The sequence below is a fragment of the Rhinolophus sinicus genome, linkage group LG05 (genome assembly GCF_036562045.2).
Source record: "Rhinolophus sinicus isolate RSC01 linkage group LG05, ASM3656204v1, whole genome shotgun sequence".
NCBI lineage: Eukaryota > Metazoa > Chordata > Mammalia > Chiroptera > Rhinolophidae > Rhinolophus > Rhinolophus sinicus.
Window position 1 is genome coordinate 63,312,930 of NC_133755.1, and position 72,089 is coordinate 63,385,018.

General features: G+C 42.7%; 1 protein-coding gene and 2 long non-coding RNA genes across 3 annotated transcripts; all 3 read right to left on the reverse strand.

Annotated features, from left to right (window-relative positions):
• Positions 1–2,054: 2,054 nt before the first annotated feature.
• LOC141571576 (uncharacterized) lies at positions 2,055–22,544 on the reverse strand. Its single transcript, XR_012496415.1, has 2 exons — positions 21,802–22,544; positions 2,055–2,374 (listed from the first exon to the last, which is right to left on the reverse strand). It is a non-coding gene; the product is annotated as an uncharacterized LOC141571576 (long non-coding RNA).
• Positions 22,545–25,077: 2,533 nt separating this feature from the next.
• LOC141571842 (uncharacterized) lies at positions 25,078–31,819 on the reverse strand. Its single transcript, XR_012496900.1, has 3 exons — positions 31,477–31,819; positions 27,460–27,570; positions 25,078–25,786 (listed from the first exon to the last, which is right to left on the reverse strand). It is a non-coding gene; the product is annotated as an uncharacterized LOC141571842 (long non-coding RNA).
• Positions 31,820–32,515: 696 nt separating this feature from the next.
• CD8B (CD8 subunit beta) lies at positions 32,516–48,856 on the reverse strand. Its single transcript, XM_019749186.2, has 6 exons — positions 48,724–48,856; positions 45,335–45,688; positions 41,677–41,766; positions 36,738–36,827; positions 35,263–35,299; positions 32,516–33,268 (listed from the first exon to the last, which is right to left on the reverse strand). Exons 1-6 carry the CDS (start codon positions 48,767–48,769, stop codon positions 33,256–33,258), a joined length of 630 nt encoding a protein of 209 aa, XP_019604745.1. The 5' UTR covers positions 48,770–48,856; the 3' UTR covers positions 32,516–33,255.
• Between the last annotated feature and the right edge of the window lie 23,233 nt (positions 48,857–72,089).

Genomic DNA, 72,089 nt, shown 5'->3' on the forward strand with positions numbered 1-72,089 from the left:
AAAGGAAGAGGTCAGGGGGCTCGGGGATATTCTAGGGCAGATGGAGGGTCTGCTGGTCTCCGGTGCAGGACGCACAGGTCGCTGTGAAGAGAAAGGTTTGGGCCGCGGGTCCAGCTTCGCGCGCTTTGGGCTCTGGCGGGCCTGGCAGGGGGGAAAGCCTCGGAGCATTAAGGGGTAGGTTACAGGAACCAGGGCTTCTCTGAGGTTCCTTTGGTCTAGGCACAGATTTCACTCCGCTCTAGTGCTCGCCTTGGAACCTTGGAACCAAAGCCCCTTGGTCAAAACGTGTTCTGCTGTCAGCCACTCACCAACGTCATTAGGCCCAGACTTTTTCTTCTTCTGATGTGAATCATGGATTTTGGTTGTTCACACAAGTCCTGAGCTGATTAGACACAACAATGGGAGTGGGGTACAGGGGGTGCAGTGGGTGAGTGGACCCTTGGCTGAATTTGTGATTTTAGCAAATCCCTAAATCCCTCACTGCTTCAGATGTGTACTATCAATATTTAACTTAAAAACGTTTGCCTTCTTGTTTTGGTTAAAGATATTTTGGAAAATAGAAAATAGAAAAGCAAAAATAATCGCTCATAGTGCGAATATGGAACTATAATCACTATTAATTAACATTTTCGTGTATTTATTTTGTTTTGTTTTTTGTCTTTTTTGTTCCAATCCTATATTTAATGTATTTTTATTTTTTATTTATTTATTTATTTTTGGTGTAGCATATCCGTTTCTTTTTTTCTTTTTCTTTTTCTTTTTTTAAAGTTTATTGGGATGACAATTGTTAGTAAAATTACATAGATTTCAGGTGCACAATTCTGTATTACATCATCTGTAAATACCATTGTGTGTTTACCATCCAGAGTCAGTTTTCCTTCCATCACCATATATTTGATCCCCCTTACCCTCATCTCCCACCCCCCGCCCCCCTTACCCTCTGGTAGTATTTTTTAATTTTTTCCCATCATTGTCATCATATTTCCTATTCAGGTTTGCAGTCTGCTTTTAAAATTTCTTACATCATACACACATTTCTCTTATAGGTAACATGTTCTTCATTAATCTCACCTGATATCTGCATGCCTTTCTGTTCATGTTTTACCCATTTATTCCCCAATTAGTTAGGCATTTAGGTCATGTTTACAAATTTTTTCATTGTGATACAGTGATTCCTAAATACAATGTAATTTTTATTTTTATTCCTTGACTACCCTAAGAGTTCTTAAAATGTATTACAGTTTTGTAAGTGGATAGATTTTCTCCATTTGCTTTTAATTTTATTACTCTGTGGTCTGAGAATGTGGATTGTATTTATGCTTTTTGGACTGTATTGAGTTTTGGATTGATGGTTGATTTTATAAATAACTTTAAGCATAGTTTTGAATGAATGATTGAGTATGAAATTCTATATATCAGATCAATCTTAGTAAAATATATTATCCATGCCTGCTATGTTCTTAATTTTTATCTACTTGATCTGGTAATTTCTCAAGAATATGTTTGTGGGTTTACCATTTTCTTTTTATATTTCTAACAGTTTGTGCTTTACATATTTTATTTATTTATGAAAAATTTCCAGCCCTATTGAGATGTAATTAGCATGTAACATTGTGTGAGTTTAAGAGGTGTACAGTGTGATGATTTGCTATATGTATATGTTGCAAAATAATTACCATAATAAGGTTAGTTAACATGTCCATCACCTCACAAAGTTATATTTTTTTCTGTTTGTGTGAGTTGAGAACATTTAAGATCTATTCTCTTAGCAACTTTCAAAAAGTGACTATAGTCACTATGCTGTACATTACATCCCCAAAACTTATTCATCTTATAACTGGAAGTTTGTACCCTTTGACCATTTTATTTCCATATTTTAAAGTGATATTATGAAGTGTAAAAACCACGTGGCTGTTAAGATGATAAGCAAACACATTGGCATATATATCTTTTAATGCAATTTTGAATTATTTTCTTGGACTGGATTTTCAGAAGGAAATGGCCTTGAAAGTCAAATTGGCCTTTTAAAGATTCAACAAATGCACACTGTTGGCTGCCACATGAGAGTTCTTGCTTTATTGAACCCTAGTCATCAGCAGGTATAAAACAAAAACAAAAACAAAAAGAAGGCTGTGTTATTTTGAGAGAGGTAAGAAATGGGGATACTTTTAAGAAATTTGTCTTTGATGTTAATTGAAGTTGACTTTTTTCTCCTGTAGGTCTGATAATCAGTTGAATTCTTTTTTTTTGTATGTGGATTGTCTGTTCTTGTCCTTTTGTGTTTCTGTTTCCTAACTTTTAATTTGAGGAGGTTAATCTCTTCCAGTTCTTACGTTCCAGGAATTATGTTTATGTTTCTTCTACCACAAAACACCTTATTGAAAAAGAAAAAACACATTAGCCCGTCAAACCAGATACCTCAGATTCTTCCTGACTACCTGCCTGCCCACTGTCTCTGGACCAGAGCAGACCTTTCAGTGTGGCATGCAAAGCAGGTAGGGGTCCTGTGGGACCTAAAGCTTATACAATTGGGAAGGGAGGGTTTCTTTAACTCTTCTTTTAGAGTGTCGAGAATTTAAGGTGATTCATATTACCCCAAGCAATCTACAGACTCAATGCAATCCCTATCAAAATTTCAATGACATTTTTCACAGAACTAGAACAAATAATTCTGAAATTTGTAAATCTGTATGGAACTACAAAAGACCCTGAAGAGCCACAGTGATCTTCAGAAAGAAGAAAAAGCTGGAGGTATCATGCTACCTGATATCAAATTGTACTACAAACCTAGTGTAATAAAAACAGTATGATATTGTCATAAAAACAGACACATAGATCAATGGAACAGAATAGAGAGCCCAGAAATACCCACACATATATGAACAATTAATTTACAACAAAAAGCCAAGAACATACAACAGGGAAAGGACAGCCACCTGCAAAAGAGTGAAACTAGAGCACTATCTTATACTATACACAAAATTCAACTCAAATGGATTAAAGACTTGAACATAAGACCCGAACCCATAAAATTACTAGAAGAAAACATAAGTGGTAATCTCCTTGACATCAGTCTTACCGGTGTTTTTTTTTGTTTTGTTTTGTTTTTTGATATGACTCCAAAGTCAAGGTAAGCAAAAGCAAAAATAAATAAATGGGACTACAGCAAACTAAAAATCTTCTGCACAGTGAAGGAAATCATCAACAAAACGAAAAGGCAACATATAAATGACAGAAGATATTTGCAAATCATGTTTCTGATAAGTGGTTAATATCCAAAACATATAAAGAACTCAGACAACTCAACAACATAAAAACAAAAAACCTGATTAAATAATGGGCAGAGGATCTAAACAGACATTTTTCCAAAGAAGATATACAGATAGCCATTAGACATATTAAAAGATGTTCAACCTCACTAATTATCAGGGAAATGCAAATCAGAACCACAATGAGCTATCACCTCACACCTGTTAGAATGGCTATTATAAAAAAGACAAGAAATAACAAGTGTTGGCATGGATGTGGAGGAAAGGGAACCCTCATACACTGTTGTTGGGCATGTAAGCTGGTGCAGTCACTATGGAAAACTGCATGGAGCTTCCTCAAAAAATTAAGAATAGAGCTCCCATACGATCCAGCAATTCCACTTCTGGATATTTATTCGAAGAAACCCAAAACACTAATTACAAAAGATAGGTTGGGAGAGGGGGGTGGTAGATGAGGGTAAAGGGGATCAAATACATGATGATGGAAGGAGAACTGACTCTGGGTGGTGAACACACACTGGGATTTATAGATGATGTAATACAGAATCTATACACCTGAAATCTATGTAACTTTACTAACAATTGTCACCCCAATAAACTTAAATTAAAAAAAAATGATAGGTTGGTGCAAAAGTAATTGCACTTTTGAAATTATTTTTAACTTTCTAAACCACAAGTACTTTTGCATCCACCTAATATATGTACCCCTATGTTCACTGCAGTGTTATTGACAATTGTTAAGATATAGAAGCAACTTAAGTGTTCATCAATAGACGATTGGATAAAGACAAAGTGGCACATGTATACTCGTACAATGGAAGACTACTCAGTCATAAAAAAGAAAGAAATCTTGCTGTTTGTGACAACACTGATGGACCTTGGGAGTTATATTAAGTGAAATAAGTCAGATAGAGAAAGACACATACCATGTGTTTTCAGAGATATGTGGACTCTAGAAAAATAAAGATTGAACAACAACAAAAACAAACTTGGAGATACAGAGAACAGACTGGCGGTAACCGGTAGGGAAGGGGGGCTGGGGTGGGGCCCGGCAAAATGGGGGAAGAGGATCAACAGTATGGTGATGGCTGGTAACTAGATTTACAGAGGTGAACACTATGTAATGTATGCAAATATCAAATTATAATGTTGTATACCTGAAATATTTATAACCTTATATACCAATTTTACCACAATTAAAAAAGAAATCAGATATTAGAAAAATAAAGTGATTATTGATGTAGTTGGATTAATATCTATCAGGTTTATAACTGTTTTTTATTTGTTGCACTTGTTATTCCCCCCCACCCCATTCATATAAATAATTATTTATCAATGTTTTTGCAACACTTGCTTGAGTAACATCGTGTGTAGATCTGTCCACAATGAGGCAGGTACAGAAATGTTTATGCAACACTGCCTATGAAGCAAATTTTGGGAGAAAACCCAATATTCATCAATAGGGCCTTGGGAATTTAAATTATGGTCACTGACCTAATGGAATACCATGCAGCAGTTAAAAGTAAGCCAATACAATCTTATGTCCTGGAATAACATGAACTCTATCTAACATATGTTGTTAAGGGAAACATAAGGTGAGAACAATATATACATTATGATTCTTTTACGTAAAAATTGTGTGTGTGTGTGTGTGTGTGTGTGTGTGTGTGTGTAAATGCACAGAAAAAGCTCTGGTTTGGGAAAGCAAAGAATTATTAGTTACATTATTTCCCCAACAAAATTGTATTCAGATTTTTATTAAGATTTTTTAAAAAATGAAAGGAACTTGGGGCTGGCTCAGGTGGTTGGAGCTCCGTGCTTCTAACATGGGCCAGTGGGCTCTCAACCACAAGGTTGCTGGTTCAATTCCTCGAGTCCCGCAAGGGATGGTGGGCTGCACCCCCTGCAACTAGCAACGGCAACTGGACCTGGAGCTGAGCTGCACCCTCCACAACTAAGACTGAAAGGACAACAACTTGACTTGGAAAAAAGTCCTGGAAGTATACACTGTTCCCCAATAAAGTCTTGTTCGCCTTCCCCTTCCCCAATAAAATCTTAAAAAAAAAAAAAAAATGAAAGGAACTTAAAAGTACTTTTCATCAAAAGGAGAAGTTCACCTGACATTAGTAAGCTTTTCTTTTCTTTTTTTTCCCCCCCACTCACGCTGGCTGCCAACCTCAGCGTCAGGAGCACGGTGCTCCAACTACCCGAGCCACCTTGCCGGCTCCCAAGTAAGCTTTCTAACCTCAGTGTTTACACTGCTTATCTGAAATCAGTGCACCATACTTGTGGGGATTAAATGCCAGAGATGCAGGCAGCAAAGATGTTCCCAAACGCTTGCCAATTCCCACACCATCCATTTCCCCGTTTTCTAAAACTTTGGGCAAATTTATTCAAGGTGGATACTCTAGCTCACAAAGATGGGGGCACGGATCACCAGGGCAGAGTGAGAGCCTCCTAGGATTTGGGGTGGTGATGGCAGGCAATGCTCTGGGGGTGGGGTGCTGGAGGACCCCTGATGGGAGAGAAAGGGAATTTGGTCAAAGCATGAAAGATCCACTCGTGGACCTGTGCTTCTCGCCCCTGTTTCTCAGGGACTTAGTGGCCAAGCAGCTTTGGTGAGGTCACAGCATGGCTATAATTTCCAGGCAGGCATCAAAAGATAGGAATTATTGAAATATCTTCTCCTTGAGGCACTGTGAAAGACAAGAGGGCTTCAATATATACACCAAGTCGGCAACAATCTGTTGGTTACTTGCTGAGGAATGACAGATGATTTTCTCTGTGACTCAGTTGACCAGTCAGATGTTGTGTCAACTTACACATAGAAAGAGCCAGGATTATAGCACTCAATAGGCCTAGGATTACAATGGGATCCAGCTCATTTGATTCAGGACCTTGAAGCCAGAAAACCCTGTTTCTGTTTCTTTTTCTGAATTCTCCCCAGAAAAAGGAAATCGCACACACAGAATCATTTATTGTCAGTATGCCCTCAAAGTAAGCGGGTTAATCTCACTTAGGGGAGTGAGGTGAGGGTTTTACCCTCCTTCTTGGGCATCACTCTGGATTTTATTGCTGAGTTAATCAAGGTGAATTTCGTAATTTGTGACCTGCAAATTAGTTCCCTGATGTTTGGAATCAAGGATGGAAGGGTCAATAGCTGCAGACCATATCATCATGCATTTAAAATTTCTCCCAACAGAGTCGTGAGGTGGGTTGATATTGTCATCTCGGGTTGGAAGACAAGCCAGTCTGTCCCAAATGTCATTGAGTTAGTTCCAATGGGAACTTCCTCTCAGAGGTACATTTTATTGGACATGAAGACTCAGCTTCCAGATTTTAGTTTCCCCAGGTAACATACAGATTCATTGTACTCTAAATGTCAACAATATATTCTTGACAAGCTGCTTATAAAACTTATATGGAAGTAAAGGACCAAAGATACCTAAGATAATTTTGCTGAAGGGTAAGGGGGCACCTACTTTTCCAAATATCATGATTTATAAACTGTAGTAATTTGAACAATAATAGACCAATCGAAGAGAGCAGAGGACCCAGAAGATATATATGAAAATGTCGGAGGTAGCTGTCCACATCAGTGGGTAAAGGATTTGGTCTGTGGTACAGTAACCATTAGCTTTTCATGCGGGTTAAATGTAAAACTTGACTTCTAGCTCAAACCATTTACAAAGGTGTATTCTAAGGAGAATAGAGACTGAATGTGAAAAGCAAAGCTTTAAAATTTTATGAAAAAAATTTAATGACATAGTATAAGGGCAGAATTTTTTGATCAAGACATAAAAATACAAACCATAAAGGTCTGATAATATGTTACCATATTAAATTAAAAAAAAAGAATGGGGGGGAGACTTCCAATCAAGATAGTAGAGTAGGGAAAACGCTATGCTTGTATCCTCCCATGACCACATGAAAATCACAACTAAATTATAGAACAACCATTCTTGAGAACCACCTGAAGACTAGCTGAACAGAACTCATAACTAAGGATATAAAGGAGAAGCCACATCGGGACTGGATGTCAGCTGCATGTGAGTGGAGACCTCTGCCTGCTTCACCCACAGACGTGCCCTGGTGTCTAGCACTGGCTGGCATGCTGTAACACCTCAGTACATGGGCACTGGAAACCACAGTACAGGTTCCTGCTTACAGTTCTCTCTGCTCCCTCTGCCTCTTGACCAATGCTGGTAGCACCATGTGGTCCTGTGTGGTGTGGCATGGCATCTCCTCTGGGAGCTAGGTGTTGCCCTCATCCACAGGGGCCAGGATGAAGTTCCAGCCTTAGAGGTCACCTTTCCAGCAGCAGGACAGAAGAAGACTGAGTAGTATTCCATTGTACGAGTATATATGTACCACTTCTTCTTTATCTAGTCACCTATTAATGGACACTTAGGTTGCTTCCAGGTCTTGACAATTGTCAATAACACTGCAGTGAACATAGGGTGCATACGTCTTTTTGAATTAGTGTTTTGGGTTTCTTCAAATAAATATCCAGAAGTGGAATTGCTGGATCGTATGGGAGCTCTATTCTTAATTTTTTGAGGAACTCCATACAGTTTTCCATAGTGATTACACCAGCTTACATGCCCAACAACAGTGTATGAGGGTTCCCTTTTCTCCACATCCAGGCCAACACTTGTTATTTCTTGTCTTTTTGATAATAGCCATTCTAACAGGTGTGAGGTGATATCTCATTATGGTTCTGATTTGCATTTCCCTGATAATTAGTGAGGTTGAACATATTTTCATATGTGTAATGGCTATCTGTATATCTCCTGTGGCTTCTCATCCAGGCCAACACTTGTTATTTCTTGTCTTTTTGATAATAGCCATTCTAACAGGTGTGAGGTGATATCTCATTATGGTTCTGATTTGCATTTCCCTGATAATTAGTGAGGTTGAACATATTTTCATATGTGTAATGGCTATCTGTATATCTCCTGTGGCTTCTCATAAGCAGACATGGCTACAAGGTCATGTTACATGGTGCCCTGCTAATCACACTAACTGACAACACTAACAATGCTAACTATGCTTATTAACTCTGCTAACAAAGAATACCAACTATCCTGTGCAAACCAATACTAACAATGCTATCATTACTAATTATGCTAATAAATAATACAAACTATACTAACTATGCTAAATACACTATACCAACAAAACTAACAATACTAACTGTACTAACAATGCTAACAATACTAAAAAAATTTAAAGAATAAATGAAAAAAAAACAAAATAAAGAAAAAAGAAAAAAATGAGAAAAGAAAAATGGAGAAAAAGAAAATTTAAAATGTGAGAAAAAAGACAAAAAGAATAAATAAAGAAAGATGATGGGCCAGCCCGGTGGCTCTGGTGGTTGGAGCCCTGTACTCCTAACTCTGAGGTTGCCAGTTCGATTCCCACATGGTTCAGTGAGCTGCGCCCTCTACAGCTAAGATTGTGATCAACGGTTCTCCCTGGAGCTGGGCTGCCATGAGCAGCCGGAGGTTGGTGTGGGCTGCTGAGGGCTGCTGTGGGCTGCTGCAGGCTGCTCAGTGCTGCCGTCGGCTACTGTGTGCTGCCAAGAGTGGCTGGTGGCCCGCATGAGTGACCTGCAGCCAATGTGGGCTGCCGTGAGTGGCCGGCAGCCATTGTGAGTGGCCGGCATCCCGTGAGAGCTGCTGTGAGCTGCCGTGAGCTGCTGTGAGCGGCCAACAGACGACTGGCCACTGACTGCCTCAGCCCGGGGGAGTGCAAAGCTTATAATACCAGCATGGGCCAGAGAGCTGTGTCCTACACAACTAGACTGAGAAACAATGGCTTGAACCAGAGTGGGGGGGGGGGATGCAGAAGAAAGGGGAAAAAAAAATAAAGATGAGAAAAAAGAACAAAGAATAATAAAGAAGACCCTAAAGAGTTTTTTGTTTATGTGAGATATTAAAGATTGAGATTTACTTTATTAGAAATTAAAATCTGTAGGATGCTTCAGTGGCCTTTTCATTTATAATTTGAAAATCTGTAAAAAATTTTTGTCTTTTAATAAAAGACCTCATAGTGTCTACACTTAGAATATTAATTTCATTTCCTTAAACACTGATTGTTTTCAAATTGATGCTACAACTTAACTGACATCAGGATTCTACAGGAAAATGCTCTGCTGCATAAGATAGGATAAGATACATCTGTATAATCAACATCTATAAGGCTGAGAGGAAGATAACTTTCATCATATTTTCACCAATAAGACCACAAGCGTATTTCTCTAAGGTACATTTGTATTATCAACATCTATAATGCTGAGAGGAAGATAGCTTTTATCATATTTTCACCAATAAGATCATGAGCATATTTTTCATCAGAAACCTTGGAGACTAGTGGGCAGTGTGTTGATGTATTCAACGTATCGAAGGAAAAAAGCTGTCAACCAAGAGTTCTATATCTGACAAAACTGTCCTTCAAAAATGAGGGAGATATTAAGACATTCCCAGATAAACCAAAGCTGAGAGAGTTCTTTACCATTAGATCTGCCCTGTATGAAGGGAGTCCTTCAGGTTGAAATGATAAAACACTGGACAACAACTTACAGCATTATGAAGAAAGAAAGATCTCTGGTTTAAGTCAATACATGGATGATTATAAAAGCTAGTACTATGGTAACTTTGGTTTAAAGCTCCACTTTTTTTTTTCTACTTGATTTAAGAGACTAATGTATTTTTTAAAACAACAACTATTAGTCTATTTTTTAAAAACACAATGCATAGAGGGCTGGCCCAGTGGCTCAGGCGGTTAGAGCTCCATGCTCCTAACTCCGAAGGCTGCCGGTTCGATTCCCACATAGGCCAGTGGGCTCTCAACCACAAGGTTGCCAGTTCAATTCCTCGAGTCCCGCAAGGGACAGTGGGCCTCGCCCCCTGCAACTAAGATTGAACACGGCACCTTGAGCTGAGCTGCCACTGAGCTCCCGGATGGCTCAATTTGTGTCTATGCAATGAAGCTTCAAAGAAACCCAAAAGAAGAAGGCTTGAGGAGCTTCCACATTGGAGAACCAGAACGGTTCCATGTGCCATCATGTCTGGCCCCAAACTCCATAAAGACAGAAGGCCCTCTGTTTCAAACCTCACCCTATGTATCTCTCTCTTTGGCTGTTTATTTGCACCCCTTAATATCCTTTGTAATATATGGTAATCTAGTTAAAAAAAAAAAAAAAGAAAAGAAAAAGACTGTGGGACAAAAACCAGTAAGTACAAAATTGAAGACCAAGTCTCAGATTAGGAAATGATATTTACAATGCATAGAAACAACAAAATGTCATTATCCATAATATATAAGACCATTACAAATTAATAAGATAAAGAGATAAAGACAAATAACTCAAGTAAAAATGAGCAAACTATACAAAACAGCCAATATCCATATAAAAAGACACTAAGCCTTATTTGGGTAAGGGAAATGCAAATTAAAACATTGCTATTACTTCATACCCAGATTAGCAAAAATCAATAAGACTAATAATATCAAGCTTGAGTGAGAAATGGCCAAAGAACTTGTACGTAATGTTAATGTGATTTTAAATTGTTACAACCACTTTAGAGACAACTTGGCAATATCTAGTAAAAATGAAGATGCTCACCGTTTCTCCAACCCCCCCCCAACACCAGAATTCCTACTTTCAGGTTCATTACTCAGAGAAACTTTGACACATAAGAATGTTCACGGAGGTACAAAGATCAGAAACTGGAAATTTGTAATAATAAATATTGGAAAAAACCTAAATATCGAATAATAGAAGGATGGATAGATAAATGGTGATAAATTAAATAACACAATGAATGAGCTAAATCCATAGTTATCAACAGATAAATTTCGAAAGTGTGATGTTCAATGAAATAAGCAAATTTCTTTTTTTAAAAATTTGTTATTTTTTAATGACAGTTGACATACAATGTTATATTAGTTTCAGGTGTACAGCATAGTGATTAGACACTTATATAACTTGCAAAGGGATCACCCTGATAAATTTAGTACCCATCTGACTCCATACATAATTATTATAATATTATTGACTATATTCCTTATGCTACTCTTTACACCCCCATTTTTGTTACTATTTTGTAACTACCAATTTGTACTTCTAACCCCCCTCCCATCTGGCATCCATCAGTTTGTTCTCTGTATCTATGAGTTTCTTTCTGATTTGTTTGTTCATTTATTTTGTTTTTTTAGATTCCACATATAAGTGAAATCATATGGTATTTATCTTTCTCTGCTGACTTATTTCACTTAGCATAATACCTTCTAGGTTCATCCATGTCGTTGCAGATGGCAAGATTTCATTTTTTCATGGCTGAGTAATATTCCATTGTATATATGTACTACTTCTTTTGTATCTATTTGTCTATTGATAAACATTTAGGTTGCTTCCAAATCTTGGCTATTGTAAGTAATGCTGCAATGAGCAAATGTCTTTTTGAATTAGTGTTTTGGGTTTGTCTGGATAAGTACCCAGACTTGGAATTACTGGGTCCTTTTTTGTCTCTAGACATAACCTTTGTTTTAAAGTCTATTTTATCTGGTATAAGTACTGTTACTTCAGCTTTTGTTTTGTTTTGTTTTGTTTCCATTTTCATGAAATACCTTTTTCCACCCCTTTACTTTCAGTCTGTGTGTCGATCTGAAGTGAAACTCTTGTAGGCAGCATATGTGAGGGTCATGTTTTCTTATCCATCTACCCACCCTATCTTTCAACTGGAGCATTTAATCCATTTACATTTAAAACAATTGTTGATAGATATGTAGCTGCTGTCATTTTATTGTTCATATGTCTGATCTTTTTTTCTATTTAAAGAAGTCCTAACATTCCTTGTAATACTGGTTTGGTGGTGATGAACTTTAGTTTCTTCAACTTTGGAAAGCTCTTTATCTGTCCTTTGATTCTAAATGATAGTTTTGCTGGGAAGGGTAATCCTAGTTGTAGGTCCTTGCTTTTCATCACTTTGAATATTTTGTGTCCATCCATCCCTTTTGGCCTGCAAAGTTTCTGTTGACAAATCAGCTGACAATTTTATGGGAGCTCCCTTGTAAGTAATTAACTGCTTTTCTCCTGCTGCTTTTAATATTCTGTCTTTGTCTTTAACCTTTGGCATTTTAATTATGATGTGTCTTGGTGTGGCCTGTTTGGCACTTGTGCTGGGCTTAGGGGTGCCTTGGAGAGGCTAAGCTGTAAACTGAGGCTGGCTGCCACTAGTGCAGGGCTTGGGGTTGCTTAGGAAGAGGTAGAGGGCACACCAAGGCCAGATGCTGCTTGCTTGGGGTTTGTGAACCTTAGGGAGATTTTAGGAAAGTCTTTAGCATGAGCCAAGACAGGCCATTTATATGGAAAAGCCACCGGAAGTGGCTTGGGTGAGCCCACAAGTTGGCGGGGCAGGATCTCAGGGAATCACCAAGGTGGGGTGAATGGTATTATTTAAGTTGATGGAGACTCAGATATGGTACTCACTGTGCATGCTGGCTGGGTGGGGCAGGGCTCAACAAAGGAAAAATGGCTTCTGCTGGCACTTCTATCTGGGAGAAAGCTGCCCCTCCAGCCCTTGTCCTGAAGCCAGACAATACAGTTCCTCTCCACAAGTCCCTGGTGCCTTTTGTTTGAGCTGCTGCCCCAGTGCTGGAGCTCAGAACAAGTGAAATCTGTCAGTTAGTAAATTCATGCAGGCCCTTTAAAAGGAATACCTGGGACTACACCAGCTCTCTGTCTCACTCTGCCACAATCTCTGCTGTTTTCACGGCCATAAGTTATGGAGACTTCTCTTCCTGGGACTGGAACCCTGGGCTTGGGATCCTCGTGTGGGGCTGGGACCCTTTGCTCCTAAGGGGGGATCTCTGCAGCCGAGATATCCATCCCGATTTTTTACCACCACACGTGGGTGTGACCAGCCTGTTCTGTGTCGCCTTCTCTTTTACTAATCTTGGCATGGCTTATTTTGTATATCCTTAGTTATAGGACTTATGTTTGGCTAGATTTCAGGTGATTCTCAATGATGGTTGTTCTGTAGTTTAGTTGTAATTTAATGTAGTCATGGGTGGAGGCTAGCATAGCATTGACCTATTCCACCATCTTGACTTGTAGCCAGCAAATTTCTTAAGTATACATGCAATCTGACATCATTTATGAAAAATAAAATAACATACAAAATTATGCTGTATATTATTTATTATTATATCATTGTTTATAATATGAGATCTGACAATTAGGTTCGTGAACTTACCACTGTACGCTTACATTGGCAGCACTGTACAAACAGCTCGGTAAGGTTTCATAGCCTTAGTATATCAGTGTCTCACTGCTGTGTTCATATCGACGTGTTGCAGTGTGTTGCTAAGTGGCATTCATTACTGTTATCACATGTTTTTGTGTGCCACCGGGAGACTGTCTGAGCTTGAATTAGAGCAATGAATAAACATTAAATTTCCTATTAAACTTGGCAAGAGTGGAAGTGAATTCAGGGACATGTTAGTCCAAGCTGATGTGAATAATGCCATGAAGAAAACGGCAGTGTACAAATGGATTAAACATTTTTCTGAGGGGAGAGAACGTGTCACTGATGAAGAAAGATCAGGGTGGTCAGTAATGAACAGAAATAATGAAAACATTGCCAAAATTTGTTGAATTGTGCGTCAAAATCACCAACTGACTTTGAGAAGCACAACAGACCAAGTAAACATCAGTAGAGAAACAGTTAGGAAAATCTTAACTGAAAATCTTGGCATGAGAAAGACGTGTGCAAACATGGTCTTGAAGGAGCTCTTGCATCATGGCAATGCACCAGCTCACTCAGCACTATGTGTGAGGGAGTTTTCAGCCAGTAAAGAAATAACTGTATTGGAACACCTTCCCTACTCACCTGATCTGGCCCCCAATGACTTTTTTCTTTACCCGAAGATAAAGGAAATAGTGAAAGGAAGACATTTTGATTACATTCAGGACATCAAGGGTAATACGAGCTCTGATGGCCATTTCAAAAAAAGAGTTCCAAAATTGCTTTGAAAGGTGGACTAGGTGCTGGCGTTGGTGCATAGGTTCCTAAGTGGAGTACTTCGAAGGTGACTGTAGTAATATTTAGCATGAAGTATGTAGCACTTTTTCTAAGATGAGTTCGCGAACTTAAATGTCATACCTCGTACATACTTATTTAATAAAAGTTTTACAAGTATAAAAGTATAAAAGTCTGAATATGTATAATCCACAAACTTTAACATAGGAATTACCTTGGTGGGGAGTAGTAGTGGAACACGGAATGGGGGTGAAATAAGTACTAACATTTTATTTTTTATGAAATAAAAATAAATAACTGAAAAAATTTTGACAAAATGTTAAAATTTGTAAATCTGACAGGGCATGCCTGGACATCTATTATATAACTTCCAGTACTTTCTTTATATTTGACATATTTCATAATTTAAAACAAAAATTTTAAAACTGTCCTCTTTAGAAGGTTAATACATAATTACATGTAATGAGTACCTCTGTGTACCTGGCATGATAAAGTCTAGTTATACTTGGATTTTCAACTCTATGGGAAGTTGATGTCCCTATTCCCTTCCTTGTTCAAGGGTCAACAGTATTTGAATTTATAAGGTTAATGAAACATCCTTTTGCTGGCCTTGATTGAGGGTAAGATTTAGGCTGTTCAAAAATAGTCAAGCAAATCATGTATCGGACAAGAGATTAGTATCAAAAAAATATGTAAAAAACTCATACAACTCAATAGGAAAACCCAAACAGTCCTATTAAAAAATGGGCAGAGAACTGAATAGACATTTTCCCAAAGAAGATATACAAATGACCAACACATATGTGAAAAGGTGTTCAACATCACAAATCATGAGAAAAATGCAAATCAAAACCCCAACGAGATATCACTTCAGCAGTGTTAGAATGGCTGTTATCAAAAAGACGAGAGATAAATGCTGATGAGGATGTGGAGAAAAGGGAACCTTTGTGGTGGGGGTGTAAATGGGTACAACTACTATGCAAAACAGTATGATGGTTCCTCAAAAAATTAAAAGTGGAACTATCATATGATTCATCAATTCCACTTAGGATATCCTGACATTTGCAACAATATAGGTAGACCTCGAGGGCATTATGCTAAGTGAAATAAGTCAAATAGAGAAAGACAAATACTGCATGATCTCACTTATTTGTGGAATGTAAAAAAAACTGAACGCATAGAAGCAGGGAACAGATTTGGGGTTGCCAGAGGTGAGGGTTGGGGATGAGGAAAATAGGTGAAGGGGGTTAAAATGTACAAACTTCTAGTTATAAAATGAATGCCAAGGGGATGTAATGTATGTATAGTGATTATAGTTAACAATACAATATTGCATGTTTGAAAGTTGCTAAGCGAGTAGATCTTAAAAGTTCTCATCATAAGAAAGAAAATTGTAACTATGTGTGGTGATGGATGTTAACTAGTTTTATTGTGGTAATCATTTAGCAATATACACATATATCAAATTATTATGTTGTGTACCTTAAAGTAATACAATCTTACATGTCAATTATATCTCAATAAAGCTGGAGAAAAAATTGGCAGGACCACTTGCCCAGAGCCACAGATGCCCAGGTCTGCCAGATGCCAGCCTCTGCCCTAATTACTGAGCTATCCTGTCTGTCCCACTTACTCCCACCCACCTCCCCACCAGCCTCACCTCTTCTCCTGAACCACTCTGTGTAGCTGGGTTTCCTTGGTTTGAAAGGACCAACTTTCTTATTTGTTTTTTTCCTCAACTAATCCAATAACCTAGACTTTTTATCAGGTTACACAGGTCTTCTCCTACGTTTTTCTCTAAACTCATAGCCTTGTTGCTCCTCAAAGTCTCAAGGAACAGCTGGGCTATTTCTGGCATGTGTGTGAGAGTAGGTAAGGCATTGGAGTCAGGCTACCTGGGATCGAATCCTAGCTCTCCAATTTATTAAATGGTGTGTGATTTCCATGATACTACAGAGCCTCTCTGAGCCTCAGCTGCCTCATCTGTTAAAGGGATCACTACTATCTGCCTTATTAGGATGTTAAGAAAGTAGAATAAACAAAAAAAGAAACACAGAGCTCCCAGCGTGGTACTGGTACGTGGGAAGCACTTGGCAGATGGAAGATTTATTACTCCTCTGTCTTGTGGCGAGGAAGCAGAGGGGTCTCCAGGCCTGTCAGGCACACTCAAGTTAAGATGCAGCAGGGCTCCTTCGTGCTCTGGCCCAGGCTGGGACTCAGGGCGAGTTGGGGCCCACTGCAGCAGGGCCCGAAAGTAGGTGGAGAGATTGTTTTTAAGTTAGTGTGGACCCCCAAGTGGAACATCTTCCCTCCCGAGGCAAACCCCTTCAAAGCCCTTGAAAAAATCAGTTTCACTTTTAGCAAGTCCCTGCCACAGCGAGGGAAAGCCCCCACAGCAACCAACCCTCTCCAAAGGGAGAGTCCTCTTGCTGAGTCTGTGCCTATTCATGCCCCCTGTTTTCTGCACCTTCCCCTTCCCACTGCTTAGTTCCTTAGCTCCCTCCTCTCCTGCCTCCTTTATTCTTTTGCCTTTTGTGGCCCCACACCTCTCTTATGTGGCCACCTTGGGCACTGATTTCAGGTTCTGGGTTGTCCATCTGTGTGCAGCCTGGGTGAGGAGCTTCAGTGTAGTCCATCTTTCTGTCTCCCTGAGCAGCTCCATGCAACTCTGTACTTAGATGAGGGCTTCCAATTAAGCCTTCCCTGATATGCCCCCAGGCACATGGTGGAGACAAAGCAGATTTGAGTTCCTGTCATGTTTATAGCATAAGCTGTATGCTTTATCTCTATAAACATAGTAGGCAGGTCTGTGCACTACAAAGAAAGATGATGCCCTGGGAGACATAGAGTTTAAAAATGCTGCATCCTTCTAAGAAATGATCCATGAAAGATAATATTGATAATCTGGACTTCATTAAAAGTAAAGGCCTCTGCTCTGCTAAATCAATGTCAGAAGAGTGATAGGACAAGCCACAAACTTGAAGAAAATATTTGCAAAAGACACATCTGATAAAGGGCTGTTATCCAAAACACATAAAGAACTCTTAAAACTCAACAGTAAGAAAACAAACAACCCAATTAAAAAATGGGCCAAAAATCTTACAGACACCTTACCAAAGAAGATATACAGATGGCAAATAAACATAAGAAAAGATGCTCCACATCATATGTCATTAGAGAAATGCAAATTAAAACAATGAGATACAACTCTATACTAATTGGAATGGTCAAAATCCAAAACACTGGCGATCGCAAATACTGAGAAAGATGTGGGGCTGCAGGAACTCTTACGTGGCTGGTGGGGATGTAAATGGTGCAGCCGCTTTGGAAGGCAGTTTGCTGGTTTTTTACAAAACTAAACATACTCTTGCCATATGATCCAGTGATCAAATGCTCCTTGGTATTTACCCAAAGGTGTTGAAAACGTATGTCCACATAAAAACCTGCATACAGATGTTTATAGCAGCTTTATTCATAATTGCCAAATTGGTAGCAACTCAAATGTCTCTCAGTAGGTAAATGTGTAAATAAACTGTGGAATATCCAGGCAATGGAATATTATTCAGTGTTTAAAAAAATGAGTTATCAAGCCATGGAAAGACATGAGAGAACCTCAAACGCATATTACTATGTGATCAAAGCCAATTTGAAAAGACGGCAGACTATAAGTTTACAAGTACATGACATTCCGAAAAAGACAAAACTATGCACACAGTAAAAAGATCAATGGTTTCCAGGGCTTAAGGGGGAGAGAGAGAGAGATGAACATGTGGAGCACAGAGGATTTTTAGGGCAGTGAAACTGCTCTGTATAATATTATAATGATGGATACATGTCATTATGCATTTGTCCCAAACCATAGCATGTACAACACCAAGAGTGAATCCTCACGTAAACTATGCACTTTGAGTGACAGTGACATATCAATGTAGGTTCACGTAGTGTAACAAATGCGTTACTCTGGTGGGACATGCTGATGACGAGGAGGCTATGCAAGTGTGGGGTATACGGGAACTCTCTGTACCTTCCCCTCAATTTTGCTGTGAACGTAACATGGCTCTAAAAAACATATGTCTTTTTTTAAAAATGTGGCTATCTTCTAGTACAAAATCATACCAATGCTTATAAAGTATTTCCCACCTATAACCCAGCAGGGGGGAAAAAGTGATACCTATTGTGGGTAAAAGTGGGGTAAGACTGGGCACATGCTGGTGGCCTGGAACGCAATTTGATACCAAGTATTAAAAGCTATAAAATTGTTTATACCTGTATGCTCAGTAATTCTAATCTGAAAAATTTCTCCAGTAGATATAATCTTAGACTTGGCACAAGATGGTATGAATAGAGATTTTAAATGTTGGAAGCAATTGTAATGTTCAGAAAGAAATAAAGGATTATTTAAGTAAACTGTGATAATCGATTCAATACAACTTTAAGCGTTAAAATTATGAAGTGTTTTAATTATGAAAACTATGCGGGGACAAGAAAAATGCTGATGGTATGTTCATAAAAACATACATTCAGAATGATTATAACATGTAAAAAAGAGTTTTAAAAACGTTAGAAGAAAATACATCAAGATGCTTTTCCTTCACTCTTTTTTTCTAGTTTTTAAATTTCTTCAATCTTTTTTACTGCAATTATATCGCTTTTACAAATGGAAGACTTAAAAGTAACTCACTTTCCTTTTGTGGGGGAGAGATGGTCAGTGCAAAGCTGCACTCCACCGCAGAGACAGCATTCAGAACTGGACTTTTTCCTCTTGGGGCCAAATCAAGCAGTGTGTGTGTCACTTTTCGCCCCATATTGTCTATGCCAATTATTCATATGTTGTCTTACAATTCTCCAGTTTAGTACGTTTATATCTTCCTCCACAACTATTAAGAATCTTCTAAAAATTGTGGTAAAATACATATAACGTAAAATTTACCATTTTAACCATTTTTAAAAGTACAGCTCAATGGCATTAAGTTCATTCACATTGCTGTTGCAAGCATCACCACCATCCATCTCCAGGACTTTTTCATCTTCCCAAACTGGAACTCTGTACCCATTAAACACCAACTAACACTCCATTTCCTCTTCTCCTACCCTCTCCCAACCACCATTCTGCTTTCTGTCTCCAGGAATTTGGCTAGTTTCGGTACCTCTTGTAAGTAGAATCATGCATTTGTCTCTTTTCCACAACCATTTTTAAAGCTCTCTGAGGATAGGATTTGTTTTCATTTTAAACGTAACGTCTATTTGCTCATTAACGTAACATTTACTGTGCTAGGCAGAGGCTTAACGCTCAAGAAGCACATGTGGTCTCCGTGGCTGACAGAGTAGTGAGACAGAGGTAACACGGACAGACACAGAGAAGAAAGGACAGAGCGGGATAAGTGCATAATTGTGGTGCCAGACAACCCCTGGGGCCTTCTAGAAAATCTGAGTGTTTGTAGGATGAATTGGGAAGTGGTCCCTGAGGAGGGTGAGGAGGAGCCCTGGGGGGTCCAGGCAGAGGGAGGTGGGCACAGAGCTTGAGGAAGCAGGGCCTTCATGCTGTGTGTGCATGTGTGTCAGTGAGTGTGGGAGTGCGTGTAGAGGTCCCAGGGGAGATGGCAAGCCTGAGGGGAGGGAAAGAGGGCCCTGGGCTGGGCTGAGTGCACAGCCAAGATGAGGAAACAATGCTAGGACTTTATGCTGGATACTGAGGCCACCACGCTCTGTACCCACATGACCTCCTGGGCCAGGTACTCAGCAGCCTGGTTCCTCAGACACAGAGGCTGAGACACACGTCCATGCAGTTTCTCCCACAGCTAGAGATGGCTGAACAGGCATGGTCCTTGCCTGTTCAGAACAAAGCCTGGGACCCCGCTTTGTTCTGCGTCTTTGTGCACCGCTGGGCGGCTGTGTGTATAATGTCTGGGGTTCAGCAGGGAGGTGATTATTATCTCCAATTTGTAGGAGTGGAAACTGAGGCTTAGGGACAAGAAGCTAGCTGCCCAAGGTGGAGGAGCAAGTAAGTGAGTAAAGAGTGAATATGTGATTGGATGAATGAGCAAATGAAAGGAGAACAAAGTCTGACCCCATTCCCCCAACCATTGCCTCCCAAGGTCCTGAGGGAGGGGTCTTTTCTTGGCTCCACTGGCCTGGGGAGGAGGAGGGGAGAGGAAGGGAGAGCAGGGCCCACCACTGGAGAGGAAAAAAGATTCTAGTCTCTCCAGAGCACACTCAAGTGTGCTTTCTTGTGCTTCTTTCCTAAAGCCTCGCCCTGACCTAACTTACTATAAATGCAGTGTCATGTCCTATTTTTCCTTTAGCTATTTGCATAAATAGTCTGATTCTCTTACAAAATCTTTATGACCACAGTTGCTGAACTTTGGATAACTGTCTACAAGTAAATAGACCACACTTATTAAAATTCCCTCTTATATTATTCATTTAGGTTGTTTTTGATATTTCTAAAATACATAAACAATGCTATTAAATAATGCTAATAATACTGAGAGTAGCATTTCCTGAAGACTGATCTTCAGATCAGGGTTTCAAGGGTCTGAGCAGTTTCTGTGGGCCCTGTGTGTTTTGACCCCCTCAGTGCCTTGGGCAGCTTAGAAGACGAGGGGCAAACCCAGTGACTCTGCATCTGCGTCTGTAAGGGAGCTTCATCCAAGCAGATGGGTAGGGGCCAGGGGTACTGCTGGAGGGGGGAGGGGCTGCCCTACATAACATCCCCACATAAAAGCGGCAGGTGTGCAGGCGGGATCCAGGGTGGCAGCAGCTCTGCCTGACACCCCCTGCTTGTGGGGAGCAATCACCTGCCTCAAGTGTCCCCCCCAACCCTTCCTTGGGCCATTCCCTTTAACGTTCTTGGGAAAGTCCAGGGTACAGAGATTCTTACACATTTTCATCTGACTCTGTTTGAAATGCAGCCCCCGAGTCTGTAACTGTTGCAGCAAACCCCAAGCATGCAGGCAGAGGTTTGTGGCTGGCTTTTGTTGGCTGCGATCACTCTGGAATCAGAGAATGGCTGCTCTGGCAGGCGCTACCCAGCATGTCCCAGGTGGGAAAAGCCCTGAGCTAGCTGAGGCTCTGGGAAAGAGCCCAGCCCTGGGAGTCTGGGCTCCAGCCAGTTCAGCCTCCTATTGGCTGAAGCCTATTAGCCAGACACCTCCAGGAAGAAACCAACAGAAAACATATGCAGAAGCAACAAAGGAGAAGAAAAGCGCTGTGAAGGTTCTTGGCTGCCACCTCCAAGTCTGAATGGTCAGCAGACCATAACCAGAGGCGTGGGAGCTTCTCAGAGAGGGCCACTTTCTTCTCATACTGCTCACCTCCTGCCCATCCACCCTTGCCCTTTATTGCCGTTACCTGACTGTACCACGCTGCATGACTCAGCACGTGTCTGTCAGCCACCCTCAAAGACACACCATGGAGAACAGCTGCAGACACTGTCCTCAGGAAAGGGACACAAGGCACATTCAGTTATGAACGGGAACACGTACCTGAATATGTGGACATCGACTGCTGGAGCTCTTGGAGGAAAAGATCCAAGATGGCTTTGATAACTTTGTAGACCAAGCAGGCCGAGGCACCTGTGTTTTTAGGTGGTTTTTAGAAAGTCTCATTTATATTATTTTGATGTGCCCTTGAAAACCTGGAAGGAAATGTGGTCTTGTGGGGGAGCGCTGCGCAAGCCACACCAGGGCCTGTGTTGTCTTCTTAGCTCTTCCCTTGTCGTCAGAGGGGTCCATCTGGGCCACTGGAGTGAAGAGGCGGTCACACCTGCCCCCTGTTTAGCCGGGGACACCTCCCAGTGGTGTGGCAGAGTGACGGAGTTATAAAGCCAATGTGCTTTCCCCAATAAACAAAACAAAGAGCGACTCTAAGAGGTGAATTACTTGCAAACAAAGGAATATTCTGAGAATCTGTGACATGGGTTTGTAAATGAAGAGGAAACAGGAACCACTGATCAATTCATAATGATAGTGTTGAAAGCTGCAGTTAGTCTGGGCCAGGGGAGCACCAACAGACTGCTGGAACTGGTTGCATTGCCTGAGCTCTGTCACGTGGAATGAACTCCAACGCACCTTCCTAAGCGTCTCTGTATGGATGTTACTGTGTCACTGCTGGGTGTGAAGTGTGGCAATGAATACTCACTTCTTTTATCAAAAGGAGAGTAGGTTCAAGGTTATACCTATAAAATATAGTGGCACTTGCTGCCTTGCGTTGCAGGAGGCTTCCTTGGGTGGGCTAGGCAAGGGGGCGTGACAGCTGGCACACTGAGAATTGGCCATGGAAATGGTCACAAATAAACACCACTGAATTTTATGGCATCCCAAAGGTCATCTTGGTGCAGCAGTGATTCAAAACTGCAGTCAAGTGTAAGCCATTGAGAAGACTTGCTTTTGAGCGGTTCTTGGAAACTTGCAGGGACTTCCTTTAAGAAAAACACTTTCTAGTTAAATGTGAAGTGGGTTGCCCAGAGAATGAGTTCCACATCACAGAAGGTGTTTAAATGTGGGGTGGACAAGCACTTGACAGGTCTGTCATACATGATGTTCAAATATTATCTTGGAAGCTGAATTAGACTTTCAAGCTCCTTTCCCAACATAAAGGTCTATAACTCTAAAGGATCAAATTGAATCAGTCACCAAGGTGTTTGAATTTTCATCACAATTTGCTGCTGCTTCAGTTATGACTAGAGTAGATAAAGAGCCCACACGATGGCTGACATGCAGGGATCAGGAGCGTGGGGCTTCGTTGGTGACAAGATTAGGTAAACTTGCGCAGGACCTAAGATTAAACTGCTCTTGCTCTTGTCCCCATGGGTTGTGGGGGGACAGGACATCGCACCAGGTATCACTGGATGGTGGTATTTGGGTAAAGTTCCATCTCTGCCTTTTGCTTTCCAGCCTGGTGACTTGATGGAGCTTAGGCTTACTGTCCTGCTTGTAAAATGGTAAGAGTGCCTATGTGCATAAGGGGTTAACTGAGAGAATTAAGGTAAAACAGTACAATACCAAGCAAATGGAGATGATGACTGGCAAGTGAAGGTAAATGTCAATAAACAATATGTGAAGAAATGGGTCATCTGGTCACCTTACACTGATAGTGAGATTGGAGGTGAGCAACCGTTCTTTGAAAACAAATAGAAATGTGTGTTTCTGTGTGCGTGTGTGTGGTCAGACCCACAGATAACTTTTTTAAATAGATGTATAAAGTAGATAATCTCCTTTATGTTTTGGAGATTTTAAATTTATTTTTATTGTTTGTTTTTTGGTAATTATTTTCTTCCTGTCCAAGGAAATGTGCAGCTGCAGGAGATGCTGTAGCTGAACTCACTTCTGAAGGTGAGATGTCTTTTGAACGACCCCGGACACACAGAAATGAAACTCTCAGGGCAGTGGTGAGCCTGTGATATTTGGAGCCAATATGTAAAAGTAAAGTTCTATTAAAGTATGTTTTAAAAAGTTACAGCCTTAAAAACATTATTTTCTTATCAAAATCATGCGTGTTTTTAGAGAAAATCTAGAATATAGCAAAGCAAAGAGGAAAATAAAATATTCGTATAGTCCTACCTCCAAAGATACAACTAGGCAACCTCTGCTCTCTTACTGTCCAGATTTTCTCTCTTAAAAATGGGTCTATACTCTAGTTGCTGTAATAATATTTTAGTTTTTTAAACAGTTACTTTTCTTGTCATGAAACATTCTCCTCGTATGTATATATTTTTCAAAATTGAAATTGCTTTATTGTTTTGCCTGGCTATAAATGTAATACTCAAATGGAAGAAATACATATATATAAACAAGAAGGTAAAAACGACCTGTAGTCTGCCACCACCCCCAACCCCTGTAACAGAGCTAACATTTTGGCACATACTCTTTCTGACTATTTTTTTCTAACACGTGTTTCTTACACACACGTAATTCACTTCTCCTCCAAGATTGAGTTCATATAACATCTAATGTTTTATAACCTGATTTTTAAATTTAAAACTACACTGTGAATATTTTTTTCAGTTACTAGTAAGCATTCTTGCACAGCATTATTTTAATGGCTCTCGTTACATTGTATGGATGTATTATCATTTATTTCACTGGTAATTTTTAACATGTTCTCAACATGCTCACAATCGCTGGTGCATATCTTTGCTGTTAATCCTTGTGCATAACCATAATAACCTTTTCATGATAAGTTTGTAGAAGTGGAATTGCTGGATCAGAAAAAATATATATATACAACTTTAAGTTTCTTGATTATACGTTACCAAATTTCCTTTTGTAATGGTGGTACAAATCTGTGCTCCCAGCATATGAATGGGCTCATTTATCAGCACTCTCATCTATCTGAAATATTATATTCTGGTATAATCTGGTAAAATGCATTTTTAAAATGCATTGCTTATTTTGTTTGTTGTTTAAACAACTCATATATATATATATATATGTATATATATTTGAAAATGAAAGTTTATTTAAGCAACTCATACATATATATATGAAAGCTTGTATTTGGATTTAATTTTTATTAGTGTTTATTAATCTCTAAATTACTGATTTTCTGGTTTCTTTCTTTCAGTATATATATTTTTAAAACATTCATTTATTTAAAGCACCTGGGGTTTCTTTTGGTGTAAGACATGAAGGACTAAAGCTTAATTTTTTCCAAAGAGTTTCACCACCTTTTATGTATATAGTCCATTCTTTCCCCATGTATGTGAATGCCACTTGTATCATGTATTCTGTATATGCTAATGGGGTCTATTCTTGTATCACTTATTTTTAAAATTATTTTCATTGTTTATTTATTTATTTTTTATATAAGTTTCAGGTGTACAAAGCAAAATAATAATTAAACATTTACACCCCTCACAAAGTGATAACCCCCCCAAGTCTACTACCCTTCTGACATCGTATATAGCTGTTACAATACCATTAACTAGTATATTCCCTATGTTGTACTTTACATCCCATGATTACCTATATAAATTTAATTATAGCTGACATTCTATATTATCCGACATCAGTTTCAGGTGTACAGTGTAGTGGTCAGGCGTCTAGACAATCTATGAAGTGATTCCCCCCCCGCCCCCGCCAATAAGTCCAGTTGTATCCCTTCATTTTAATCATTGGAACTAATAACTGTAAATTGACCAGTATGTATCTATATAGCAGCCCGTAATCTGATTGGGAGGGAGAGGCTCTTGCCTTTGAGAAAAAACTTTTCTGATTTTAAAAGGATAGGTGAGTCTTGTTCGTCATCTGTGCAATTTTTCTCTCAGCTAGGACTTACGGATGGGAAAAGCAGAACATCACGGTGAGGAAGCAGAACTCCAGAATGCAGAACATGGCGAACCAGTAATGAAGCTTGTGGGCAAACTTTTGTTCCCCGAGCCCCCCTTCAGTTTCTTCACAGTAGAAACTGAAGATCAGCCTTAGCGATTCTGATTCTGACACTTTGAGAAGTCAGCCAAGTTCTGGGACCCTGATAAGAAATTGAAAATGAGGAGTTTGGGGAGGTGAAAGAGGTATTGTTTGTTCTCAAGCTTTTAGAAAACAAAACAGATGATCCACAGAGTCATGCCCCATTAAGTCAATAATTTCGTTGTATCAGTGCTTGAAATGCCACCTTTTTAAATGTAGAAACGAATAATATGTTTAGCTACTATAGTAACAAATTAGACTTCTGTGAAAAAAGTTTAAATGAATGAAAATTGTGCCCTCTCATCTGATCGTACTTATGAATAACCTGGGTGTTCACACCACGAACCCACCCAGAGTAGCACAGTGTATCTGCAATGATGAATTGTAATTTGAGGTAAATATAGAGGAGAAAATAAATTACCTTGAACAATCAAAATCTAAAAACAAAGTATGAGGAGATATATAAAATAAGGTGAAGGGCACAATAACATCAAGTTTTTACGTAGTACCAAATGAACTGACGTGAGTGGGGAATGAACGTTGAACACTAATAGGTGGTGTGCCATTATGCCACCACCATTTCTGCCCCCCACTCCATGCCATTGTGAGTTTGCCCTTATTCACGGCTCCCTCTGTGTATAAGCTTGGTGAGCTGCCCTAAATCCTATTTGGAATTAGGCAGCACAAGAATAAATAAAAATATTGATGCTTAGGCTCTTTCTGATACATTGTAAAATTGAATTTTAACAGTCAAATTAATCAAAATAGAAGGAGGAATACATTTGTCTTAATCTCCCATTACTAAAGTGAAACTAGTTCCTTTTCCAGGGGAACTTTTGTTTTTTGACACGCGTGCCCAATGTTTGCAGTCAGACGAGTGTCTACAGTGGCATTTGCCTGTTCACGCAGTCATATATGCTCAGCTATAGATGTGTATAGGGTTTTCTGCAGGTGATTCTTTGCTTTACAAAAATAGGATCATATTTTAAATACTGTCTCCCTAAGGATTCCTAGCAAGCTCACCAAATCATTCTTTTAAGTCATTCTTTTGATGGCTGCTTGATATGTTTGGCTGTGGATAGATCACAGTTTATTTAGTGACTCCCTATTGATGAACTTTCCAGTTTTTATTTTGCCCTAACAAATAAAATTGAAATAATCATTTTCGTGTATTTATTCTAATGTAATGATGCTTTTGCTTTATAGGGAACATATTCCCAGGAGTGCTGAGTTAGAGTATGTGATTTATACTGGGCGTTACTAAATACTGCCAAACTGTTTTCCAAAAGGCTATAATGCTTCATAATACCATCAGCAACCCCCGTGAATGCCCTTGTCCACATCCTCTCCAGCCGTGAGTGGGATCACTCTTTTACATTTTCATCCACCCAGTGACATTTGTATGCAAACGACAGATTTCGATTTTTCTGGAAAATGTATTCTTAACCTTGACTGAGTCACAAGTCATTCTGTGAAGACGAAATTTTGGTGTAGAGGTCATGGTAGGAGATTGAGAACATGTGAATCAACCTTCCTCTCTTAAACATGCAGATACACTCAAAGGTTTTAATTTAGTTTGGATGCTAAATGCAGGGCAGAGGGTGGGGAGATTTTGAGTTAACATCAGTAGGGTCTGATCAGGCTGAACGAGGGGACAGCTGTTGGTTGAAAGGCCCAGTACATCATAATAACCAGGAGTACTTTACAAGGCAAACATCCCTGCCCCCATCTCACCTGCCATACACAGGAGCACACTCACTCTGAAATGACGTAGACAAAATCCCAATAGAATTATTCTTTCTTCCACAGATAAGTTCCCTATGTGCTGGGTAGGCTGGCAGAGTCCTGACAGAGGAAGATGTGAAGAACCGTTAGAGCAAGGACTGTTCTTATCTGAGTCCCAGCACGCGTTTCTTCTTACCTCCTTCAACCCCACCCTTACCCCCATACCACAGGATGGGCTGTCAGAGATGGGATTCTGAGCCTCTGGGGAGGCAGGCTTTGAGCGGGTGCTCAGGAAAGGACTTCCACTCAAGCCTCCTTCTCTTGTGGAATTCACCCTTCCTCCCCTTCCCGAAACCAAAGCCTCAGTGTGGCTGTATGGAAGGCAATGGGATGGAAGGGACAGCTCACACTCTACCTCCTGCCTTGCCCACCCAGAGGCTCGATGATCTCCAGCCAGTCCCATCTTTTGTGTTGGCTAAGTCTCCCATTGCTCTTTGTTCCCCAGGCCTGCCAGGCTTGGCTGAGACCTGGAGTTGGGTGATGGTGGAGGGACCGGAGTAATGGCCTCTTGCTTGGCCTGGTCTTACCCAGCCAGCAGGTCTAGCCAAGCAGCCAGCTTTTGGCCCACAGGATGCTGAAGGGGGAATGGGAGGGGTGTGTTGGGGGAGGTAGGCCCCCACCTCCCCGCCAACACTTCAAACCTTCCCCTCTTAACTTTGCTCCCACCCAACCGCAGAGACCTCCACAAAATCTACTGTGAGAGGCTACAAACTCTTTTATCAGCAGAACAAAATTTTTTTGAGGAGGCAATTATGTCTTTTGCCCTTGAGCATAATCTGGCTGTTTACCTATTCTCTTGTTTATCGTCCGTCTGAGGCTGGCACTGGGGTGCGGCAAATGAGGTGCTGAGGGCATACACTGTCAGTCACACAAGGGCTGGTCTTGTGTCTGTGTCCCTGAGATGGTGTAAGCCCATGGCATTAGGGACAGTGTCTGTCCATGTGTTCACATGTTAGTGCCAAGAACACGATAGGTGCTCAATTAATATCTAATTTGTTGAGCTCGTATTCTCCAAGGTGTTTGTTGACTGTACATGGTAGAGTGAACATTCAGAAGTGGGGGCAATTCACGTTCTCACAGCCTGGAGGTGCCTAGAAAAGCTGGGTCAGATGCCAGCAGGAGAGGCGCTGACAGGGACACCGAGGGAGGGTGGTGCTCCCAGCTCACTAACATCGGGAGCAGAACCCACTTGCGGGAGCCGGAGGACCGGCTTCCTTTATTCATTCATTTAGATTCTGGCTTCAAGGCTTGGGAATGCTGACCATTTGTACAGGGGGCGAGACGGGTCCAGAGGGCTCCCGCAGGCCTTGGTCCCACCAGGAGATGAGGGACGGGCTAGTAAGGAGGGAACTGAGGCCTAGAAGCTAAGTACGATGAGCAAGATGTGTGCCATGGAGGCTGTGTCTGTTCTGGTCAATGCCCGCCCCCGCCCCGTTCCAGCACTGGGCAAGCGGGGCACACAGAAAGTGCCCCAAATAACTGTATTTGTACTGCCAGCCAGATAGCTAAAGAGGAGCACCGACTGCAGAGGGACAGGATGAGTTCACTCATAGAGGAGGTATAGAATGGGAAATGGTCCGAAATTAAAAATATATGAAAAGAGATGTCGATGGTTTCCGTTCATATTCAGAAGCTGTAAGGTGAGCTCTTAAAGTGGGTAGTCGCATGTAAAAGGCAGTAATTGAATGGAAAAAAACCTCAATCCTGGATAGCCAATGGTACTGTGCAGGAATAGAAGTGCCCTTTTAGCACTTCTGTGTTCAGCTCGATAAGAATCACATGTGTCATGCATATGTCTGTGAATCCCCAACTGATGCGGTATGGGGAACAGGGTTTCCTTCTGTTTGAGTCGATGCACTGAGTTATGTAGCCAGGAGGACTCTAGAAACCAGTGACTCAAGGTCCCCGAGGAGTGACGGGAGTGACGCATCTGAGGAGGTTTCCCAAGAAATGAGAGGAAATCTCTTTCATCCTCCACACCTGGAAAGTCCTCTGAAGACAGGGCTCTTTCTCTCTTTCTTTTTGACTGAGTGATAGATTCGGATCAGCTTCACAGCCTACACAGGGCCGGGGATCACGTTCCGATAACAAGTTGCCCACTTCCTACAGGTATAGACACAAGCTGCTGGGGTGGGGGTGGGGATGAGTAAGGATGAAAGGAAGGAGGTGGTGTAGGAGCCCCCTTCCTCCTTTGACCGTGGCTCTGCTGGGCGCCACAGCTGCAGGCTGCTGCCCAGAGTTCTTCACTCCTGCTGAGAGGGAGTGGAGGAAACCAGCCCTGCTCCCAGACCTTCCTACCTATAGTCGTTCAAAGACCATAGCAAGACTGAGAGGGAGATGCTCCTGGTGGTCGCATTTCAAAGGCGAGAACCCAGGCTCACTTGGGTTACCTATTATTGCTTGCCCAAGACTGCACAGCTAACAGAGTTAGGCTCGGTTGTCCAGCCACCTCAGCATGCACCACCTTCACTTCCACGGTACAGTTTTAAAAATCATAATTTATGAACAAATCTCTCATTGATGGATATTTAAGCTGATTCCAATTTTTGAATAGTGCAGTGAGCAGAACTTCTTTTAAAAGAGGCTGTTTCTTTCTTTTCTTTTTCCCCAAACGTTTGTTGTATCCCAATTACGAAAGTAATATATGATGGTTGTAAAAATTCATACGACACTGAAATGAACAACTGGGAAATGGAAATTCCCCAAATAACTGCCATTAACAGCTTAGAATATATCTTTTAGACCTTTTTCTACGCTTAAACAAACAAATGTGTCCATAGGCCTTAATATATTATTAGAGAAAAAAAATAAATTTGCAGGACAATATTATGAGATTCCACTTTTTAAATTCTGTATCTCATGCATTATATATTATAGTTATAAGGTTGCAATTTTCTCTTTAAAAAAGTACATGCAGAAAAAATCTGGAAGAGCAAGAAACTCAAATACTGATTCTACACATTTCTGTAATGTTCTGTACTTGAATTTAAAAAGCATCTCTCTATTGACGTATAATCTATATCTATGTTCATGTCTATATTTGAAAGTCAACATATCATGAGCTCAATGACTTTTCACAAAACTGAACACACCCTATGACCAGTCCCCAGGTGGATAAGCAGGACGTGCCAACCCCCAAACCTTGTGTTCCCTTGTATTGGTTACCCTGAACCAAGAGCAACCATATCCTGACTTCTAACGTACATTTGTTTTATCTGTGCTTGAATTTTAACAGTAAGCACACTGTTAAACGTGCTTACTGGATTTACATTATGTGCTTATTGGATTTAAATGTGCTTATTGGATTTAAAACGAGAATAATCAATACAGATGTTGTTAAAATATATGCAGATAGAGTGGCCATCATTTGATGCCAGCATTTATGGATCTAGCTCACTCCTTACTAGTTGCATGGACTCTCTTATAAGGCTGTATCACAATTAATCTAACTGGCTCCTTTTGGTGGACATTTGCATTGTTTCCAATTGTTGGCAAACAAGCAGCACTACAAGAAACAATTTGATGTGTATTTCGTTGTGCATATATGTGTGTGTGTGTGTTTGTTTTTAAGATAAATGCCTACATGTGGCATTGGTAGTTAAGAGATAGCTAAACAAAAATTTTATTTTTGATATTTTGCCATAATGGCCCTCCAGAAAAAAGTAACAGCTCAGTTTCTTCTTCAAAACAAGTCAGGTGCTAGGTGCAGACGTCCTTACCGCAGGCCCTGCTGCGGGCAGCTGAGCCTGCTCCCTGGGCAGGCCAAGCCGAGCGTGCTGCCTGGCAGGTGCCTGTTGCACAGAAAACAGACCCAGGAGCACACCACCCCCACCCTCTACCCCACAACTTTGTCCCCCCATGAACTTGTGAAGAACTAAACGCAATCACAAAGACAGTAGCAGAGAGACACTGTTAAATAGCAGAACCTGTAGCGAGTCGAGGGCCTTGAGGCCTTTTGCAACTTACTTCTGCGGTGGACTGGCTTTGAGCCCTCAGGGAGGGCAGGCCAGCCGTCTGGGCTTTAGTCTCTTATCATTCACACGGGCCGTCTCCAAGCAAGCAGCCCACCTCAAAAGTGAACCCTGGAAGAGTCTGGTCCCAGCAACCCTGGCCCTTTTCCCCTCCCCTTGGCCTTGGGAGGCAGCCTGTCCTGTTGCCCTCAAAGCTCATAAGTAGGAAACTTCTGCTTCTCTTGAGTACACCCTTCTAACTCCCACCAACACACCCAATTCTCTTGTGCCCTCCAATCCCACAGATACCATCTCAGATGCCAGGAGATGGTCATACTGCCCCTTCTTCACATTCTGTGGCTGCCAGAGAGGCCTCTGAACAGGCCTGGTTTGCCAATGCCCTCTTAAATAGCACTTCCCAGTCCAGAGCTGGGCTGGAAAAGCAGATGGGACTCTCTTCTTCTTTGACGTGGGCCTGGTGCTTCTGTTAATGCAGCCCAAAGTTGCATTCTTTTTTTTTTTTTTTTTGGCTCAATAGCTCTTATGCTGCTAAAGCCCAGGTAGGTAGCTAGATCCCTGGACTTTTTCAAAAGGCACAAGATCTTCATCTTGACTGCCCTCTCCAGTTCAGTATTGTCTCCTTGCATTTTCCTTCTCTGATCATTGAAGCTGAGACAGTATAAAAATTAATAGACATGTCACAGAGACCTTGATGTCTCTCACCTTTTCTTTGGTGCAAGGTTACCGGCGTTGACACCAGGAGTCCCTGGGGTTCCACCCTCAATAGACATGAACAGGTGCCAGTGAAGGCAGCTTGGGAGTAGGCCAGAATACCTCAGCTCCAGGTGCCAGGTGCCAGGTCGGTAAGCCCTGGTGCTTACCAACCTCTCAGGCCTCCTCTACACCTGCAACATGGACTACTGCATGTTGTGGGGGTAAATGAGGATGCAAAATGAGGACGTACGCGTTTTATCTTTACTTCTTTCTAACTGAGCATCAACACCTTTGCTGTATAGATGGGCTTTCATGCTTTGACATCACATGCTCCACTTGCATCTTTTACTCAGGACTTTATTTTTACAACCAAGACATTTACATAAAAAGAAGAAGTGTGAGAAGAAAGGCCCAGTGGAAAGCAACAGCTCCCCACAAAATGGGAAGGCAGAAGTGAAAGCCGAGGAACTTCCTTATGGAAGATGAAGTCCCTTCCTGCACCCAAACCCACAAGTTCCCAGCCCCAGAGAAGGTCTTCAGAGACTGAAATGACTGTGACAGCCAGGTCAGCCCCTCCTGGAAGCTTCATTTTCAAGTTGTGTTCTTGTCTCTCATGCTCTCTGTGGGGACAGTCAACCCCAGCCTGGGAAGAACAAGGGAGATCCATTCCAGCACTATTCCATTATTCAGGACTCAATGTCACTGCCCTATTAGGGCAAAGCAACTTGCAAGAACCTGTGTGGACAGCCAACACAAAGGCCCTGGCCCAGCCCGTGGTGAATGCAGGAGCCGGAAGTGGTATCATAGGCGGCATTTCTTACTCAATCCTCCAGTGGGCCCTTGTGTTGCAGGAAGTGACCTGGGTTTCTGAAGCCTTCTCTCTAAGACTTTCGATGACCAACTAACAAGTTGTTCCCATGCACAAGGTCCACAGAAAGAATGTGCAGTAGTTAAAAGCAGGCAGCTTCAGCAGGTCAGTGAAATTTCCATTCAGAGTGTCCCTTTTCTCTCATGTTTCCAGATCTCACTCATTACTGACCAACGTATTTTGACAGCAGGACACCAAAAGCGTATTCTCTGCTCATTTATAAAACCTGAAAACAACAGCAAGTTGTGAAACCACTTATTTTCAGGTAAATGCTATTGAATTGCCTATAACAGCGACAAAAGGCAAATGAGGATGCCAGGCTCCTCTCCAAGTTAGTAGCCTGAGGCTGGGAGTTTTCTGTTAGTATGTTTTTAGGGCCCACCTTCATCATTAAAAACATTTTAAAGCTAAAAAAAAAAAAGAAAGAAAGAAAGAAAAAGAAAAAGAAAGCAACCCAAAGGACTCTAGCTTTGAATAGTGTTACTTCCTGCAGTACCTTCTTTCTAAGATAAGCTATTCACAAATGTACACCAAGAGGCCAGAAGAAGGTGGCCTGCTGACAGGATGATTTTCTAAGGCCAGTTAGCGGTAGGGGAACATCTTCCCCAAACTGAAGCTTGAGTTTGGAACAGCTTATCTGTGAGGCCCGTGGACTATTTTGTCCACACCTGGATCACGATAGCAAAACTAGAGGTGGTTTTCAAACTTTTTTTTTTAGCCACAAACCCCTTTGTTCAAATGATGCCTACAGGTAAATGTAACTGTAGGCAACAGATGAGAGCAAAGCTGTGAGCCGAGGGTGAGGGGTGCTCAGGGCCTTATCCATGACCACCCTCAACCCCTTCCCTGCCTCTGCTGAACCTCGGAAACCTTGGGTTTGCCAAAGCATGAGGTCCCACAAACTTGTGTCAAATTACTAGGGAACAAGTTAAAATGAAGGTGTGAGTGAGGGGCAGAATCCCAGGCAGTCCTCCGAAGGGCCTCATTCTCCATAAAAGAACATTCTGGAGGTTTAGGCTTAGACAGATACACTCAAGTCACTGTCTCTTAGGTAGGGGCTAGTTTCTAAATCCAGCACATAAGTTGAAAATTGCACACAATCAAAATTATCATTGAAAATTGCCCATAAAATACAGTGGGTGTGTGTAAGCAATGATATACACAAAAATGATGTATATAATAATGTAGAGCATATAACACAGATCATTTATATGGAAATTATAATTTTAGAGTATTTAAAAATAGACTTTGTTTCTTGGTTGTTGGCCTCGTAGAATTGCCTTTGCCTAAGTGACTAAGCTTGTGATTGGACTCCATGGCACTAGGGACTGAACACGTTATGGGTGCTGACCCCAGTAAGTCCTCACAGTAGCCGTGAGGTTGGTGCTCTTATCCCATTTTGCAGATGAGGTATCAGAGGCTCAGAGAGGTGAAGTGACTCGTCTGCAGTCACATGGTTGGTGAGTGGCAGACAGGGTTCAAATCCAGATCTGCCTCCTCCTGGAGGAAGAAAAAGCAATCCAAGAACACTGTCCATGGCCTAAGGGGGGGTCTGGAAGTCCTTGAGGCTGGGAGCAGCCACTAACTTCTGGCCTTTCCTGTGCTTACACAGCTCAGTGGGACAAAAAGACGAGGGTTTTTAGCTCCTGTGTCTACGGGGGCCAGCCGGTCATGTTTGCTAACTCCTGAGACCCAGGTGGGGTCGAGGAGGAAGTGGGACTAAGGCAGAGCAACACCCAACACCAGGAGGGAAGGCAGCTACAGTGGCGGAGGGCGCCAGCCTTGGGGTGAACCCACTTGCTTTCAAACCCAATTCTGCTCTTTACTATCCCAAACACTCTGAGCAACTTTTTCAACTGGTCTGGAAAAATAACCCTCCTAGGTCATGCAGGACCAAATCGAATGAAATAATGGGCAGGAAAAGAGTTTGGGATCTTCTGCTGTGTTCTATGCAAAGAGCTGCTTGCTATCATCTGGAGGCTGAAGTTTACCGCACTTGTAATCCACTTCAACTCCTAATCAGTGTTTTGTTTGTTTTGGTTATCTCTTTTCCTGAACTCTATCACCCCATCGATTTATACAGCCTAGGATGTTTTTGAAGGTGGCGTCTGGCTTGAGCTCCTTGCAGTTGGAGGCTGTGAGCAGCAGCAGGGACTGAGGTAGTCAGGACCCCACCCAGGGCAGAGGCGCAGGCACTTCTTCAAGGCCCCAAGCACTTACTGTTTCATGAAGCGAAGCCGGGCTCTCCTCTGACGGCCTAAAAGAAGCCAAGATCATCAGTTGGCATGGGCTGGGCCGCTGACACCAAGCCCCCGAGAGTAAGGAGGGTGATAAGAGGGACAACAACACCTCAGACCACTTCCCTGGTGCCAGGCTGTGCTTCAACTTCACGGGTTTTAACTCCCTTCATGCTCACAGCAAACCTACGAGTTGGATACGACGCGTATTTCTCTCCATTTTGTATGCGAGGAAACTCAGGCAGGGAGCAAGTATGTTACTAACTTGCCCAAAGTCACACAGCTAGTATGTGGTAAAGCCAGAATTCACACTCAGGCAACCTACTCCAGTCTATTTATCCTTAAACATGCTGTCTTGCCCTTCTTCATAGCAGGTCAGGAACGAAAGGTTGTACAGACAGGTGTTCTGAAACTACAGCATGTGTATTCGGGAAATGTGCAAGGTTTCCCATTGGGATGAAGAAAGGACATATGAGCATGGCTCTTTACAAGATTATCTCATCCTTTATTGCTTTTTATTTTTGATTTAATAACATACATAATATATTAAATAAATAAATATAGCTAATTGAGGTTACTGTTTAGTATTTTTAAACTTTTTACTAAAAAGGTCCTTTTAATTTAAATGTTTGAACTTTCATGGAGCTCTTAGAACGGGATAAATGGATCCTTTGTGGGTGGCAATTGTATGCAAAAATGTGCCCATGACACATTTCTCTGGAAGAGGGTCCATAATTGTCATCGCACTTTCAAAGCAGTCTGTGACCTCTAGAAGAGCCACTGATCTAGTCAGTGCCCCTGCAGGCCTCCCCGTCCCATTTTACAGAAGCCCAAAAAGAGTAAGAGACTGGCTTGAGGTGGCACAGGTGAGCCTGGGGTGCTGGGCTCTCAGGCAGCTGTGTGGGTCTCCCCTGCAGCTGGGGGACCCACAGAAGAAGATGGTGGAGAGCAGCAGCCATTTCTGAGTTTCCCTGCAGCCTCACAGAGAAGGAGGATTTTGAGTTTCTGGGAACATAACCCAAACCCCAGTTCAATCTCTTCTATGTACTGCTTCCATCCCAACTGCTCACAGGAGTTCCCACTTACTGAGCCATACCCCCGCTGGGCACTTTGGGCAGGGCTTTACAAACAGCAACCCTGGAAGGTAGACAATATTGCCCCTGGGTGGGACAGCTGAGGCTCAGAGAGGCCAGGGCATGCACCCAACGTCACTAAGTCAGGAAGCAGCAGCGCTGGATTCAAACCTAGGTTTGTCTGACTTCAGAGACAGGGTGGTCCCCGACCCCTGCAGTATGGCCTCATGCCAAGAATCACCTCTGGAACTCCCTCCAGTTCTCAGGGTGCAAACTTCCATCAGGCTCCCATCTGCCTTCCTCCCCTAGAGAAGGAAGAGCCTCCAGGGATACCTCCAACAGCAAAAATGGGTCACCATGATGGCCCAACAGGGGGACAACTTACGGAATAGGTGGATGGCCACACCCAAGGACACCAGCAGAATCAGGACACCGGCCAGTAGCAGACCGAGGATAAGGGGGACACAGGGCAGGCCTGGAAGATGCATATATTGAACATTTGAGACACACAATAAATATGAAGAGGGAACAATCAACTAGAAGCCCACTTTCCAGAAAATACCAGTGTTTGAGTAGTTCCTCTTAGTCTTTCTTCTAGGCACTTTAAACACATTGACATAATTTTATATGTAAAATTTCATGTCCCACATCCAAATTTAAAAAAATTATTAATTAAACTCAGGAGATATTTATGTTAAAAGGAAATAGACAATTTTCGCGACTGATAATGGGATTTTTGCTGCTTATTTTTAAAACTTTTATTTTAATTTCGTAAGAAGTAGCTGAATAGATTTTCACTATAAAAGATTCAAGTGTATGTCCCTTGACATCCTTATTCCCTCACAGCAGTAAATGTCATTGTTAATGTGGTACCTTTCTCTTGACATTTTCACATACATAATTTACATAGACACATATAGTTTTTTAAAAAAGTGAGTGGATTTTACAGTACAAATTGTTCTGCAATCATTTTTTTTCCCTTCACTTAAAACATATCTGCCCATTGTTTTTTCTAGCAGTGTAACATTTGAAGTATGGATGTACTGTGGATTATTTTGCCGTCAGTGGCATTTTGTTACCTGTGTTTTACTTTTACAAACAACTCCGCAGAGAACATCCTGGTATGTTTCTTCTTATGGAGGAGCCTGCCTGACACAGATACTGAAAACAGGAACTAATAAACCATAGACTATGTCCATTTTAAATTGTAATAGATACTGTCAAATGCATTCCAAACAGGCTGCCCTGACATCCATTCCCAACCTTCAATTGTGCACCCTGCTGATTATCAAAGGTTTTAATTTTCGCCAGTCCAGTGGGTGAAAAATGATATTTTACTTCAATTCCCTAATTACTTGTCAGCTTCAGCCTATTTTCATATATTGGCCACGTCTTTTTCTTCTAAGAGTTGCCTGTTTATTCCTTTGCCCATTTCGTATGCCATTGAAACAGCAGAGTTTATATTACAAATGCCCCAGATGCCTCTTTGACACCCTCCGTGCCCTCTGGTTGGTTTCTGTGAGTAGTTGAGGGGCAGAACCAGGACTCATGGGTGAAAAGGGCGAGGCTGAAGATTTGGGATCAAGGTGAAAAAAATTAGAAAGAGTTTTGGATATTAGGGAAGGGAGAGAATTTTTACTGAATACCTATTATGTGCCAAATATAATACTAACTACAAACTTCCATCTTGTGAGGAAGGAGGGTATTACTATCATTTTTATCTCTCATTTTACAGTTCAGAAAAATCAAGAGTCAAAGACATTAAATTACATGCCCAAGGTTACCCAGCTACTAAAACGCAGGACCAGGGTATGAACCTGGATCCTCCAAGTTCGAAAGCCCTGCAGGCACCACCACGACAGCTTGAGGGCATGAGAGATAGTGAGGAAATGGAGTTGGCCCCTCCACGGGAGGGAGCCTGCCATCGCCAAGGCTGGAGGGTGCCATGTGGAGGGGCGATTCCTGCACTGGGTGGAAGGTTGGGTGAGAGGCCCTTGGAAGTCCTTGCCACCTCTGAGATACAACGGTGTCTATCTGCCTCCCTCTCACCTCCTCCATGTTTTCCCAACCTGGATGAATCTCAAAAACATGATGGTAAGTGAAAGAAGCCAGGCATGAAAGACCACGTATTTATATGAAATGTCCAGAAAAGGCACATCTATAAAGACAGAAAGTAGATTAGTGGTTGCCAGGGGCTGGGGTGGGAACAGAGACTAGCTGTAAACAAGTATAAAGGATCTTCTTGGGGTGATGGAAATGTTCTAAAACTAGATTGTGGTGATGGTTGCATAACTTGGTAAATTTACAAAAATCATTGAGTTTTATGCTTAAAATGTGTGAATTTTATGACATGCAAATTATACCTTGATGAAGTTTTTTTTTTTTTTTTTGGGGGGGGTTGCTTTTGTTGTTTTAGTAATAGAGGTGGGTGAAGGCTGCAGGGTGGTGCAGGGCACAGAGGTCCTCTCCTTCTGAGGGAGGGTGGGTCAGGGGAAGCTTCCTGAAGGGTGGTCATAACTGAACTGGAGGCCCGCAGTGCAGCTAGAGGTCTGCAGTGTAGCATGATCATCTACCCAAAATGTGACTCCAGGAAAAGCTGTTGTTTCTGATGAAGGCAGTGAAAAGCCTGGTTGGGTGGGGGAAGCTGGTAGCCAGGGCCACATCAGTGACACATGGCCTAGCTTTTTCACCTCACTTGGGTCTTGGGCTCTCCTTAGGTCTGGATCTTATCACATTTCTCTTGCAACAGTAGGTTAGAAATTGTCCCCCAAGACCTCCCAGTATCTCTCAAAGGATAGCCCTAAGTCCTCCCCATGGTGGCCATGGGGGTTTCATTCATAATAAGCTTTGAGCTCTGTCTGGGTGCCCTGCCAAGCTGATACCTTGTGTATAGGATCTCATTTAATCCTGCTTTCCCTTTAGCCAGGTAAATGTCCCCATTTTACAAATGAGGAAACTGAGGTTCAGAAAGGTGACTCACTTGCTTAAGTTCACACGGTATAAGCAGTGGTAGACTGGGATTCCAACCGAGGCCTGGCTGACTTACCACTGGGCAACACTGCCCCATGGCCCCCACCCTAAGTGCAACATCCATCTAACCCCCCTCCCACTCCACTTGACCATCTCCACACATCCTGGTTACGCTAAACAAACTGCTAATGTTTTATCTCCATTTTGCCCCAGGATTTCACTAAGGGTTGATACAAGAAATGACGCAAGAAATCTGAAGACCTTCGTTCCATCATTTACGAAAGTGTTGCTGAAATTGTTTGTGTCCGCCTCTTCAGGGCCCTGTTGTATTTGCTCTTGGTGCCCTTTTTTGTTGTATCCTGCTTGGAATCCTTTAGGCAAAACTGTGGGGCATAAACTTTGTAAAACGAGGTCACTCTGCCTCCACGTTTATGTTCCCCAAGTCTCTGTCCTCTGTACATGGATTCTGATGTTCTTTTTGCTGTGATCTCATGTGGCAGCTTGTCGCTTCCATCTCCTCAACCCTGTTAGATGCTTCTCCCAGACTCTTTCTGGTACTTTATATGTATTTAAGACAAAGCAACCCCAGCAGCATGAAGCAGCCTGGTGTGTTTGCTTGTGGTTTTTATCTATGGGTTGGAGCAGATGGCACTTTCTGTTTGTCACCAGTAACTTTTGGGGGACAGAGCTCAATATTTTTCCAGAAACACATGTGGCTGATGAATTCAAGGAAAGTGTGTGTGTGTGTGTGTGTGTGTGTGTGTGTGTACTACAGTTGCAGTGTCTGGTGTGTATAGCACAGAGCGTCAAGCTGGTTCACTCACTAACAAACATATATTAAACACATACTGTGTGTTAGATCCTCTGCTAGGTATCAAAACTGGGAAAGTTTAAAGCTCTGGTCCTTTGGGTTGGGTTTTTTGTTAGTTTGTTAGTTAACAGCTTTATTGAGATATAATTTACATATTACAAAATTCACCTGTTTAAATGGTATAATTTAATGTGGTTTTTTTTTTTTTGTAAATTCACAGAAATGTGCAACCATCACCACAATCTAATTTTAAAACATTTGGCCCCCCAAAGGAAATCTTGTACCTATTAGCAATCACTCCCTATTCCTTCCCCAACTCCCCAGCCTTAGGCAACTGCAAATCTACTTTCTGTCTTTATGGAATATCATATTCTGGACATTTCATATCAATGGGATTGTATAACACAGAGCTTTTTTGCAACTAGCTTCTTCCACGCATAATATTTTCAAGGTTCATCCATGTTGTAGCATGAATAGTACGAGGTCTGACAATTAAGTTCGAGAACTCATCCTAGAAAAAGCGCTACATACCTCATTGCTGAATAGCACTATGGTCACCTTTGAAGTACTCCCCTTGGGAAGCTATGCACTGACACCAGCTCCTAGTCCACCCTTCAAAGCAATTTTGGAACTCTTTTTCTGGAATGGCCATCAGAGCTGTTGTTCTACTACCCTTGATGTCCTGAATGTCATCAAAATGTCTTCCTTTTAATATTTCCTTTAGCTTCAGGTAAGGAAAGCAATGATTGGGGGCTAGATCAGGTGAGTAGGGAGGGTGTTCCAATATAGTTATTTGTTTACTGGCTAAAAACTCCCTCACAGACAGTCCTGTGTGAGCTGGTGCATTGTCGTGAAGCAAGAGCCATGAATTGTTGGCGAAAAGTTCAGGTCGTCTAACTTTTTCATGCAGCCTTTTCAGCACTTCCAAATAGTAAACTTAGTTAACTGTTTGTCCAGTTGGTACAAATTCATAATGAATAATCCCTCTGATCTCAAAAAAGGTTAGCAACATTGTTGCGACAAGTTCGCAAACTTAATTGTCAGACCTTGTACTTAATTCTTCATTATGACCAAATAATATTTCATTGTATGGATATGCTATATTTTGTTAATCCATTCATCAGTTGGTGGACATTTGAATTGTTTCTACTTTCGGGCTATTATGAATAATGCTGATAAGAAAATCTGTGTGCAAATTTTGGGTGGACGTACCTTTCATTGTTTTGTCCTGTGACAATTGGTGAGTATGTCCCCCACTAGACTGTGAGCTGCTGGAGGACAGCATTGCTGTCATACGCAGCTTCCCTTCCGACCCCAGCTCAGGACCAGAGAAACAGGCTCAAATATCTGCACTTGGGAAGGGCTTGCGGAAGGAAGGAAGGAAGGAAGGAAGGAAGGAAGGAAGGAAGGAAGTTAGGAAGGAAGGAAGGAAGGGAGAAAGGAAGGAAAGAAGGAAGAAGGAAGGGAGGGAGGGAAAAAAGGAAGGCAGTGAGTGAGACTATCTCCTGTTCTTCTGAGAGTCCAGGGGGACAGAAGAACTCACCTTTCCGGGTCACCGGCCTCGTGTTCTGGCACTTTCTTTTCTTAGGGGTGGTCTTCTTTGTGGGCTGGGGAGTGGTGGGAAGGACATCAACTATAGAAAGCAAGCAAAATACATATCTTAGCCAGGTAAACAGCAAGTGGACTTAGAAACAAAATTTAAAACTGCACGTCTTACCTCTAGACACTGAAGTCCTTATAACTCTTCCCTAGGCTGCTACAGGGCTTGAAGGTCACAGAACAATAAAATGTTTTATCTGCTTCCCCAACTCTCAGATCTATCTGTGGGCCTAGTGGTGGAGGTTAGCTTGGTGTCCTGGAGAGAGAGGGGTTCTGGAGCTACACAGATCTGAACAGAGCCCCAGCACCCCTGATTAACCACTGTGTGACTTGGGGCAAGTCCTATCACTTTTTTTCTGCCTCAGTTTTCCCATCTCTGCTGAAATAAAGAGGGTCCCCACCTCCTTCTTGGGGTTATTGTGAGAATCAAAGGGGACAGTGTGCCCAGCAAAGTGTGAAGGAGACATGACTCCACCTGGCTGAAGACATGGATCCACATGGGCTGAAGCCAGAGTCCCCAAGCCCTTGGTATGACCCGTCAAGCCCTAAGCGAGTAGAGGAAGCTCACGGAAACGGGGTGGGTGCCTTTTTCTGTATGTACAATACCATGATATTGGGGTTTTCTTTCCTTCTCAGGTGTCTTTAAACATCATATACTATCAGAGCCAGAGGGATCTTTAGTCTAGTCTCAACCTTTAATTTCGAAGGTGAACGCCAGCAAAATTAAGGGGAGGGGCTGACCCCCAGGTCTACAGTGGAAAGGGACCCCAAACCCCTCTCCTGACACCTGGGTGGGTCATTCCTCTATTTTGTTCTAATTCAGTATCACATCCTGAAGTGTTGGGATACAGCAGTGGGACAAGTACACAGAGCACAGGGAGACGCTGAGGACAGAGGTGCTGACAAATGGTGTGAGGACCGGGTGCCACTGAATCCAACCTTCTTCTGTGGGTTGAGGAAAGACATTTCACTGAAATGATTTTCTACAAAATGATAGGAGAGGGAATAGGGTGACACCATGAGCTTAAACTCTAGAGTCAAGGAGACAGGGAGGGGCAGCCAAAAATTGGTCACTTTGGGCTGGCTTCTTCCATATAAAAAGTGGACGCTTCAGACCCTCACCACCCTGAACCTCCTGTGGAAATTAGAGAAAACACGTTCTGCTCTGCCTGTATCATGAGCTTTTGAGAAAAGCCAGCTAAATAGAATGCACGCTTACTAAGCTACCATGTGCTAGTGGCAGGGCCAAGCACTTCAGCTTAAGTTTGTTAAACGCAACAGTTTTTGGGACAGACACTATTATCCCCATTTTATCCCCGAGGAAGCCAGACTGAAAAAACTTGCCCAAAGTTTGAGAGGCAGTAAACAGCAGAGCCAGGATCTGAGTCAAAAGACTCTGATTCTAGGCTCTCATTGCACCACACTGACTCGGGTGCAAATGCCTTTTTTCACAAAAAGTCATGCACATCAGGTTGACCCAAGGCCCTGGTCATCAGAGTGCTGGGGGAAACTAGTATAAAAGGTAAAACAACACGAGCTATAATGCTCTGAGGGTGTGCTAGGGCCCGGCCCTCGGTGAGGGGGTGTCGTAGCATTCTGCTATGGCCTTCAATCCTCCAGACCCTAGCTAGGTGTGTTCATTCCCCTTACTTTACACACCAGAGGGCACAGAGGTCTCTCAGTGGGTCAGTGGAGAGCCTGGCAAGGGAGCCAGCTCTGTAGGACCTCAGCGTCTTGGCTGGGCACAGTAGCCTGGGTCTGATGGGAGTTTGTGGATAAGCTTGTGGCATTTTCATTTCTTCTTGCCCAGAGCTTTGATGCTTCCTGACACTCCCTCCCCGCAGTTCAAATCTGTCCCCTCGCTTCTGTTTGAAAAGGACAGGCCTTTTGAACCCATTTTCAGGCTTAAGGGGCATGAAAAAGGCCCTCATTCCCCAGATACTTTCTCTACCACCTGGCTCCTTTTTCAAAATGCACTGGCCTCTGGCAGGAGGTGGACTCTGAGTCTGGATCCCCTGCCCCTGTGGAGGTGATATGGTCGCAAGTGCATGCTTTGTGGAGGGATTGCCATTCCCAAGAATTGGGCAGTAGGAGGGTTTGGGAATATCAAAACCAGGAGTGAGTGGGTGGTGGCAGAGATTGGGAGCTTCTGAAAACCAGTTGTGCTTATTTCACAATCCACCTTTCTTGGGCCCTGAAATCTCATTAATGGGAAGATTTGAGACTTACAGAAACAAAAACAATAAACCAAACCCAAACCCCAAACCCCCAAAAGCCCAATTTCTAATACAGGAATCAGTTGACAACCCCCAAAGGATGCCATGGTTTCTTGCCCAGAGAGGTTACGTTCCCCCCTCCCACCTCCTGATTTAAGAGCCATAGCTGGTGAGATGTGACAGGGCATCACTCTGTTTTTTGTCTTCCTTATTGTGCTGCTGTCCACAGCTGTTCCTGTACCTCCCATGTCGAGTGGTCAAATTCCTGGGGGGCCCCCTTGTCACTCTTAGTGCCCCCAGTGAGAGAAGAGCCCAGGTGAGCAGGAAGCTGGACAGTGAGAGGCCTGCAGGGGAGTGGCCCCGGCCATGGACTAACTTGGGGAGGGGGCTAAAGCCAAACGTGGGCCTTTGAGAATTTCTGCCGCGATTCCTTTGCACCCTTGCTTAATTCTCCCTGTCCAATATGGCAGCCACTTGCCACGTTTGCCAGTCTGACCTGAGCTGTGCTCTACATGTAAAACACACATGGAAAGCTTAGTATGAAAAGGGAATACAAAATATTTTAGTAATAATTTCATCTTGATTACATTTCGAAATGATATTTTTGATAAATTGAGTTAAAATACATGATGTAAATCAATTTCACATGTTTCTTTTTACTTTTTTCAACATGGCGAACAGAAAGTTTTAAATTACCTCTGTGGCTCGCAGTATATTTTTACTGGATGTGCTGCTGTAACTTATGAGGATCTGCAGCTTCTAAGGGCTGGAGAGGTCATGGAGGCCATCAGCAGCTCCATGATACAGATAAGAAAACTGAGGCCCAGGGAGGGGAGTGACCTGCCAAAGGCACACTGTGAATTTGCAGCAGAATTTGCAACTGGGCATGGGGTCCTGTCTCCTCATTCCCACCAACTCTGGGTGTGGGTTCAAGCCATAGGCCCTCATGCAGACTGTGAGGGCATCTGCCCCTCCACTGGCCCTATGTGCGCACTCAGAGGGGATTTCATCAGGCCTGGGGACTCTGTCCAATCCAGCCACAGCCTCAGGTGGGCCTGATGTGGCTGGAGGACAATGCTTCCTGTCTCCATAAGAAGCACTGATGGTTCTAAGCATCCCATTTACAATGGGAATCATAGTAGGACCTACCTCCCAGCATGGTTGGCAGCATTAAGTGAAATAACACAAAACACTTACATGTGCTTGGCCCTAGGTAAGTCTCAAGATATATTTTCTGTTACTATTAGCTGTAGTGCTACTGCTCACGCCGTCATCACTTCCCGCAGAGTTAGGCTTGCTGAGAGTGGAGGCAGCACCCATGCCTGGCTTGTGCCTGGCACACGTAGGTGCTCAATGCTCATCAATAGTATTGAGCCAGAGTCTTACCGACACTCAGTTGAGTTCCTTTCCCAAAGGTCAGCTCAGGGTTCCCCATGGTCATGCAGAAGTACATTCCACTGTCTGAAGGCTTCACATTTATGAGACTGAGATTGGATCGGGTCACCTCCCGGGACACATTTAGCTTCTCCTGCTCCACACCCTCGCCATACAAAACCCCTTTGATGGAATCCCAGACGACCAGGAACTCATAGTGACTGACTGGGGCCTGGCGCTGTCTCAGCCAGAAGATGCGTGGATTAGAGAAGGAGGATTTGGCTTCACAGGACAGATTCACCCTTTGGTTGGTCTGAACCTGCGTGTACGTAGGATTCTGAACGAGTACAGAGCTGCCATGGAGAGCTAGGAGAAAACAGAAAGAGCAAAGGCTATCAGCACGTTTTCCTGACCACAGTGGTGGAGTATGACAGTCACCCCGTGTCTAGTATCAAAGGAAAAGCCATGGAAGAAGCTGCCCAATGGCAGGGTGTGGGGCTGTTGCAAATGCAGCTGGTGGCTCCTGGACTCAAGAGCTTAAGCAGCCCACCTCCCAGGAGATTATCTGCAAGGCGGATGTTTCCTCTGTCCAGCTACAAAAGCTAGAGGGGAGAGAGCGGCCATTTGGTGATTGCATGCTTACAAGCCTGGCTCTATGCATAATTATTTCAGTCAAGCCTCAAACTTACTTTGGGATTTCTATCCCCATTACACAGATGAGGAAATTGAGTCATGAAGTTACTTGTTCAAAATCCCACTTACAGCTAATAAGGGACCTGGGATTCAAACTCAAAGATTCAAAGTCTGAAGTCAAAGCCTTTCACCTTGCCCTGCTAACAATGTATACACCTCCAATAGGCTCCAAGCAGCTGAAGGAGACCCAGAACAAGCTGGGAGACGAGCTCAGAATCTCAGGCAGAGCACAGGGCTGGGCTGGCCAACCTAAAATAGGGCCAACCACAGTTTCTGGACAGCAATGACAACCAGCAAGAGGAAATCACTGTCCGCTGGTAGGCATAATTAATGCCCATTGCAGCCATTGATAGGTCACTGGATCCCCTTCCTGAGTGGAAAGACAGATACCCCAGAAGCAGGGCTGGGAGTTCATTTTAGTCTCAGACAGGAAGCACTTCAAGTAGGGGATTGTTCATGGAAAACTAGAGCAGAACTCACAGACCTGATCTTGAAGCCAGTCTGTGCCCCGCACCAGCTGTGGAACCTCAGGCAAATCATGGAGCCTGTCCCTTCTCTCTAAAAGGAAGGCAGCTTGGGGCCATTGTCCTGCCTGCCTCTAAGGGTTAGCATGTCCAAGAAAGCAAACTGAAAAGCAAGCACTGTATACGGGCAAAGCTTTATCCACGTGCCTTACATATCAGGGGTGGCTACTGGCAGCAAATGAAATTATAAGGAGGATTAGAAGGGGTCCTTCACAGCCAAGTCCAGCAAACTGAACCTGACTTAGTAAGCCTTTCCTTTTAGCTGTGGGGCAGAGGGATAGCCTGCAGGCCAGGGTAGAGACCAAGGAGCAGCAAGGCAAAGACCTGGGTAGGCCAAAGAGGCCAGAGGATGTGTGTGTGTGTGTGTGTGTGTGTGTGTGTGTATGTCTCTGTGTGTGTGTGTCCAAGAGGAGCTGGCTTACTAATGTAGTGGCCCATGTTCCTACTTATACTTGCCCTCAGGTTCCATTGCCTCATAGTGGACTTCTCTAATACTGATGAAATGAACTTAAAATTTTCATTGACTCCATTCACAGACCACTGTGAGCTTCCGCTTGCATCAAGATGGTACCCCGGGCCCAAGCGACTGCTGGGCCTTCTCTTTTCTCCCCACATATCACACTGCCTATTCAGCAGAATAGAGGTTCTTCATTATGTTGAGTCACTGACCTCTTAGGGGAGACAATAAGAATAGAAAATGCCAGTATTTACTGAATGCAGTACATGCATTATCTCATTTAATTGTCACCAAATCCTGTTTTACACCCATTTTACATCTGAGGAAACAGAGATCTCAGGAAGGTTAAGAACATGCTCAAGGTCACATAGCCTGTATATGGTCGATTCAGATTGAAACCCAGGTCTGTAGCCCCAGAACCTGAGCTTTGAGCCACTCCCTGAATTGAGGAAACCTGTAGTTCCTGGATCGTGGACATGTGCTTGTGTGCACATAGTGGGACCACAAATAAACAGACTCCCGAAGACCTTCCAAAAAAGCCCAGAAGTGACTCCTCAAGGGGTAAAGGGGTCAGAACGGGCACCAGGCTGTTTGTGTACGTTCCCCCTCCTGCGTCCTAACATGAAGGCTTCCTGGCTGACACACACCCTGGTCTCTCTCTTGTGACCACTTGCTGTTCAGCCCCTGGAGACTGAACACCCAGCAGTGACCAAGCCCCGTCTATGTGCCGGACACAGAGCGAGGCCTTGTCGCATGTACGGTCTCATTTGATCCATTTGATCAGTAACCCAGTGACTCCATTCTCAGAGGGACCTGCTGCTTCTAAAATGATTGGCAATAACTTTAGTAGCTTTGAATGGCCTGAACTAGCTTCTACATCAGATGTTGAGCTTACAGGGTCAGAGGCCGGGCTGGCAGGCCTTGTCACCCCTAGCGGGATGACCAGCTTTGGGCTTTTGTGCAAGATGGCGAATCAACCACGGGTTAGTGGGCAGTTGGGGGGGTTGGGGGACTTCTAAAAGGTATTCTGACTGGGCTTAGTCAGAGGCACAGTCTTGACTCCCCCTTCCATTCCACTTGCAACATCTCAACTCCAACACCGCTTGTTACTAGAGTCACACTATACACCCCACGCCCCAGGGAATACTGGGGAAACTGAGGACCCTGAAGGAATACTCGGCCATACCTATCCGAGAACTGGCAACAACCCGGTATTTGGCTGATTGTACTTCAAAAACTTGCCTGAAAGTAATGAAAATGTGTCTACAGAACCCTGCGCCAAGTGAGGGACATCAAAGCCAGAAGAGGGCCGCTGGCACTTTCCTGGGAGCACATCCTTGCAGGGACCCTGGAAAAGGGCATTTTTCCTTCCTCTCTGGACCTCCTCGCTCTTTCTCTTTTCTTCTTTCTATCTCCTTACCTCCTTACCTCCCTCCCTACTGTCCTCTTCTCCCTGTCTCCCCTTTCCCTAGCTCCAAGCTTTGGGCAGAGGTGGCCTCAGTCCTGGGGCTTCCCAGATCTCTGGGGTAATGAGCTCCCTGGAGGATTTTCCTTTCCACCCTGAGGATCTGTGGCTGCTGCTCCATCTCCAGGTGCCCCGCAGCCCCGGGCTCTGGGACCTGCATCTACCGGGACAGCCTTTTCTAAACTCCACCGCTCAGGCTGTTCGCTGGTGCAGCACAGCCCACCCGCCTCAGCCCCGTGCACCTCCAGTCTCCCCCGCTTACCCGCCAGCTGTGCGGCGAGGAAGAGCCAGAGACCACGAAGCAGCATCTTGGCCTGGACACCTGGTACCTGCCAGGCTCCGCTGAGATAGTCCAAGCTGGGGGATGGGAGGGGTGGGGAGCGGGACCGGGCGGGGCGGCAGTGGCGGGGGAAGTAACGAGGAGGGGGCGGGACCGGGTGGGAGTCTGGTGTGAAGATGGTAAGGCTCCGCCCTTACCCTCCTGCATTTCAAAGGTCTTTGCAGTGTTTCCTAAGAGCCCACTAGAAATCCCTGCTTTCAGGTAAGGAGGTGATACTGCTGTCCTGCGCCAAGCACTTGTACGTGTGTGTGATCGCCTTCTGCCCTGGGAGGTGGTCAGAACAGGGTCATGACTCCATGTGACAATTGAGGCAACTGAGGCTCAAAGAGGTCGGGATGGTCAACATCCTGCAGGAATGAGTAGGGGAGCTGGATCCCAACTCGGGTCACTTCTTTTATTTTGGAGTGGTTATTGTGAGCCTCTTGGGTGCCCTGGGCTCAGTGGGCCCTGCAGTAACCAACACCTTGACCCTGCCCTCAAGGGCACACACCTGTGAAGGCCAAAGGAAAGTTAACTGACCATGACACACAGCATGATGCCCAAGGAGGTGAGCCTGGTCCCAGAGAAGGGTCCTTAACCCTGCCTGGGGGTAGTGGAAGCCCAACCGAGCCTAGCCTGTCAGGGTCTGGAAGAGCTGAGAAGATCATGGGGCTCCCCTACCCCCGCTCCCCACAGGTGCAATTCCTGTTAAAATAACACTAAAATGAGAAATCAGCAGAAGACCAACAAAGATGACTTCTTTGAAGCTGTGTGAGTGTGAGTGTGTGGCCTGCTTTCCTGCTCTGTACATGCCCTGCAGCTCTGTCTGCCCGTTGTGTTATTGTGTGATTCAGCCCTGGTCAGGGAGACTTGTCAGGATAGTCTTCCTGTTCAAACGGGGTTACAGAGGAAGGGGGTTGGGGAGTTGGGGGAGGGCATTCCAAGGAGGAGAACAGGGGATGTGAGGGCCTGCGGGGAAGAGGGAGCCTGGGGAGGGCTGTGGGAGGAGGCCATGATATCAACAAGGAACTAGACATGCAGGCCCTGTGGGTCCCGCGAGCAGCTTGCAGTTTATCTAAGAGGGGATGGAGTGTCACAGGAGGTCTAAAGAAGGTAGTGGGGCAGCAACACTGTCAGCTGCAGGGTCCATGTCATCCTGCCTGGCTCCTTTGCCCACTGAGGTGACAGGCACTGCTGAGATAAGAGCATAGAGTTCAAAGTCACTAAAGGGGAAGGAGCGAGTCCTGAGTGTGGGCCGCTTTCCCAGCCCGGTAGAGGCCAGAGTCTCCCTTCACATTTTCCTTGTTCTCAGGAGCTGAGGCCTGAGTGTACACAGGGCAGAACGCCCTGGGGAAACCACACATTAGTGTAAACTTTTTTCTTTTTAATTGAAATGATATTCACATAACACAAAATCAGCCATTTGAAAGTGTCCAATCCAGATATTTAGTACATTCACAACATAGTGTAATCACCGTCTTTATCTAGTTCCAAAACGTTTTCATCGCCCCCAAAGAAATTCCTGTACCCATGAAGCAGTCACCCTCTATTGACCCCTGATTCTCTCCCCAAATCCTGGTCATTACTAATCTTCATTTTGTTTCCATGGATTTACCTATTCTGGACATTTCATATAAATGGAATCCTATAGTATGTAACCATTTGTGACTGGCTTCTTTCACTTAGCATAACGTTTTTGAGGTTCATCCATGTTGTAGTATGTCTCAGTACTTCATTCCTTTTTTATAGCTGAGTAATAATATTCTGTTGTATGTGTATACAACATATTGTTTATCTGTTCATCTATTGTGTTGTTTTTAATTTTTTTAATTTTTATTGGGAAATATTGGGGAACAGTGTGTTTTTTCAAGACCCATCGGCTCCAAGTCAAGTCATTATTTTCACTCTAGTTGTGGAGGGCGCAGCTCACTGGCCCATGTGGGAATCAAACCAGTGACATTGGTGTTATGAGCACTGTGCTCTAACCAACTGAGCCAATGGGCCGCCCGTTTTTACTTTTTGTTTAACTTTTTGAGGACGTGCCCAATTGTTTTTCTTAGCAGCTGTACCATTTTACATTTTCACCAACAATGTATGAGGTTTCCAATTGCCCCACATCCTCAACACTTGTTTTATATATATATGTATATATATATGTATATACATATATATATATACATATATACATATATATATATATCCATAAAGTAGTATTTCATTGTTGTTTTGATTTGCACTTTCCTAATGATTAATGATGTTAAACATCTTTTTACGTACTTGTTGGCCATTTGTGTTTCTTCTTTGTAGATCTATTCAAGTTTTTTACCCATTTAAAAAATTGGGCTCTCTTTTTATTGTTGAGTTATAAGAGCTCTTTATGTATTCTGGATACTAGACCCTTCTCAGATACATGATTTACAAATATTTTCTCTTGTAATGTTGGTTGTCTTTTTATTTTGTTGATAATGTCCTTTAATGCACAAAACTTTTTAATTTTGGTGAAGTGCAATTTATTTTCTTGTTGCTTATGCTCGTGGTGTCATATCTCAGAATCCATTGATAAAGCCAATGTTATGAAGATTTACTCTGATGTTTTCTTCTTAGAAATTATAGTTTTAGTTCTTATATTTCCGTTGTTCATCCATTTTGAGTTCATTTTTATAAATGGTATGAGATAGGGGTCCAGTTTCACTCTTTTGCATGTGGATATCAAGTTGTCCTGGCATCATTTGTTGAAAAGACTTTTCTTCTCCTATTGAATCATCTTGGCACTCTTGTTGAAAATCAATTGACCATAGATGTGTGGGATTATTTCTAGACTCACACTCTATTCCATTGATCTGTATGTCTATTTTTATGCCAGCAGCACATTGCTTTGATTACTGTAGAGTGATGGTCAATTTTATGTCAACTTGACTGGGCCACGGATGCCCGAATATCTGATTAAACATTATTTCTGGGTGTATCTGTGAGATTGTTTTTGGAACAGACTATCTTTTGAATTAGTGTACTGAGTAAAGCAGATGGCCCTCCCCAGTGCGGTATCATCCAATCCTCTGAAGGCTGAAATAGGACAAAATGCCAGAGGAAAGTTGGATTTGACCTTCTTATACCTGTGTGCCTCATGTGGACATCAGGCTTGTCTTGCCCTCCACACTCCTGGTTCTCAGGCCTCTGGACTTATGCTGAAACTTACATCACTGGCCCTCTGGCTCTAAAGCCTTCGAACGCCGCCAGCTTTCCTTAGTCTCCAGCTTGTAGACAGCAGTTCATGGGACTTGTCAGCCTCCATAACTGCACGAGTCAATGCCTTGTAATAAATCTCTTTTATGTGTCTCCTATCAGTTCTCTTTCTCTGGAGAACACTTATACAAGTAGCTTTGTAGTAAGTTCTAAAATTGGAAAGTGTGAGTTGCCCAACTTTGTTCTTTTTAAAATATTGTTTTAACTATGTGGGATCACTTATATTTACATATGAATTTGAGAATCAGCTTTTCTATTTCTGCAAAAAAGTTGCTGGAATTTTGATAGGGATTGCACTGAATTTGTAGATTGTTTTGGGTAGTATTACCATCTTAACAACATTAAAATTTTCAATCCATGAGCACAGGCTATCTTTCCATTTCTTCAGGTCTATTTAAATTTTCTTCAGCAATGTTTTTTAGCGTACAAGTCTTTCACCTTCTTGGTTAAATTTAATCTTTGGTATTTCATTATTTTGAATGCTATTGTGAATGGAATTTTTTCTTAATTTCCTTTTGAGAGTGTTTGCTTCCGGTATATAGAAACAACTGATTTTTGTGTGTTGATCTTGTACAAAGGTGGTTGGGAAGAGCAGTGGCTCAGGTCTGAGGATCTTAGTTGAATTATTAAATGTAATGCCCCAGGGGTCTTGATTTCCTCATTTGATAAGTGGGGATAAGATACCAGCCTTGCCTGTCTCACTGGGTTCTCTTCAAGGACAAAGGAAACCAGGGACATGATTTTAAAATATATGTTCAACTGAATTCTCAGAGGTTAAGGCAGGCATTCTCAGAGGGAGGAGGAACCTCTGGGAGGGGGCACATTTTGTCAACTTATGGGGGCCTATGTTGATTGTCTCAACATTGGGTAGGGAGAGGGAGCTACCGGCTTTTAGTAGATAGCTAAGGATGCCAGATGTTCTACACCTGTGAGATGGTGTAGAGCATCTGGCATCCTTAGCTATCTACTTAGCAAACAACGATCTCCCACAACCTGCAAGACTTTCAAAGTCCTTCCAGATCTACATCCAAGTGACCTGCCCCAAAACAAATTCCATTTTATACGTCAACAAAAACAGGCAGAAGGCTGGATTTGGCCTGCAGGCTGCAGTTTGCTTACCCTTGACCTTTGATGGAGGGTGAACATGGAAGGGACTGAGAAACCTGGACTAGGAGCTCCCCACATGACTGAGATTTGGACCTCTGCAGAAAGAATGTGGATGCCACCGGTAAACATAGCCTACCAGTGACAAAGATATTTGTCAGAGGGCATGGGCTGCCGCTAGATTACACACCCACACACAGACACAGACTTAATGCCTCAGAAAATGGGCAACTCTGGAAAAAGGAAAGTCCTTTCCTCCTGCTCCCAGTTTATGATGTCCTTCCAGCACCCTCTACTGGCGGAGACTAACATCAAGCCACCTCGCAAAGGAGACACATCTACAGGGTGGTTTCACCAAGAGGCGTAGAGGTAAGAGGCAAAATTTGATAACTGGCACAAGAGATACTACTACAGTGTTGCACCTATTTTCCCTTGCCTTAAAAATATTTACTTATTGAAAAGGTAATAGTCTCATATAGTACAAAATTTAAAATAGAATTGTACACCTTGAAAAGTTAGTCTACTTGTCACCTCTGTACCCCCTCCCCCCACCTTAATTCTTATCCCCAAAGCTCAGACTTATCAGTGTTTTGTGTATCTTTCTGGAGCTGTTCTATGCATATGTACAACGTTTAGAACATTGAACATTAAACTACAACAAAAATTTCTGTTATGCACAGATTTTAAATGTTTCTGCAATTACATTTATTGTTTTTCTCCTTTTAATGCTCCCTGGCTAATGTGTATTGCTCAGGAAGCCCATTCATACTCCAAGATTAAAAACCATTTTCCTCTAATAGTTTCATATTTTAATTTTTTACATTTATATCTTTAAACCATCTGGATTTTATATTTGAACAGAGTCTGAGTGGGCATCTAAATGTGTTTTCTTGGTGCCCACTGAATTGCTTCAGTCATTTAATCCAGTCTTTCCCATGGATCCAAATCACTTATCAGAGCAATATTAACAATATTGAATCATTGTTGTTAATATCAGTAACAACTGCCGAGGATAGCTTCATCCCACAGATCCCTCTCCTGTGGCCTTTCTTTGCCACGTGACTGCTTTTCTTTGCCGGACCTTCTTCCCTCCTTGGTGGTGTCCTGATTTCGGTTGGTCTTCTTCCTATGTTCGTGCTTTTCTGCGCGCCGGGGCTCCACCTCTGCCTTTGTCCTTTTCTCTTTGTAGGCCTCTCTATCTGTAGGATGCTGCCTCTTCCACTCTGCCCTTTCTTTTTTGCCATGTCCTCTTCCTTCCTCCTCCCTGGACCTTCTCTTCTGGCTTCCACCTTGATCTCCTGCTGAATGGACACTGGGACTCTTTTTGAAGCATCTGGCATCTTTGCTGCGTGGTGCTGCATGGAAGCCAGCGGTCTCTGCTTGCACAAGTGGGTTTGGAAGCCACGGGTTTTTGAAGAAATAGTAGTGATTTTCCTCACAGTGGTTTAGAGGTTCTAGTCTTTGTCTGGACTGATGAATTTTAGACCATGGGGGTAACTGGCTTTCCACTGTTCTTAGCCTTTTGTAGGAAGAGGGGAACTTGTGAGAGCTTCTGAAGAAGAGTCTCTGCTCCAGCATTAGAGGTTTGGATGCAGTGTGTTCCCTTTCTCTGTACACAGCGCCATCTGTCATCTTTCTAAAGCAAATCTCTGGTTGTAACCCTCTGGCTTTCTGCCTTCTAACATAATCTTCAAGTTCATGTTGAAAAGAGTCATAAGTCTCAGAGTTTTCCATTATATTAACTATGGATGACTCTCTGCTGGGGAAGATAAAGGAAAAACTTTATGTTAAATGTATTATTTTGCTATTCATATATTCTGTCTTTAAAAGATCAGGTTCTCAAATTTGTAGTGGAGCTTATACTATATTCATGTATGTAAATACCACGTAGCCATTTTGACATAGACTGAGAATCATAAAATATAATGGACTAAGAAAATGAGTCTTAAAACACTGTAAACTTAGGATCTAGAAATATATAATAAGTGTATAAAATTTATGAGTGGTCTTTCTTAATTATACTTCGAGATTTTTTTTTGCCATAAATACTAGTACTTGTGTAATAACAATAAGAAAATCAGGTCATTTTAAGAAAAGAAAAATATGGGGGGTGGGAGATGAGGGTAAGGGGGATCAAATATATGGTGATGGAAAGAAAACTGACTCTGGGTGGTGAACACACAATGGGATTTATAGATGATGTAATACAGAATTGTACACCTGAAATCTATGTAATTTTACTAACAATTGTCACCCCAATAAATTTTTAAAAAATAATAATAAAAAAAGAAAAGAAAAATAGAATATCAAACAATTAAATTAAACTAAAATCACTCATAAATTCTATAAAAACAGAACTGGTTCCTGTGCTTATGTGCCAAGAAATAATGGGGGTCATCAACATTCTTTCACTTACACATATTATATATATAATATGTGTATAAAATTTATATAGGTGTATAAAATATATACATATACATATTTTAATCTCATAACTGGGGTGAAAGACAGAGGAAGATGCCGTTTACTGTGTGAAAATCTGGACCTATTGTTATTCCTGTTTTACAGATGAGGAAACTGAGTTCCAGAGAGTTTAAATAACTTACTTAAGGTCACACAACCAGCAAGTGGGAGAGCCAAGATTTGAACCCAGGCAGAGGGGGGGTTGGAGCCTTGATTAACCTTTCCGCTATTGGCACCAACCTTCAGCCTTACAGGTGTTGTGAGGGCTAAACGAGTGCTGACAAATGCAGGGCTTGGAACAGTGCTGGGTGCCGAGCAACTGGGCAGTGACTGTTAGCTATTAATATTTTCGTTAGGATGCTGGAATGAGGGCCAGCAGCATTTAATGTGTTACCAGTGGCCTATTCTGAGAACTTGTCTCCATTTTACTTTATTGTTTTTATTAGTCTTTCCATTTAATCAAAACAAATACCTGTTTGTGCTAATCCCAGAGCACCTCTGGGTGTACATTTTACTGTGTTCCTGCAGACTTTGATCTGAACTTTGATCCAATAGCCAACAGGTGTGAGGACGGATTGTACATTCTGGTTTGCAAGTCAGTTTTTTATCCAAAGCAATATATTTAGTCCCATTTTCTATTTCAGTGCATAAAGGATCTATCTCATTTTAAAAGGGTTGCTTGAAGTGCTAGAGCAGATGTGGACCATGAGTTAAAAAAACAAAAATCAACCCCTGCAAATTTAGATTGCTCCTATTTTTTAGCTCTGGTCAACAAAGCCGCAGTGTTTTGCATACACTGAGTGCCCTAGGTCTGTGTGGCTGTAGGGTGCCAGCCCAGAGGTGGGGCTATAGGGCCAGGGTCTGGCCTGTCTGATTCTAAAACTGTGTCAGGAGGGACCTGTCCTTCCCTAAATAGAACTTGAAGTGAGACTGAATTTGTCAGGAGAGGGCTTTAATTTTATGTAGAGTGTTTGTAGTTGATTCTGGGTTCTGGTGAGGTGAAATGGAATTTTAGAGAGGCCTCAGGTCACTTCCTTAATATGGAAGGATGAGAAAGGGTGAAAAAGCAGACAGTGAAGGATTTATTAGTGCTGAATGGTGTGATTAAGAGCCCAGGGTGCCTGGCCAAAGAGAGGAAGGTGCCCGAATGCGAAGACAGGATGCTTGTCCCCTGGAGGACGCCCCCACAGGCACAGGTTGGGGCTGGGTTTCAGTGCCCCCGTTTCCGGTCTCAGTGCCTTTGGGCAGGTCACAACTGGGCAGATGTGGAATTGGAACCAGATGAGTAGCTTACTCATGTGTTGACTTGCATAACTGTTTTATTCTTCCAGGGTCTGTTTCCTCCTGTGTGGTGTACCCTTTGGTGTGATATGGCATGTTCTCTGCCCACCTGTGTCACATGTTCAGTGAGCATGTACACTGAACCAGATGTTATGCTTGGCACTGGGCACATATGTGAACTAAACAGAGGTATTCTCTGCTCTGGGGAAGCTTACAGTCTAGTGTGATGGCCATACAATAAAAATCCTCACCTCCCAATATGTAAAACCCTATGACAAGTGCTGATAAAGAGAGGAGAGGTTCAGGCTGTTTCACAGGGAGGAGGCTGGGGAAGGGAGGGACAAAGCAAAGGGACATTGGGTAGGGTGGAGCAGTATGCCACCTCCCCACCCTCCACTCCCTGCTTAAGTAGGGCTCAGAGAGGCAGAAAATCTATGTACCATCAAGTCTGGTCTATTTTAACTATTAAATACCCTGGAATTTACCCACAGTCCTCCATCTTCTCTGCCACCTTCCCAGTCCAAGCCCCATCTTCTCTCACCTGTGCTACAAATCAGCCTTCATCCACTTTGACCTACCCACCCTTTGAGCCGTGCTCCAGGAAGAAGCCAGATGAATCTTTTTAAAAACAATCTCATTATGTCTCCTCCAGCCAAACCCCTCATATTTCCTATTGTTCTAGGATAGTTTTTATTAAGTCTCCCCCTCCCCGCAACATCTGGCCTCTATCCAATTCCTCAGTCTCCAAGGACCAGCCACAACGGTTCCCACCCCTCTCCAGGCTATTAAATCCATGCCCCCTCCAGTCCTGAAAACTCTGCTTGACCTACAATCCCTTACCTTGTCAACTTCTACCTTTGCTTCATGTGTCTGCTAGGCTGTCACCTCCCTGCCTATTTCCTCAGTCCTGTCTCATGGCCCTCTCAGGTTTGTTTTCTTACTTGGGATGCTGTTTTAACAAGAACGTGGCCACACTGTAGGGTAGAAAGCAAAGTTTGCAAAACAACAAAAAACCAAAAACCACATCCAGTTGAAATCACATTCTCTAAGGCATTTTCTTTTGCTTAGGGCTTTCTTCCCAGAAGCCAGGAGATGCCAGACCACCCTTCTCCAAGGGAACTTATGGGAAGTTTGGGGCGCTTGCTCTTCCTGCAGGCTCTCCACCTCCATTGACACCCATCCTTCCTTTCATGGCTCAGATCAGAACCACAGGTGAGAGCCGCTGTCCCATCTCACAGACAGTGTCCTCAGCAGGTCCTGCCTGCATGACGTTTAAATGCATCCAGAATCGGATCACCTCTCTCCACCCAAACTGCTCCTACACGGGCCAGATTCCCATCTCTGCTGAATCAGGGCCATCACCTCTTAACTGGTCTCCCAGTTCCTGCTTACTGAGTCTACTTCCAAACCAGCAACCAAAATCATCCTTTTCATGTTTTATAATCCTGGCTACCGTCACTCCTCTGCTCGAAAGCCATCAGGTTTCCTCCCTCACTCAGAAGGAAACCCAAACCTCCAAAGTACCTCCAAGGCCCAGACACTATTTGTTGTCCCACTGTCCTAAGGCCTCTAGTTTCTTTCTGATAACTTCCCCGTGCTCCTCCCATCTAGCCTCACACTTCTCCCAGCTGGATGGGAGCATGCGGGCACTTCCTGACCTCAGGCCTTTGTGCTTCTCCATCGCTAAGCCTTCAAAGCTCTTTATCTATTTATTTCCACTGGAAGACACGTCATCAGTTCCCTATGTCTTAGATGGAATGTCACCTTCTCAGAGTTTTAACCTCCCCTAACCCCTGGGTCACCCTATGCCCCTTTCCTGCTGTTTTTTCTCCATGACACTTACCATCACCTAACACAGTGCTTTGAGATATTGTTAAAATGCTGATTCTGATTCAATGGGTCTGGGGCAGGCCTGAGAGTCTGCATTTCTACCAAACTCCTGCGTTTCTACCAAACTCCCAAATGATATGACTAGCAAAGATCTAAGATAAATTTAATTTTAAAATTTGGTCTATTTTCTATCTTGCCACACTTGAATATAAGTTCCTCACCAAGCAGAGATTCCTTGTTCACTGCTGTCTCCTCATCACATCAAAGTTTGCTTGACATCAAGTAGAAGCTAAATGAATAAATGAGGGAAGAAGGGCCATGACCTGACCTCTGTAGGTTCAAGTCCACTAGGAACCTCCAATCCAAGGAGCTGTACCTGCCTCAGCCGTGCTTCCCACCCAGCCTCCTCCTGTTTGCACCTCAGCCATCTTCCCTCCCAACTAGCACTCCAAATACTTCCAAACCTTAGAGCAAAAGTTTGGGTCCCTTCTTAACTTACCTGTAATCACCACCATGCACTAGTTTATGAGAGAAATTTCCAGAAACAGAAACCCGCACCTCAAGCCTACAAATCTTTGGGGTCGGTGGTGTTAAGTAGAAGTCCTGTGGGCCCACAGAGAGCAGATGTTACTGGCTAGAACCTCAAAAGGAAGTAAGGCGCCCTAATGCAGGCTGGAAGTTTTCCTCAGCTACAGGAGAAGAATCCCACCTTCCTCGATGCTCAGACTTCTCTACCAGACCCCTGGGAGCAGGGAAGCAGGGAAGCAGGAAGACACATCGCTCCCTTTGTCTCTGTTTTTTGGGCTTTAGACCTTATCATCTCACAGCTCCAGGCTCTAGGAGACACAAATCCAATCACAGTTTTCAAGGTGATTTAGGAACAGTTAATCTCATCACCTTGCAACACAATCAATTTATAATCTAATCAATATTATTCTATCCTGTTTGAAGAATTTATTTTGAAAAAAATTTAAATAAAACACATCATTCTTATAATGTAAAATATAGCACGCATGCAGAAATGTGCACAAAACAAAAATCTATAGCACAAAGGAAATGTCCACCAAACCACCATTTACGCCAGTAAATAGAATACTGCCCACACTCCAGAAGCCTGGCTCCTTTCCCTCCTAATCTTAGCTTGACTTTTATGGTAATCTCATCTTTGCTTTTCTGTATAGTTTATCCCTTAAGCATAAATCTCAGAATATGATGGCTTAGTTTTGCCTGTTTCTTTTTGAACTTTATGTAAATGGAATCAAACAGCATGCACTTCTTTTGTTCAACATGTGTCTGGATTTCATCACAATGTGTTCACTTTCATGGCTGTATGGTATTTTATTCTATGAAAAAATACATAAATATACACACAATAACAGATCATTTATCTACCCATGGGTATTGTGAGTGTTTCTTGTCCAGGGCTGTTTTAAACCACACTGTCATGAATATTCATGTCATGAATGTTCATATCTCCTGATAAACATAAGCCTGCATTACTGTAGACTCTTTGCCTACAGGTGGAATTTCAGTGTTACATGGCATGTATATTCAGCTTAATTAGACACAGTAAACTTCAAATGTTTTTTTGAAAGAGGTTCTACCAATTTAAATCCTCCCCCAGAAGTGTTTGAGTGCTTCACATTCTAACACTCAGACTTGTCAGACCTTACATTTTGTATCTAATTGTAACAATTAAAATCAAATTCAGAATAATAAATACAAAATGAATAGGCATTTCCCTGTTTACAATGATTGTGGATACCTTTTCTAATATCTATTGGCCACTGTGATTTTCTCTTTTGTGAAGTTCTGGCCCAGGTCTCTTGAACATTTTTCTGTTGTGCTGTTTGCATTTTTCCTTATCTTTATTCTGCAAACGAGCCTTTTACTGGCTCTGTGTGCAGGAAATACCCTGCTCTTTGCCTTGTGTTTTCATTCTCTTTGTGGTACATTTTATGGACAGACTTTCTTAATTTTAATGTTGTCAAACTTAGCAATTAAATTTATAGAGCTAGCGCTTCCTTTATGTCATATTTGTGACATATTTTCCTAACCTTAGACCAGGACTTCTCCTCCACCTCAGCACTATTGACGTTTTGGGTTAGATAATTCTTTGCTGTAAAGGTTGTCCTGGGCACTGCAGGATGCTTAGCAGCATCCCTAGTCTGTACCCACCAGATGCCAGTAGCAACCCTCCTCCCCAGTTGTGATAACCAAAAATGTCTCCATACATTACCAAATGTGTCCCCCGGGGGGCAATATTGTCTCTGGTTGACAACCACTGCCATAGATCATAAAGATACATTGTTATATGATATCTTGTAAAAGCTTCATAGGTAGTATATGATTCAACTGGAATTGATTTTTGTGCAAGTGGTAAGGTAGGTGATGGAGTCCAGGGCAGGTTGCCCCAAAATGTGCTACTTTGGCATGTAGATTATTTTGAGCTAAAGACAAAGACACAACATACTCAAGAAAAGCTTTTACCTCCTCCTTAGCTGCCTGAAGAAATTTGGATAGGGAGCCTGTACTCGGAAAAGAGGCATTACCAAAAATACCTTTTTTTTTTTTAACATAAGAAAAACTTCTCCACATAGCAAACAGATGTGTACTAAACGTGTTATTCCCATCTCCCTGTGAGTTTTTTCCTCCCCTTTGAAGTCCCAGGCCCCTCTCTCCTTCTCTTTAGCTCAGGATGGAATATAAACCTCAATAACCTGACCGCTGGGGAGCCCTCTCATATTTTTTGTGGGGCTCCCGTACATACAAAGTTAAATTTACTTTGCTCCTGCTACTGTCTCATGTCAATTTCATTATTAGGCCAGCCAAAGAACACCAAAAGAGAAGAAGGGAAAAGGTTTTCTCCCCAACGGTTTTTACAAGCCGGCCAGGAGATGTCACTGGCTGGACACTGCTTGCTCCCGGGTTGCTGCAGCAGGCAGACCCTGGGACCTCTGGTAAGCACCGGCAGAAAGAATTCTTACCAAGCCAGTCTCCTGGGTCTCCGCCTGCGGGGTTGGTGGAAGCGAGAATTGTGAAAATCCTTTACTTTTTCTACATTTAGATTAGCAGAAAATATCTGTGTGAAAATTTGTTTTTCTCCTGCTAATGTATCTTATGTTAATTTGATTGCTACACCAGCCGAAGAACCTAGAAGGGTAGAAGGAAAAGTTTTCCTCCCCCGCATTGACATCCTACTTCATTTGTTTTCCCATATAGATACTCACTATTTATTTAAGTGTCTTCCTTACTGCTCTGAAGTGCTGCCTTTGTTAGTAACCAAACGTCCATCTGTTCGTGGTTCTGAATTCTGTTGTATCTTTGTACCAACACCACTCAGTCTTAATTACTATGGTTTTATAATTTCTTTAGAGCTACTAAGCCAAGTTCTCTCCCTATCTTTTCCTGTTTCAACAGTGTCTTATTATTCTTGGTATTTTGTTTTCCACATAAATTTAAAATTTGGCTTGTTCATTTTCAAAAAAACACTTGTGATTTTGCTTGGGATTCAAAATCTACTGAAACTGTAGATCAGTTTGAGGAGAACTGACATCTTACCAATATTATTATGTCTTTCAAAATGTGGACATGGTTTATGTCTCCATTTATTTGGGGATTCTGTATCATTTTGTGTTCCCTGAGGACGGAGTTTATCCACTACACCTCTCCTCGTCCCAGGATTATGAAAAGCCAGAACTTTTAAGCCCCAGGCCCAATGCCACATGTGATTCTTCTGAAATTTGTGGGTTTGCATACTTATTTATGTCAGACTTTGTTTCTAGTAGTGCTGAACAAAAAGGGGGCTACCTTGGCAAACCTGACAAACTCAATAACTTAAAGTAACCACATGGGATGTTTTGATCCCAAAAAATTCCTAACTGAATGGGTTATAATGGGAAATCATGCCCTAAGGCCTATATGATAGATTAATCTCTACTTTGAGCAAGCCCTATCCATTATTTTTGTGCATCTAGGAAATATACTATGGACAAAAAAAAGAATTCTATGGAAAGTAACCTCACAGGGTGATCTGATCATAAATTCCTTACTGGGCAGGTCATGGTGTGTAGTAACACCGCAGGCGTATAATTTCTTTAGTAAAAGATCTGTCTTTGCCTTAAGCAAGCCCTTTCCATTGTTTCTGTGCATCTGGGTTAACACATCTTTGAAATAAACTGTAACCACGCTCAAGAGAGCATATAATCTTGTTAACTATCCTGTAATCCAATCCCCACTTTGTTCTCTCCCACTTTCATGTAATCTTCCTGATGTTCCCTCTTTAATTTCAAATGCATTAAAAAAGCTGCAAAACTGTTTTCTCTGTGGAGCATTTGAGATCTTGCTCCCCAGCATATGTTCTCAGTTTGGCTCAAATAAACTCATAGATTCTCTACAGGTTTGGGCATTTCTTACCTTGACAATACTTAAAATGTCAGAATGATCTCTTCTCCAGAACTCCAAAGATAAACACCGCTGTATAGGGTGAGACAACCCCAACATTCCTCATTATTATCTTTTACCCATATACTTCTGTAAACTACGTATATTAAATGTTAACTATCCTGCACCTACCAGTGTAAAAGAAGCATGTAACTCCCCATTTTACTTTTTATCCATTCCTAGAGATTTCCCTTCTTTGCTTTCTCCCATCTCCTTAATCTGCCACCAATGGATTTCATGTAACCTTCCTCATGTCTTCTCTTTTGATTCTAATGTATAAAATAAACTGCAAAACTGCTATTCCTCAGAGCAGTATCTCAATCCTTTGAGATTTTGCTTTCAGTACTGGCTCCAAAACCTTGGCTCAAATAAACTCTTTAAACCTTTCTTTAGGTTTGAAATTTGTTTCCTTGGCATAGCTTTGCGGCAGTTTACAAATATAATGACTTTATTAAAAGAATGTTTACAATGTGAAGAAAGGAGAGAAAGGAAGATAAGGTGGGTCCCATTTTGACACCAATTCTGATGTATGTTATTCTTCCCACACCGCCATAAAATTACTGTGTTTTGCTGTGTGTAATGTGCTCCTGTGTATAATGCATATCCATGTTTTGGGCCCAAACTTTCAGGGGAAACAATCTTTCATTTTTATTTTTTAATTCAAATTTTTATTTGTTTACATTCAGGTACTTGTTTTTTGTATTATAAAGGAATTTCAGCATTTATTTTTTAAACATATTATGGTACATGAAATTTTATGTAGTAAATAATTACAAAACAGAACAGATACAAGGTATAAGAGATTCTATGTACCCGTAACAAAGTTACGATATTTACACACCATAGCAGGCCAAGAACACTTCCCGTTTCAAGTTCATCGTAAGTTCAACAAAACCGATTATCGTATTCCAGAGTATTATTTTGCGTATGGATATTGTTATTAATTTCTAGAGTTATGCTTTTAACTCATAAGCATAAATAAAGGAATTAAAAACATTTATATAGATACGGAATTAGCCCTACCCACGTATAATGTGCATCCTTATTTTTCCCTCGCAAATTTAGGCAAAAATGTGCCCATTATACATGGCAAAATACAGTAACTCAATTCTGACACTATCTACTGGGAGATGGCGTCATATCCCACAGGTTAAGGGCTCAGTGTTACAAGATGTCTCCCTGTCCCTCCTTCAGTTGTCAATCACTAGTCCAAGTTGTCATCCGTGCTTCTGACCAATTGGCTATAGATCAGAGACTCCAACTCCCTTCTTAAGATACATTAATTTGCTAAAGCGGCTCACAGAACTCATTTTATTCACTAGATTACCAGTTTATTATAAAAAAGATATTAACTCAGGAACAGCCAGATGGAAACGATGCATAGGGAAAGGTGTGGGGAAAGGGAAAGGGCGTCCTTGGTCTCTCCATGCGTACCACTCTACCTAATCAACACTGTTCACCAACCTGGAAGCTCTCTGAACCCCATTCTTTTGGAATTTTATGGAGGCTTCATTATATAAGTCATGATTGATTAAATCATTGGCCATTAAACTCAACCTCAAGCCCTTCTCTTTCCCACAGAGGTTGGGGAGGTAGGGGTAAGTGTTGGTGTTAGCCAATATTTAGGCCAGGAACAGGAACCTTCTTATCTTAAAAGCCATCTTGTCTTGCTTTGTACGTTGTACCTGCCAGCTTGTGTTTGCCTTAGGCCTGGAGAAGCCGCCTGGAATATGATCAGCAGGCCTGGGCTGGCTTCGGTGGTCCAGACGGAGGCCTGGGGGCCAGGGTGTGGAGCCAGAGGGCTTCGTGATGCCCCGAAACCCTTTGGTGAAAACCCCCTGAAGTATTGAAGGGGGAACAGCCTCATTTACCCCCCTCCTATAAAACTCCATAACCCTTTTTGCTTGGGGAGGTTATAGTCTTTTCTAGCCTGACCTCCCGCAGCTCAAACACACCAAATAAATTCTAATAGACCAATTTTGGTCTCCTGTGACTCATTCCTCCAGCCGTGCCTAACAGTGGGACTCAAAGTTACAACACTCTAATCACACGCTTGGCTCCAGCCTCCATCCTTAGTTGACCTACAGGTTTTCCAAAAGTTACCTCAAAACATAGAAAAGACCTTTATTGATCTCAGCACTTAGGGAATTCCAAGAGTTTTAGGACCTCTGTGCCTGGCATAGATGAAAGACCAAATACATTTCTTAAGATCTTATTGTAAATCACAATATCACAGTGGGAGAAATGACATGAGGTGGAGGATCAAGGCACCCGCACCGCACAGCCTTTGCAGGATCATCGCCCGCGTTCAGCACGTCGTGGGCACCGCTTTCACCTTTGGGCACTTCTGACTCTTAGGCTCAGCATCATGAAATTTCACATGTTATCATTGGCTCCCTAATGTTGGGCTCTAAGTATTTGATATTCTGATTCAGTTAACATGTACAGTATGGTACTGGCACATTTCATCTTCAAATAACCTCCTGAGGTGAGATTTTTCTTTTAAATTCTCACTTTAAAGATGAAGAAAATGGGGGCCTGAAGAAAATGGGGGCCGGCCCTGTGGCTCAGGCAGTTAGAGCTCCATGCTCCTAACTCCAAAGGCTGCTGGTTCGATTCCCACATGGGCCAGTGGGCTTTCAACCACAAGGTTGCCAATTCAATTCCTCGAGTCCCACAAGGGATGGTGGGCAGCGCCCCCTGCAACTAAAGATTGAACACAGCACCTTGAGCTGAGCTGCTGCTGAGCTCCCTGATGGCTCAGTTGGTTGGAGCACGTCCTCTCAACCACAAGGTTGCCGGTTCGAGTCCCGCAAGAGATGGCGGGCTGCGCCCCCTGCAACTAGCAACGGCAATGGGACCTGGAGCTGAGCTGCGCCCTCCACAACTAAGACTGAAAGGACAACAACTTGAAGCTGAACGGCACCCTCCACAACTAAGATTGAAACGATAACAACTTGACTTGGAAAAAAAAAAAAGTCCTGGAAGTACACACTGTTCCCCAATAAAGTCCTGTTCCCCTCCCCCAATTAGAAAAAAAGAGAAGAAAGATGAAGAAAATGAAGGTTTTGATGGAGAAACTGACCTAAGATGGTTCCCTGCCACGTGGAACTGAGCTAAAATGGTGGCCCGAGGGGAGAGAGAATTCCCCAGCCTAAGCCCCAGCCCACTTCCGCATAACCCCCCTCCAAGCCACAACCTAAGCCAATCACCAGATGACACCTACCCTTTCCCCAACTCAAGGAAGTCCCCAACCCATAAAAACCTGCTCAAAACCTTGCTAGGGGCTCAGTCTTTTGGGAAGGATTCTGCTGAGCCCGCTGGCTTATAAAGCTGACTCTCCTAACTCTCTGAGTGCCGCTTGCGTTCTTTCCGGTCTTGGGTTCTGCAACAGTTTAAAGAGGTTAAGTACGCTGCCCTCAGCTACCTACAGTAATCTGAATATATTCATCCGTGTCTTCTGATTCTGAGGCCAGTGCCTGCCCTCACTCCATTCTACCACCCTATGCTGGGTAAGGTTTCCCTGCTGCTGTTTTGTAATCTCTGGGCACTGGGAAGATATCTAATAAACAGAAGGCTGGTGCTACTTGTTCCAGAACAGCTGAAATGAAAGCAGGGGAAGGCTCAGGAATCACTGCTTGCTGGTGTTGCCTAGGTGTAGATACTGAAGTCTATCAGAAGGGATATTCCCGTTGCTCGTATGGACCAAGTCCTGCTCTATCCCAACCCCTGAAGGCCCTTCCAGCCCTGAAATAAACCCGGACATGGAACATTTATAACCCCAAGATATACCTTTCTCACTTACTTTATGCCTTATTTCCATGACTCTTTCTTGTCCCTTCAGCTACCCCTGTGCTTCACCTACCACCCTGGATGCTGAAAGTTCAAACAACCAAAGAAAATTCTTGCTTAGCTCGTTTCATCCTCAAAGGGAAATAAATACTGCGCACTCCCCATTTGGACTTCTCTTTTGAGAGCACTGGGGTACCTGGTGTATAGGACGTACTTGTCCTGGTTTACAACAGGTGAGGTAAGGCTGCTGTACAGCTTCTCTTATGCAAAAGAACCACACAGATTTCTATAACTGTTCTTTCCTTGAAGGGCAACTCAAGGTTTTCCCTGCCTTCAATCTTGTCATAATGTACCCAAGGATGATATAAATCCATCTCCATAAACAATAAAAGATGCAAAAGCACTGCACCTTTAGCAATGTCTTTGTACTTGAATCCTTAAGTGTGAATGCGACTTTGCAAAGGGAATTTTCTTTTACCTGTAGAAGATCAACAGGTTCTATGGGGAATATCTTTTAATCCAGAAACTGATTCATAGGTTCTACCCAAAACCAAAAGTAGTACAGTTGACCCTTGAACAAGGGGGAGTGGAGGGTTAGGGGCACCGATCCTCACATGTGGAAAATCCCCATATAACTTTTGACTCCCCCAAAGCTTAAGTTGTCCCCCAGGGGGTTGCCCTCCGTTGTCCCCCAGGGTCCCCCAGTACCAAAATCTATGGATGTTCAAGTCCCCTATATAAAATGGTGTAGATCAATGCATACAGCAGGGCCTCTACATCCACTGACTCTCAACTGCAGATCAAAAGTACTACAGGTATATATTGAAAAAAAAAAATCCACACATAAGTGACCCATGACCTCAAAAGGAGTTTCCACAATTCACTAGGCATGCAGCTCTCACTCCATCACTTAACTTCAGGACTGTACTCAGTATGATGCTCTCAAGCAAAAAACACATTAAAACATTAACCTGATCAAAACAGACACCGCATCTTATCCCTAAAAGCCTGGCCCTCTCCAGGTACTTCCTTCTTTCACTCATCTTAATTCACAGTGAGAAACCTCACCCTCAGTCTAAATCTCACCTTCTTTCTTATGTGAATATTATATTGAAAATATTAGCCTCTTTTGCAGACATTTTTGTTTGCGTCTTGGTTTATTAATGACTTTTCGCATCCTTTTCTGTGCGCAAGTCGCAAAGGCTGAAGCGTCAGTTAATTTGCTCTCCCCGCCCACTCCTCGCCCCGGGGGCGTGGCCACTGTGGGTCCCGGGCAAGAATGCAGCCCTCTTAGGCGAGGGTCGTTTGGAAAGCTGTGGAGTGACCCAAATGTAGTGTAAAACATAAGTTTTGCCCAGAACTGTAGGGGATTAGGGGTTGGGTGGCGGGGAGAGTGGGGAGCGAGGCTGTTTTGAGCAGAGCGGTCAGCATTCACCTGAAGAAAGTGTGTTGTGGAGGTGTCGCTAACAAGAATTAATGATGGAGAACAAGGTGGTCTCACAATATCCTCAGTCTGGGAGGGAAGACAGAGCAGAGTGGTGGAAACATGGGCTACAGGTCAGCACTGAGGGGCACCGCCTGGAGGGGGACCTTTTACCCAGCAGTGGGGGCACAATAGAGCCAAACACTGAAACCAAACACTGAGCACCAATTTTGCAGAAATTGAAGCAGTTTATTGGCAGGGCGCCAAGTCAGGAGACCGGTGAGATAATCTGAACTCCCCTATGGCTTTTGATGAAGGGTTTTTAAAGGCAGCGGTGGAGGATTAGGGGTTAGGGGTCGAGGGTGAAGCTGATTGGTTAGTTCTTGTGTAAGCTTCAGTGGTTTTACTTAGATTTAGTTCCTGATTGTCATCTTGTCTCTGTGTGGTTCTCACTGTGGTCTAACAAGGTCGAGGAACCAAGATTCTGAAAAATATCTCATGACTGTGCATCAGTGATGTTATCTTTAAAGTAAAAAGAAAGTAAACATCTTGTGACCTATGTTATTGTTTAAGCTATCATTGTTTTGTGCTTAACTAGCTACATTTTTTTTTTTATTATCTCAAGCAAAGTGTACTTTTAAACAGTTTTTTCCTGGAACTTGCTTACAGGCTCGCCTCTAGGACATAACTAACATACTTTATTATCTTTGATTATAAGTGGCGAACATATTTTTTTAATCTTTGACTATAAACCACATGACAACCAAAACAATTGAAAACATTCAGGAAAGCCTATGCCTTTATCTTTAGACTCTATGACCTAATGCCCAAACATGTTTATTGTTGACTGCCAGTTCCATACCTTCAAGGCCAACCAGTCCAATACCTTTTTCTGCCTGTAAACCACTGACCGTTACCCCCTTTCCTATCAGACCAAGGCTATGACCTCACTTTTGAAGCCTCCCCCCCCCCCAAACCCCCCAGCTCTATGCCCACCATTCTCTGAATATTGTCTCATATACTCTGAGGCTGGTGACTCCCTTTTTCCCTTCTGGGCCTATGGTAAATCCATTTCCTTACCCTTGGTCAGTCCAGGAAGCCCCCAGGTCCCCTGGAGTCAAGCCAGCACCTGTGTGCCAGATGCCTTTACTCACCACACTTCCTCCTGGATTCTACCCCAGCTCCCCAAAGGGGTGGAGTTCAAACCTCAGACCTGGAAAGAGACTGGGCTGGCCTCCAGGGTAACCCTGGACAGATTACTTAATCTCTCTGAGCCTCAGCTTTCTTTGCTCCACGTAAAATGGCTGGAGCAATGGCAGTTCCCTTTATAGTGGTTGTGGGGGTGAGATGTGCAGTGATGGTCAATGTCAGCCAGGGCCTGATCAGCATCCACTATTATAGGGACTCTGGTCTCCAGGCAATCCGAGATACATCTGGATATCCATCCTGCCTCTGAGCGTTGTCCTTTTCTTTGGTTTGGTTCTTATCCACAGAGTGCCATACTTTCTGCTCCTGGAGGAGCCAACTGAATTGAGTGCCCTGCCCCGTTTCCTGGGGCGATAGACAGCATGGGGCAGCAGGGAAGAGCCTAGAGTACCTCCCCCAAAGTGATCAGTGCTGTGACCTTGGACATGCAACTTCCTGTCTGGGCCTCTGCTGCCCCATCCTTCCAGTTCTGCCACATGCTTTTCTCTGGCATTCTAGATTGCTTACAAAGTACAAAAGCAATGTGCCCCAGCCTGAGGGCTGACCCCATTCCAGCATGCAGAGGTTGTTTGTTTTTATTATGCTGAATGTTTATGCTCTGCCAAGTACTTCACATATATTCTCTCATTTCATCTTCAAAATAACCCTCCAAGGGTAATTGTTTTATCTCCATAATATAGATGAGAAAACTGAGACTCAGAAAGATTGAAAAACTCGCCTAAAATCTTGTAGTGTATAAGTAAATGTTTGCTACATTATAAATCACTCAACAACTTATGATTTAAAACAGCAAACATTTATTTCTTGCAATTTTGTGAGTTTGCTGGGCTGGTGGGGGCTGGATGGCAAAGGAGCCCTGTATTTGGGGGTGGTGGTGGAAGGAGGAGTTCAACATCAGCTAGGTATGTGGACATGGCCACGAATCTCTCATTATTCAACTGGGCTCGTACAAGGACGCTAACTTCGAAAAGTAGCATGAGGGCAAGCACAGGCACTTTCCAAATCTAGCTCTCATCATATTTGCTATCCTCCCATTGGCCAAAGCAGTTCCTAAGGCCAAGCCCCACAGTATGGAAAGAGACGACCCAAGGGGTGGATGCAGGGAGGGAGAATTATTGCTGCCATCTCCCCCTACAACGAAATTATCATATAAAACTTGTAAGTGTACACTGGAATTCAAAACCAAGTTGTCAGGTTTGAAAGCTCAAAACTGTCTTATGGAGAGTTATTGCCCAAGGTCTGATAATCATGCATTGTCGAACCAAGTCAACAACTTTTTGTACACACACCTGCAACTGTTTTGCATGTTGTCGCCATTAATAAACAAAAATTACAGTTTTAAATGTTTGTTCTGCTTCATTGGTTGTTTTCTTTAGAGACTCCAAATATATCTGGATCTCCTTTGCTTTTATCACCTTCTCACAAAAGTCGTGTGTATTATTTTTACTTTTATTGGATTATCATTATTCTTTTTATGGTGTCTATAATCTCTTTTATTTCTGTTAATTTTACTTTTATTTCTGAGATGATTTTTTTCTTTTACTAATTTTCTCCTGTGTTTGTCAGGGTCATTGTTGAGTAACTGTGTCTGGCTCAATGAATATTTTTGACTGGTAAATGTAATTCCTTTTTCTTTACTGCACATCTTATTTTCCCTGGAATTAATAATTGTCCTTTTTCAGCTGCGTAGTTTTCTAGTCATTTTATTTCAGAGTTCTTTCTCTGCTTTACTAGTATGTGCTTCTTTCAAAGCTTTAACTGTTTTCTTATTCTCATTCAGCCTCGTTTGGCGTTAGGTTAGTTTCATGTACTTGGTGTTCACATTTTACTGGTGTCTTGCCAAAATATTTTAGTTCCTTTTTCTCTTATGACACTTTATGTGTGGCTAGATCATATTCCCCACCCTGATTCTCTTTTCCAAAGTGTAAATGAAATGTATTAACCTGGACTACTGGGGGTATATTTCCATGGAAAGGGAAATGGCTGAAGGTACCTTTCCCAGCTTCACGGCTTGAGGGTTCCCTCCTTGTTGTGAAGGGCTCAAACTATGATACTTCTCTGCCTCTCAGAATTACTCCTGGTTCAGATGTTTTTCTGCTCTATTTCTGCAAGTCTACAGGTCTTGCCTACCACGGTAGCAGTCTTACCTCAGCTGTTGTATTTTGCTGTTACAGTACTATCAGAATTCTGCTTCATGTTGGACCTTCCCCTGCTCCCTACTACTTGAACCTTCTCTTTCCCTTACCCCGTGTTGCTTCCCTGATCAATTCGGTTTCTCAACCTAACACTTTTCAGGCAAGGCTATGTCCTTCTGGAAGGACATATTTGCTGGATATTTCTGAAATCCTCTGGGTTTAGATGACCATAACACTGTTCGATCTCTTCGTGTTCCTGTTGCAGGTTTTGCACTCACCAACTCAGAGCCTGTGATGACTTCCAGTTTTGCGCTTCTTCTCAGACCTATTTGTCCTGTTTGGCCCAGGGGTAAATGATGGGTCTGGAAGGGGTGGTGGCAATGAAGATG

Coding starts and splice junctions, on each gene's coding strand:
- CD8B (XM_019749186.2), bottom strand. CDS start 48,769: ATGCTGCTTCGTGGTCTCTGGCTCTTCCTCGCCGCACAGCTGGCGG. Junction 45,689..48,723: donor CCTCGCCGCACAGCTGGCGG/GTAAGCGGGGGA, acceptor GTTTTCTCCTAG/CTCTCCATGGCAGCTCTGTA. Junction 36,828..41,676: donor GAGGCCGGTGACCCGGAAAG/GTGAGTTCTTCT, acceptor TGCATCTTCCAG/GCCTGCCCTGTGTCCCCCTT.